This window comes from Mesocricetus auratus, unplaced genomic scaffold, assembly GCF_017639785.1.
Source record: "Mesocricetus auratus isolate SY011 unplaced genomic scaffold, BCM_Maur_2.0 Super-Scaffold_100022, whole genome shotgun sequence".
NCBI classification, from domain to species: Eukaryota; Metazoa; Chordata; class Mammalia; order Rodentia; family Cricetidae; genus Mesocricetus; species Mesocricetus auratus.
In genome coordinates this window covers 17,409,115-17,481,203 of record NW_024429203.1, presented here as the reverse complement: position 1 = coordinate 17,481,203, position 72,089 = coordinate 17,409,115, and the positions used below count along the sequence as shown (strand labels likewise).

Here is a 72,089-nt window from a genome sequence, read left to right as displayed (position 1 = left end):
ATGCACTAGGGATAAATACTGGTTCCATTGTCAGAGGCCCCATAGATTACCCAAGCCCCCAACTGACACCTAAGTTCAGGGGACCTAGTTCAGTCTTATGCAGGTTCCCCAGGTCTCAGTCTAGAGTCTCTGAGCTCCCACTTGTTCATGTCAACTGTTTCTGTGGGTTTCTCCAACATGATCTTGACCCATTTGCTCATCATTCCACCCACTCTACAACTGGATTCCAGAAGTTCAACTCAGTGCTTAGCTATGAATCGTTGCTTCTGCTTCCATTAGTACTGAAGGCTCTATGATGGCATTTAAGGTAGTCAACAGTCTCATTATAGGGGAAGGGCATTTAAGGTATCAACTCCAATATTGCTTATGTTATTATTTGGGGTCATCCTTGTGGATTCCTGGGAATTTCTGTGACAGACTTTGAAGAATCTCCCAAGGGAGGCTTCACTCTCTCTGACAAGTGGAAGGGGAGATAGTGGGGGGAGGGGGAAAACTGGAGTGAGGGGGAACTGGGATTGGTATACAAAATAAGATTTTTTAATATAAAATAAAAAATAATTTAAAAAATAATCATCAATCACAAAAATATCTCACAAAACAATCTTATGTAGCTATATTCTCAACTGATGTACTCCTTTCCCAGACAACCACAGCCTAGGTCAAAGTCACATAAAAATTAACCAGCATAAAGGTTTGCCTCATTGAAGCTCTCTTTAAATTATATGTCTTCCTGTTTAGCACACAAAGAAACAGTGAAACTGTATTTATTTGAGAGGAATAACAATTGTGTAGCCATCAAAGTGCCCTCAGCAACATTATCCTATTTGTATTAATTATCAAGAATGTATAGATTTTCTTACTATTAGTCCAGACATTAATCAGAGTTGTAATATTCATTCAAGCACACTGCATACACTGAACAAATCTAAGAACAAGGTATCCATTCACTCCCACATATCCCATGTGAAATGAGTTGGTAAAGCCATGATCAACAACAGCAAAATGGAGGTTCTTCAGAAACTGAAAATCTGTCTACCAAGATAGATATCTCTCTTCTTAGGCACACAGCCAAAAAACATAATTTTTAAATTGTGGTATGTAAAATAAAATTAGTTTGTCCTCAAGAAAATATTGTTCTAACAACCAAAATGTTTTCCCCACTATTGTTAAAAATGCTATTGAACATATATCAGGGATGCAGACATGGGTTCATGAGGCCATCTTTACTCTTTAAAATGACTAGTCTGCAGGAGTTCTATGACCTCCTCTTTCTAGTAGCTAAAAAAGAAAAAAGAAGAATATACACTTTGAAAATTTCCTTAGTCATAACAGACCAGCAAGTGTAAGTTAAATTACATTAAAACCTTAGTGAGTTCATGACCAGCCAGAGCTACAAAGTAAGAATTACGGAATAAGCTCAAAAGAAAAAAGAAAAAAGAAACTTCAGATTGCCCAAGGAATCTTCAGAACTATATGTGCTTTTATTTATTTCTTTATTTGTGTATTTTAAATCTCAGCCACAACTCTCCCTCCCTCATTTCTTCCCTGTACCCTCCCCAGAACCCCTTCTTTGTTACTGCCCTTCAATCCATTCCTATTATTCAAGAAAGGGCAGGTCTCCCATATATATCAAAACAACATGGCATGTCACGTATTAAGGTTGGCTAGGTTTCTATGTGTACTTATTAGAGAATTATTCATAAGTCACTAAATAGTTGGTTTTCAAACTTTTACTGAAGTATTTTACATATAATTTATTTTCATCAGTTTCTCCCCCAACTCTTCTTTGATCCTCCTCACTTCCAAAATTCAAAATTTATGATTTTTTAGAAAAAAGAATAAAATAAAGTAAAACCAATAAAATAAAGGATCGCAAAATAAAATATGAAACAAAATCTCACCAAAAAAACCCACATGAGGTTCATTTTATGTAAACTTAATGAGTCTATATATTAACTACTGAATGGGTAAACAAAATGTGCTTAATCCCCTCTACAGAATATTATTTATCCATGAATAAACAGTGGATAAATCTTACAAATCTATACACTAAGAGAAGAAAGGCAAAAGGAAGGACAAAAGAGTATAAAATTTTACTTCATTAGTTGTCTAGAACAGAGAAATCCATAGAAATAAATAGATTAGGATTGCTGTGTAAGATGGAGAAATAAAAGCTATGAGAAGATGAAGGAGAAGGACTCTTCCAAGCTGCTGCCCAGATTCCTCTATAGACTGACCAGAATCACTGTACACACCAATGAACGTCTCCCATGAGTGAACTTGAGCTGTCTCACAGGTCCCTTACTGTCACCAGTGATGCGGCTACAGGGGCACAACCTGCTGAAGCCACCTCACTGACAACAGTTAATTATCACCAGGAGAAAACTGCTCAAAGGATCAGCATGGGGAGATTAATAAACAGAATATCCTGATGGCTTCAAACAAGCATGGATGTCAAACTGGACAAGAGTAGGCAGCAGGCTCAGAGCTGTATTTAATTTAGGAATAAATGTATAGTGCCACTGATGGGGAGAACTTTCTGAATTTTATATCAAATACTCTATGAATTAGGAGGTTTTCCAGATTTTCATGATTTAAACAGGCCTCATTTCTTTCTATGTGTGAGTGCTACACACTGCTTTCTGTACCTTTCTCTCTCTTTCTTTGTATTTTATAATTTAAATAACAAACTATCTTATTTTACATATCAATCCCAGTTCCCTCTCCTTACATCCTCATAATCCCCCCACTGACCCACTACTCCATCTCCTTTCTGCTCCCCAGGGAGAGTGAGGCATTCCATGGTGGATCATCAAAGCCTGTCACATCATTTGGGGCAGGGCCTAGCCTCCCCCCCCCCCCATGTGTTCAGGGCCCCAAGTCCATTTTCATACTAGGGATAAATACTGATCCACTACTAGAGGCAACATACGTTGTCCAGGCCTCCTAACTGAAACCCACATTCAGCGGGTCTAATTTGGTCCTATGCTGGCTTGCCAGCTGTCAGTCTAGTCTCCACGAGGTCCCCCTTTGCTCTTCACTCCTCCCTCTCTGCAACTGGATTCCAGGAGTTAGGCTCAGTGCTTAGCTGTGGGTGTCTGCTAACAGATTTCGAGCCCAAGACAGATTGAAAAACTAAGCAGAAATGTGGAACATACAGAAAGGCTTCAGTAAAACATCTTGAGAATAAAGCTACAATATTTATACCAAAACAGACTGCTGAGAAACAATGACAATAAATATTGTAGAATAAAGAATGGTAAATGTGAAGACATAATGATAGAACTTATATAAAATAAACCCCTGAATGTGGGTGTCAGTGAGGAGGCCTAGGCAATCTATGGGACCTTGGGTAGTAGATAAGTATTTATCCCTGGTATACAAATGGACTTTGGGTGTCCATCCCAAAATGAGAGATGCTCTCTCAGCCTGGACTGTTGGGGGGGGCATATACCCTTCCATGGATGAAATGGCAGACTATGGATACCCCCCATGGAGGGCCTCACCCTCCCTGGGGAATGGAGTGGGGTTTGGGGGAGCAGGGATGAGGGTAGCTGGGAAGGATTGGGAGGAGGGGATGAAGAGGGAGAGGGAGCTGGGACTGACATGTGAAGCAGCCAGAGGCAGACTCCCAGGCTAAACACTGAGCTGAACTCAAGAAATCCAGTAATAGAGAGGGTAGACTGATGAGCAAAGGGGTCAGAAACAGCTCCTGACAAGGGTTAGTTCTTGAATCCCAGACTGATGCCTGGGAATCCAGCATGGGACTGACCAAGACCTCCTGAATGTGGTGTTAAGTGAGGAGGCCTAGGTAATCCATTGAGTCTTGGGCAGTAGATCAGTATTTATTCTGGGTATACACATGGACTTTGGGCTCCCATGCAACAATGAGAGATGCACTCTCACCCTGGACTCTTGGGGAAGGGTCTAGGCCCTGCCCTGGATGAAATGACAGACTTTGGACACCCTCATATCCCTCCTACTTCATAGAGTATTGGATACAAAATTCGGAAAAGTCTCACCTCAGTAATATAGTTATTCCTAAATTAAATACAGCTCTGGTCCTGTTGCATACTCTTGTCAAGTTTGACATCATTGCTTGCTTTTAAGCCATCATGATACAGATATAACATCTTCTATCTCCTATTATCATTAATTTTGTCACTTTGAAACTTATACTTAGATTTCTTTCTGTATTTTCCAATAAATCTACTTGTAATTTTATACTGTAATAAGTAAGCTAGTCTGTTTTATTTTTTATCTCAACAGAAATGAATTTGTGACTATCTTTCTACACTAAAATATTCTTGTCTCCATTTCTATACCTACAATAGTCTCTCTACTACCTCTGTACTACACTCAACCTGTGAACTTTCTCTCTCATTCATAATTCATGGCCTGCTCTCCCTTTCATCATTATTCCTCATTTCACAGTCTCATACCATCATTCATATCTTAGCTAGAAACCATCCCTGACTACATTTTCCTTCAATCAAATCTAAAGCCTTGATACCTGAGTTGTACCAAAGACACAAGTGATGTGTGCAGGCATCTCCTATGTAGAGTTCACCCTAGATCTGTAGGAGACACATTACAGGATATGCAGCCATTTATCCTTCTTGACTATATAGTAGAAGAAAACAATTACTAGTGAAGATTACTTTGTTAAAATAATCCCATAAAATATAACAAAATAAAAGTGAAAATTAAGTGGAACACACATCTGTCCCATTATACATACAAAAAACAACAATAACAAATCATGTTGTTGGGTAGAAGTAAGCCCATTCAAAGAAGAAAAACAAAACAAAATGAAACAAAACCTCTCTGGTCAAGAGAATAGAGTATTTGTCTTAGTTAGAGACTTCAAAGTTTGGCCAGGTCAGTTACCTGTCAACAGACCACTGCTAGGAAGAAGGTCCAACTTAACCATGCTAAAGAGTGGGTAGAATAATTAGACCTTTAATGAGAAACTAGGCTAGTTCTTCCCAGATGCTCACTCCTACTGCAGTAGCTTACTGTATCATAGCCATGTAGATTCACAAGTCTATCAACTTGTCTAAATTATTCGGAAAATATAACTCCTCATTTTAATCTTTCTGTCTTTTTTCTAAACATGCTGTCCCTCAGGCATTAGATTTCCCAGACATTTAAAGCTTTTTTCTTTACTATTTCTCTAGAGCTCTCTCCCTGCTATGTGGCTGCTGAACTTCAATATGACTTAAACAACATGGCTTGCTTCCCCTTCTCTTCTCCATTCTTCTCTACCGTGCAGCTGATGAGACTTGTAGTTTGTTATCCCTGGCTTTGGTTTTTAGGTTTTTTTAACTCTAATAATTTTCTTCAAATTACTTTATGAGACTAAGAACCCAAAGAGGTTCTTTGTGAGACTAAGAACCTCTCTTGAAACAGCAAGAACCTCTCTCAAAACACCACCAATGAGAGAAAACAAAAAACACTAAGGCAGCTACAATATCAGAAAGAACTCAAGAGTCTTATTTTATAAAGGGATGACTGACCATATAGAGGACACAACTAAGCAGATATGAGAAGAAAATAAATCAGTTTAGGATCCAGACAGAGAAGAAACTAAAGGACATGGAAGAAGAGCTCAGCAAACAAATCAAGACACTGAGAAGGACCTAAAAGGAACTCAGAAAATGAAATAATCAGTCATTCAAATAGAAATCACAGCAAAAAGCACAGTCAACAGATCAATAAAATTCAGAAAGCATTACAAAATTCTCTGGTAAGAATTTCAGGCATTCTTTCTCAGCTGCACTAGCAATAAAATGCATCTTCCTCCTCCTCAAGAGGTATGGGGGTATCTTTTTGTTTTCTAAACAAACAAAAAAGGGTACTAAAAGGGTACTAGAAAAAAAAGGAAACAAATGGTGCAAATTAGCATTATATTCAGGATGAAACAACAGCCAAATTCTAAACAGAAATGATATTCTATATTCTGATTACTGAAATTATGTTTATAAAGTGTAGTACATTGAGTCCATATTAAAGTGTTGGACTTGCAATCAAGACTGATAGATTGCTATGGACTTATTATTTAATGAACTGTATTACACTAAGGGTTAATAATCTCACTAAAAATCTATATTACTCATCATATATATATATATAATTTATCCTTAATGTGATGGTACATCCTTAGAATATAAATATGGCTAATGTGACAATGGAACATTTTGAGTTTTTATTTCATAAATAGAGAACTGCATAGGAAACAGTCATTTCAAAGAGATATAGCTGAGCAGAATTGCTCAGTAACATCCTCTATAAGGGCTAAGAGTCCTGCTCCAGCCCCTACCCAGGGTTGAAAAGTGAAATTTGATTCAGATGGATGACTGGCTGGTTTATTCAAGAAGTAATTCAAGTAATTAATAATGACAAGAGACTGACATAACAGAGGAGTGGATTACTTGTGCTGAATTTCAAAATGTCAAAATATATGTAAGGGCTATGAGACCTTCTCCAGTCCCTACCCATGATTGAAGAGGTGAAATGCTTCTCAGGAGTTAAGTAGGGGGTAAAACATTTCTGTATTAAATTCACACACAATCTGGGGTCATACTCTGTATGTGCTCTTTACTGTTAAGTTTCTATTTTAATAATCCTTTCCTACCTCGGACTTCTCTATGCTTCTGCTTCTAGGTTCAACTTCTATTCTAAAAAACTGTTCTTCAGGGGTCTTGAAGTAATAAAGGAATTTCTTTCATTGGTTAAATGCGCATTCCTACAGCAAGAGATAAGGAGCTGAGCATTTACCATGGCAACACAAGGGTGCAAAGTCATAGGAGCAAAACCACGACCACACAGGGAGGAGACAGTGTCCAAATATAACTTTAAGACACTGACCTACTGTTAGTATACTGGCAAGTGAAGAAAAAATTAGCATGGTTTCTTTGTAACCTTGGCAGACATCCATGACCCTGACCTTGTACAAGCTGTAAAATTTTCCTTTTAGAAAAAGACTTTAGTTTAAACTTGCTCTTAGGTGAAAGTGAGCTAACTGTGTGCAGTAGTCTGAACGAGAGGACAAGGCAGGGTATTAAGAGTCCACAGTCCTTGTGGGACAAGTAGATCCAGGTATGAAGCATGTCCCAGTATATGACTTTTCATTTAGATTAATATATTACTGAAAAGTCATCTTCCACACCATTGAGAGACATATGTGCCCAGTAAACAATTAACACACTGTAGTGCTATGGGAAGAATCTTCAAGCTGTAATGTGAGGGAAGGATCTCTTCTCACAAGAATCAGCAAGGGGGGACAGCTGGCACATTCAGAAGGCAGTATTCCCTATCATCTTGCAGATAAGGTTAAGATATGAATCTCTAGTGATAGTATTCTTCATCACTTTACTAAATGAGGTTTGTCCTTCAAGAGATAAGCAATCTCTGATGGTTGATCACTGAAGTGTGGGCTGAACTCTCACTACATAATTGTGTCCTCTGTAACAATGCTTAGTAACCCTTTTTATTTTATTTAATCACTGGCAGGCCATTTTTTTTGTTCAGAGCAACCATGAATAACATGAAGAAGTCTTTAATTAATATTGTTCTTAAAATTTTTAAATACCAAAATCGCACATGATAATTGTGTGGAAACAAGAAAACATACTAAAATAAGGAAGCAGGTACTACACCTTGACTGCTTTGGAATTGTGACATTGTCACAAAGACAGTATGGTTCTCATCAAAACTTTCTCTTGTTCAGAGTTTTTCTCAGGGCAATTTTAACATCTTTGTTCCTCAAGCTGTAGATTAAAGGGTTCATCATGGGGACCACAATGGTATAGAAGACAGAAGACACTTTTCCTTCATTCAGAGATCCAACCGAGGAAGGTTTTAGGTACATGAATGCACATGATCCATAAAATAGGGAAACAGCAATTATGTGGGAACTACAAGTGTTGAAGGCTTTGGACCTTCCCGCGGTAGACCTTATTTGGAAGATACTAGGAAGAATGAAGCCATAAGATATAAAGACAACAATACCAGGCACAGTGATATCTTTCCCCCCTACAATGAAAATCTCTATCTCATTGACGTAGGTGCTGGTGCAGGAGAGCTTCATCAAAGGCAGGAGATCACAGAAGTAGTGGTTGATGATGTTCCCATCACAGAAAGTCAGCCTCAGGATGCATCCAGTGTGGATCATGGCATCAAAAATCCCCATCAAATATGAGCCAAGCATAAGATAGGAACAGACCTTAGGGGACATGGCAACATTGTACATGAGTGGATTGCAGATAGCCACATAGCGATCATAGGCCATTGCTGTCAGGACATAACATTCAGAGATGACAAAGAAACAGAAGAAGTAGAGTTGAGTCATGCATCCTGAAAAACCAATAATATTCTTCTTTAGTACAAAGTTCATCAGCATTTTGGGTGTAACAACAGAAGAATAGCAGAGGTCTATGAAGGATAAGTTAAAGAGAAAAAAGTACATGGGGGTGTGAAGGTGAGAGTTCAGCACAGTTAGAAGAATCAAAGTCAAATTGCCCAAGACAGTGACCATATATATTGCCAGAAAAACTAAGAACAGGGGTATTTGTAGGTCAGGATTGTCTGTTAAACCCAAGAGAATGAATTCTGTTACCAAAGAGCTGTTCGTCATAACCATTCTTCTCCAAGAGAATCTGTGGAGATAGAAAAGAAACAGTGGAAATAAAGTGACACAGAGAAATTACCAGTGTTTGTTCTTACATACATGTGGCACACACACTGCGATTGCCTAAAATTCACTCACCTGTTTGTTGGAATCAATGGAAGACAAAGACAAGAGATGCTGAAACATTGTAAAATGATTCAATTATAAAATGTTATTAATTTCTGAAGACCCAGTGTTCAGTATGTTAATAATACCTAATAATGCTTTGCTATATACTTGAGTCTGAATTGGTTACATTTTATAACTGTTGTCTTGCTTTATGTGCTTTATATTTACCCCAAACACATAAAAGCAAGTTTGTATGTAGGAGAGGCCTATGTCACTTAGCTTCACTTTGGACATCTCATAATGAATAAATTGTTCAAAACAAGTTATAAATCATACATGATTTACTTCAGTTTCAGAGATGTCTCAAGAAAGCAATTACATAAAAGACAAACATTAGCATAGATTTCAAAACATATTTACAAATAACATATAGACTGAGCAGGTTGTGCTTATTTATTTATAATAAAATACTTGCATGGATATATATGCAAGTAACGAAAAATAAGCAATGAGGTGTTTATACAGGAGAGTTTGATGGTAGGAGAAAATGATGTTATTTTTCGTATCATGATCTCAAAACCATTTTTAAACTTACTTTCCCATACTTCAGAGCAAAACTAGTGCTGTCTCTTTTTATTACCTACCCTTGCTATCAAAAAAGATGATATTGATCCAGAAGACTTGTTGTTGCTTCGATTCTGAGAATCTGAGGCCCAAACCCAGTTTCTCATATTTCTTGGAATACTATCTGAAATGCTACTCATAAAGTATAATATGACTACTTAATTCTCTGAAGCAGCACATAAAAAATAAACAGCTTTTCTTGTGTTCACTCTTGCCACTGGATGACACAAGAGACAATTTTATGTACTTTATATCTATACTGTACTTGCCTGTTAACCCACAGTAGAATCTTCAATCTCTTACCAGAGCACAGATGACCATTATGAAAAAGGAAATGAGGTGGTTTCTTTTGAATGCTAGACCATGATATATCTTTATCTCCTAAGGGAATAAGGTATGATCTTCTCTTAGGGATTGGTACATGTATGCCATTATTGAACTCCTGTCTCCCATTGACCTTCATCTCATAAGGGAAATCTTTTATTTTGTTTGTAAATCTTTAACAGTAATATCCCATAGGGTTCCATTCAAGTTTCCATTATACTTTACTCAAATATTTAAAAAATGTGGAAATATATACAATGTATCATCTCTCCTGAGATTTACCCTTGCCTTTTTTTCTGACCTTGCATTTCTTACTGCATTTGTTTTCAATGAACTGGATCAAACTTACCAAGTCACCCCTGCTCCTGAGTAAGCACTCTATTTTGATCAGCACTCCCACCCTCTAAAATGACTTTTACTTTGTTTCACTAACTAATTAGTGTTACTACTGTTGTGATGAAAAAACGTGACCTAGGTAATTTATAAAGAAGGTATTTTATTGGGGGTTCATTACACTTTCAGAGTATCCATTAGTCAATAAACGAAATGGCAAGGAGCATTCAGCAGGTGGAGCCTGGATTGGGTTTTTGAAAACTCAAAGCCATAACACATCTCCTCCATTAAGATCACAACTACTCCTTTAAGACCACACTTCCTAATTTTCCCAAACAATTCCAGTAAATGGAAACCAAGCAATGAAACATATGATGCTATGGGGGAATTTTTTCATTTAAACCACTACACACCCCAGCTAAATATTTATAATCAATATTGAAATATTCAAAGCAAGTATACTGCTCAGAACTTAAATATAACAGTATACTGAGGAGGCCAATGATTTTTACACTCATCATCGTATGAATGGAGGCTGTGTAGTTAAACAACTTGGTGTTTCTGTTAATCTATCATGAATTTTACCTGTTCACATTGTAATTAAGTCAAAAAGATAAATCATGATTAAAACCAGAATGTCATTTCACTTGTGGAAATAGTAAAATGTCATCCACAATCACCAGGGCTTGTGAGTTTAGGAAGTAATTATGTCCAGATTAAATATATCAATAGTTGAAAATATAAATCGAGTATGTATGTAAATTAAAAGCAAAGAATGGAAGTTTATGTCATGTATTTTACTGATTCAGGAAATTTTGTGTGATATTGGGGAGAATATAGCTATACATTGTCCATTTCCACAAATACCAAGCGTCAGAGATGGGGATTGCTCTGGAACTTGTTTTCCAGGTGAAGTTAATTTATAGATCTATTTGAAAATTTCCCTGGTTTGTATAAGAAAAATGCCTGGTATGTGATAATCTACTTTCTCTTATTCATATTTGCTCCCAAAGCATCAATGATTTTTAAATAATTGGGTTCTCAATTTACCTGGTCATTGCCAATGGGCTGCTTTTGAAGATATCAATGTCCCATCAATAGTTCAATTTACTATTTTCAACTTATCTATATTGTGTCTAGTATAGCTTTGTTGTCACATGTAGCTCTTGTCATAGCAGTAAGAAGGCTAAGGTACACTCCCCATCCTCCGTCCGACCCCGATCCCTTCGATCTTCTGGGCTACCCCCCCCACACACACACACAGGAAAGACATCAGCCCTTCCAGGCCCCAATCTCCGGTGATCCCAGCTAGGTGAGCTTGGGTCTCCGGGGGGACACTCCCCATCCTCCGCCCGACCCCCATCCTATCGATCTTCTGGGCCTCTCCTGGCATCTAGAAGACCCGCTCACACAGGAAAGACATCAGCCCTTCCAAGTCCCAAACTTAGGCGATCCCAGCTAGGAAAGACGTCAGCGCTTCCAGGCCCCAATCTCCGGCGACCCTAGCTAGGAAAGACATCATTTTATTAAAATTAAAAAAAAAAAAAGGCTAAGGTAGGATTGAAAAGTGATGGTTTTCTAAATAATACAATGAGTTTCAAAGAAAACCTGATGGATTCTGTCTTCAAAACTTTATAAGCAGAAACACGAAATAAAACTTGAGTCTAAGTGTGCATTAAGTCAGTAAAAGGTCAGATTTAGTTTTATTTCCAAAAAAGAAAGCAAATATTTAAGGTTTTGTGAAATGTGAACACCCTGGTGTTACAAACTAAAATAAATTTTAGACAATAGGTGAGTGGTTTTGAATCAATTCCTATAAAATTTATTGTTCATTCTCAAGGGCTAAGGATATAGTTCAGTGGTATAGGTCATGAGTATCTCATATGATGCTCAGGGTTTATTGCATATCTCTGAATAAAAAATGTCAATGGTCAGTGTAAGGCTGCCATAATTAATATGCTAGTGCTGAACTGAAAGCAATGTGCTATCTTTTTTCTAAAGGTGACATGTAAGCATGACAGTATCCTTTGTAAAATTAACATTTTAATGCATCACACTATTTAAAACCACAGTCACTTCATGTATAATATGCCAAAAATATTTGTAAAGTAAATTTCTGTTTTTTAATATCTCCTTTTATTATGCAATATTTTAAAATATAATTATTTTATATGTTTGAAAAATATACATTTGCCAAGAGCAATTGCTATATAAGCATTAAAGGCTGACAGGAGCCCATGCAAACAGCCCATTCAGCCTTCCCCCACAGGAAGATAGCTTAGAGAGAATATCCTGTGGTAGCTGAGTGACCTCCTGATAGAAGAGCCTGGCTCACAGGAATAGCTGATAGCAATCTGCAGTTAAATTACTTAATAGCCCTTCTCCCTACAATTAGGTTATTTAGCAACTCACCCAGTGACCTCTACCCTACTAACACCTAGATTATCTTCATCTAGGTTCCTGCTCCTCTGCCTTGGTGGTGGTCTGCAACTATCAAGACCCCTCAGTATGTGATCAAATACACTCCTTTGTACCTGACCAAGAAAACTCCTTGGTAAGATTACCAGGCAATGACCACCCCACACACTGAATTCCTGCCCTAAACCGCTATATAACATGTCTAAGGAAAATAAAATATGGCAACTTGATCAGAAAGTCTGTCTTGCTATCCTTTTCTTGTATCTCTTGTCCCACCATTCCAGGTTCCCATGGGCTGGACCCCCCATTGTGCCCTGCTGGCCATGGCATACATTATATGGTATTAAATGTTTTCCTTAAGGAATCCTATAGTCTTTCTGTACACTTCAGGATTGTGAGCAAAATGTTAATATAATTACAAGTTATATGTAAAAATGTATCAAAAACATCCATGTTTAAATTATTAAAAATTTATCTTGAAAACTGTTTAGTTTAATGTGGTTTTTAAACATTTATAGTGGCACAAATACATTACACGCTCACTAGGTCAATATTGATACATAAAACTAAATTTCAAGAAAATAAAATCATCACCTAACTATATAACCTGGCTATGATGTCCTGGAAAGAAATTTCTGTAGTTCTTGACTCAAATTCCTTTCCTAATGTAATGCTAGAGAATGATCTGGTGACCCAGAGAATGCTAGGGAAGCACACTCGAGTCCAAACTCTATGAATGCCAGAACAGCCACAGGATTTACTTAACAGGTTTGACCCACCAAAGGTGGAGACAGGGCCCACCCAAATTTCTGTGTGTTCTATGTATTTATGTTACCCTATAGTTGAACAGCCATATCATATCACTTCACTAGCCAGAAAAATATCAAAAGCAAAATATGTAATTGGTAAACCACAATTAAGATTTGAACTGAGTTCATAAAATGATGAATAAAAGAAAAAGTGTCACTGAAACAATGAGTGTTTTAAAATACTGGCAACATTGTCAGACTTTTGAAAAACCCCCAGAGTAGGGAGACCCTCACTCAAGTCTCAGGACAAGCCAACACCCCAGTAATTCAAGAGAGACCACATATCTCCCTTTTTGCCTAAAAATAAAAAAGGTTATAACTAATATAAGAAAAACTAGGTACAGTAAGTATATACAATATATAAGGCAATAAGTACATTAACAATGTCAAGATCATTAACATTTGACAAATTAAAAGAAAATACACCATTATCTATTCTTTCTTGATGCGTCCAAAGTCTTATAACTAATTTACTTTCAATTCTAAATTGCATTAACAAAATATCTTTCAATGTCTTTCAAACATATTACACTTAGCACATCTTTAGTGAGTTTCTTTACTATGTATTGTAAGCAAGGAAAATTATAACCATACTATCCAGTCTGCAACTCCTTCAGAGACCTGAGAAGGAATTAACATTAACTGAGTAAGCAGGAAGGGTGAGCAAACAACTTCCAAAATAATGTGAGAGATGACAGAAACAGCTGGCTAACAGTTAAGTGGTGCTTAAGAGCAGCCAGCAGCATGCTTCTTGGTGGTGACATGAACCTAAAAACTTTGCAGAGTAGTGGCAATAAGCGTAGCTCCTTCCAGTGCCTCTGAGATGAATCTAGAGTCTCAGAAAGCTAAAGATAAGGTTGTGCCAGTCACTGCTTTAATCTTAGCCATGCTGTGTAGCAGATTAAATACTCATGTGGTCAAAAACAAAGAGATATACAGGAAAAAAAGATTCAGAGAATCAAAATCTCTAAACAGCATACAGTGTGTTTAAAAATATAAGTAGGCTTGGGGGAGAAAAGAAAAAAGATAGAGAAAGTCCTTAAGAAAATAGATCAATATTTATCCCTCGCACACAAATGGACTTTGGGGACCCATCCCACAATGAGGGATGCTCTCTCAATCTGGACACTTTGGGGAGGGCCTGGGCCCTCCCTGGAACGAAATGACTGACTCTAGAGATCCCCATGGAGGGTCTTACCCTCCCTGGGGAATGGAGTGGGGTTGGGTAGGGGTTAGGGGGACTGTGGGGAGGAAATGGGCATGGAGGGGAGGGAGAGGGAGCTGGGACTGACATGGGAAGCAAGCTTGTTTCTAACTTAAATATATAATAAAAAGTATAAAAAAATCTTGAATCTCAGTTTAGATTAAAAATCCTGTTAATGTTAATTTTAGCTGCCAATAAACTGAGTTATCAACATCAAGACCTAGAAAGAAAAGAAAATAGAGTAGCTGGGCATGGTGGCACACATCTTTAATCCCAGCATTCTGGATGCACAGGCAGTTGGATCTCTGTGATTTCAAAGCCAGCCTGGTCTATAGAGTAAGTTCCAGGACAGCCAAAGATACACAGAGAAACCCTGTTTCAAAAAAACCAAAAAATAAAAGTAAAAGAACTAGAGGGATACTATCAAAGCCCAGATATAAAAAGGAGGGCCTGGACCCTCCCCAAATGATGTGATAGACTTTCGTGATCCCCTGTGGAGGGAAATACACAGTCTGGATATTATAAGTTATTGTGTTGTCTTTGAATTGTTTGATTGCTGAGGAAGGAGCAACAGTTGCCAAAAAACATTTTATTACAAATGCTGTTGGATTAATCCATTGTATATATTTTGAAAATGCCTTAACTTAAAATTTTAAGTCTAAGGACGTATTACTTTGGAAAAGAGGTTCTACTTTTTGTTTTCACAGAAGATGAAAAGCTGTGGATTCCTTCCAGACTATTATGGTTTGATCAAACACGACCCCCTGAAGCTGTGACCCAGGTGATCCAACATCCAAAACAACAGAGACCATGCAGCCTCACAGACCACTACAGCCAGGATTTGGCCAGGGTTCTGAGTTATCTCAGGTTCTCCTTTGGACTGATAGCACCTCCAAACAGTAGGAAGCAGTTTGGAGAGAACTATACTCACATTCCCACATATGATTCATAAATGTTTGTTTTCATTTAAACGAGGTTAGCTATAAATGGCTAATGATCACAGTCAATCTCTTTCTAAAGATAAAAGAGAATATGACATAGAAATGAATACTTTGCATTAATATGGATTTTGGTTTATTGATACAAATTTAAGGACAGTTTTGTTATACATATATTTCTACTCTTTTAAAAATGTAATGTACAATTAAATACAGATTATATATAGTCACCTATAATAGCCAAAAGTTAGTTATGTTAGTTAGGTTTTCCAGATATACAAAAAGATGTATTTCAAATGGATAGGTATTTTTCAAATCCTTTTAAAGACCTACAGAATATGGCATTTTAAATGGTTTATTACAATTTTCCGTGACAATGATACACAACTTCCCCTGGAAATGCCAATTATGTCAGAGAGGAGGATGGGCATTGAAGAAACTCATTATGTAGTTTGTCATCAACATGACAGAAATAGCCATCTGAACAAGGCTATTCTTGCCTGGACTGTTTTGACATCATGCTGTCTAAACTAAACAAACAGGTTACAAAGAAAAGTGACTGCTGAATTTTCCAAGGGATATGACAGTCCTCCAAGATTCCTTCTTCATCAAAAGTCTTCCAGACATTCTGGGCCTATAGGCTGAAGAATGATGCCTCAACAATGGATGAATCTCCAGGTATCGAGATGTCTCTGTGAAATTTAGAGTTTATGTATTTTTCCTTCTGGTATATTTGATGGAGTTGAGGACATGTAATTATGGTTATGGTTTTCCTTAATTACCATAAAAAATAAATTTTATTGAAAGAGAAATCATTTACTTAAGAATCCAAAAGCCAAAGGTCCACACACTGTTCTCCAGTTCTAAACCAAAACCCAAAGAGAGAGCATCTCCTCCCCCTAGCTCTATTTATCTCTCAGACATTCTATGTACCTGTGAACACACACACACGGGAGTGGTTAGCACTATGGATATGTAAAATCTCTCCCCACAGATAAGTTACATATAAAACCTTAGTCTCACAAGGATAGAATAGATGATGATAGAATAATTTCTTTAAATTTTGCCAAATGTTAGTGGATTAAATACTGTTAACTATAGTTCTTATTTGATAACTGTTTTGTTGTATATAATTTTACTATGTCAAAGTTAAAACCTTCCTTTTTTATTTAAATAGAAAAGAAGAGATAATGGGTGATGTCCTTTTGAGTGCTGTGAATATATGTTTCTCTTACTGGTTGATGAATAAAAGTGTTTCAGTCAATAGACAGGCAAGACATAGCCAGGTAGGAAGTATAGGTGGGGCTAACAGACTAGGAGAATTCTGGGAAGAGGAACACAGAAGGTGAGATGCAAGGGAGTTGCCATGTAGCTGTGAAGGAAGTAAGAGGCCCAGGTATTACCATGCGGAAATGCAAACGTGAATAGAAATGGGTTAATAATTAAAAGAGAGCTAGCCAATAAGAAGCCTGAGTCATCAGTCAACCAATTTATAATTTATATATGCCAGTGTGTTTATTTGAGGCTAAAGAAATGCTGGACCAGATAGGAAAGAAACATCTGTCTATACATAGAGGAGAGCAGGATGACAGATACCATAATAGAGAGAGTTATTATAGGTTTGAGGAGAGATCTGCCACTAATGAGATTTTCAGAGATCTACAAGGATGACACAAACTGGCAATCTAAGCAATAGGGGAGAGGCTACTTTAAATGTCCTTCCCTGATAATGGGATTGAAGACTACCTTGTATTTCATCCTAGAACCTTCATCCAGTGACTGACAGAAGCAGAGGCAGACACCCACAGATAAAGACTGAACTAATTCCTGGAAACCAGTTGCAGAGAGGGAGAAGTAATGAGCAAAGGGGTCAAGACCAAACTGGTGAAACCACAGAAACAGCTTACCTGAACAAGGGGGAGCTCATGGACCCCAGACTGATGGCTGAGAAGCCAGAATGGGACTGATCCAGACCTCCTGAATGTGGGTGTGAGTGAGGAGACCTCAGTAATCTTTGGGGCCTTGAGTACTAGGTCAGTATTTATCCCTGGCACCTGAATGGTCTTTGGGAGCCCATTCAACATGGAGGGATGCTCTCTCAGTCTGGACACATGGGGGAGGGCCTAGGCCCTGCCTCAGATGATTTGACAGACTTTGGGGTTCTCCCCTGAAGTGCCTCACACTCCCTAGAGAGTGGGGTGGGGATTGGGGGGGTTGGGGAGGTTAGTGGGGACTGGGGGAAGAGGTGAGGAAGAGGGAACTGGAATTTACATGTGAAGCAAACGTTTTAATTTAAATTTAAAAATGCATCATTTTCTTATTTAATATGGTATATGAAATTAAGCAAGAACATATTAACAAATCTCGGAAACAATTAATGACAAATGATGTATAGCGATTGATGCAGTAATAAAATTCTCCCAAAAGAAAACTGCAGGGCATTTTGAACTCATGCCTGAACTATGCCAGAATGCTGACAAAAAAATTGATAGTAACTCTTTTAAAAACAATTCAACAGACAGAGGGTCAGAAAATATCCAGTTTAATCCTATGAATGTACCTTTAACGAAATTCAATACACTATAAAACACAACCTATAATAAAAAAATTGTCTAATATATTAATATTTTAAAGACAATTATTCACCAGCATATTGAAAACACACATAATAATCAGGTTAATTCACAGGCTGGTTCAACAAACATAGTCTATATTAGAATATAGCACATTTTTTGGTTGTGAGACTAGACTTTAATGGCTGAGTCATCTTACCTGACTTCTCTATGAAAACTTTGAAAGTCAGAAGGTCCTAGATAGTGTTCTACAAACACTAAGAGACCACGGATGTCAGCCCAGCCTACTATACCCAGAAAAACTCTCAATCACTATAGATGGAGAAAACAAGATATATTACACAATATATATCCACAAATCCAATCCTACAGAAAGTTCTGAAAAGAAAACTCCAACCCAAGGAAGTTAACTACACTCAAAAACATGGGCAATAGATAATGTCACTTTACCAAAAGTCAGAAGTAGGTTTAAAAATCTCACAAACAATACCACCACCTAAAACAAATCCAAAACAAACAAGAGTCAACAGTCAATGGTCATTAATATTCTTCAATATCAATGGTCTTAGCTCACCTATAAAAAGGATACAAAGACAGAATTCCTTTTTCTGCTATATGCAAGAAACAGATCTCACACTCAAAGACAGATGATACCTCAGATTTAAGGGTTAGGAAAAGATTTTCCAATCAAATGGACATAAGAAACAAGCAGTGAAGCTATCCTAATATCTAATAAATTAGATTTCAAACTAAAATTCATCAAAAGAGATGAAAAAGGACATTTCATATTCATCACAGGAAAAATCCATCAAGATGAAGTCTGAATTCTGAACATCTATGTACCCAATACAAAGGCACCCATACTCATAAAAGAAACATTACTAAAACTCAAATCACACATTAAAGTGAGCTGGAGGGATAGCTCAGCCATTAAAGGCTAGGCTCACAATCAAAAACACATTAAACCCCACGCACTTACAGTGGGAGACTTAAATACCTCACTGTCACCACTGAACAGGACTACCAGACAGAAATTTAACAGAGAAATAAAGAAAGCATCAGTAGTTATGATTCAATTGGGTTTATCAGACATCTATAGAACATTCCATCCAAACACAAAAGAATATAATGTATTCTCAAGGCCACATGGAACCTTCTCTAAAATGGACCACATACTAGGCAAAAAAGCAAGCATCAACAAATAAAAAAAATGGAATAATCCCTTGTATCTTATCGGACCACCAAGGCTTAAAATTAGAATTTAACAAGCACAAAAATTGCAGAAACCATGGAAATTGAACAATAATCAATTGCATCACTCTTGGGTTGTAACATGATTCTTCCTACCAGCTTGGTCCCAGTGCTATATCAACCCCAAATAACACACCAGACTCTATTAGTTACAATACTATCCGCCAATGTCCAGGGCTTCTCATTGGCTAGTTCTGTCTTAAGTATTAACCCATAATTACTAATATATATTTTTATAAGGTCTTGTCTTACCAAGAATGCCAGACTTGTGCTCTCTCCTCCTGGGATCACATGGCAACTCCCTCCCTTGACTACATTTCTCAGAATCCTTCTCGACTCCTAGTCCCACCTGATGAAGAGACAAACAAGTAACCCAGATGAGCCGAGTAGTTTTCCACCACCGAACTGGAAGCCGGAAAGCTGGAAAAAGAGAGCTAGACTTCCGCTGTTCAGTCTTTTATACCTTCCTCCATATCACCCCTAGCCATGTCCAAAAGTGGGCCTGGCTAGTGATGTAGTTCACCGCCTACGTCTGTGTACGTCTTTAGTCATGCCTAAAGTGGGTGTGGTTAGCAGTGTGGTAAACCACCCTTTTATTACCTCATCTGTATGCACCTCTAATAAGTCACATGGTTAATGGCGGAACACTGTTTCCTCCTACAATTCCCCTTTTAGTCTAAAAAGGATATTTAAACTTAAAACAACTAACTTGTGTCAATGAACAAAATGTATCAAACATCTATCCCATCTAAATCTAAATTTATCTGAAAGAAACACCCAAGTCTGAACACCTCTTTCCAATCACAACTCTAAAATAATTGAAAACTAACACTAACAGGTGTAAACTATCCTATAATATCAATAATAGGGAGAGAGGGCATGGAATTCTCAAAACTACTTCCTGCTGAGATGGGACTATGACAATTTCATGGGGACCTGTGGGAAGAAAAATGTTAGTGTAACAAAATCTTCAGTAGATCAGACAGTCTCTGTTTGGCAGGAGATGCTTGATTGAAGTTCCTGATTGGAGTTCTAGTGTTGATTGAAGCTCTCATCTGAAGCACTGGCCAGATTCAGTTCCTTGGTCCGGAGTTATGTCAAGTGATGTAGTTTCAAGCCAGTTTCAGGATGGTGCTTGTCAGGTGGAGTCAATGATATGGGGCAGTTCAGATGCATCCAGTCGAATCAAGTGGAGTCAAGGAAGTGGATCCTCATTCTCTTTGTGAAGCAGTTGAAGATTGCTGTCAGAAAATCCCTTGTTCTCTGGAAAACTCGAACATTAATGTTAACAAAGAAATATTTTAACTTTTATATGTATGCATACTGGAAGAGGTGACAATAGGGAAGATGGTAAACATGAAGGAAATTAGACTTTTCAGAAAAAGAAATCCACAGATAACAGTCCCTAATTTTATTTTCTTCTGTTTATATCAATGACTCTTTGATATAATACAGAAATTCTGAATTTTATGTAAATAATATTCTTGAATTTAGAGTAGGATAGCGAATCCAACTCCAAAGCCAGCTTCAGTTAAATGAATGGGGCCTAAAGTATATGAAGAAACAAAGATAAAAGGGTATTATAAGAAATAATATAGAGAATTAGACTTTGATACCACACAGTGAGTTACTGTTTGATGGTCCTCAGGGTAGCTATTCATTCTTCTTCAGGAATCCATACATCCAGTATTCTTTGCTGAGTTTACCTGTGAAGACATAAAACAAAACACTTCTCTTTCCTTTTATGAGGTCACTTTACTCATGGTAGGATATGATTTTGTAGATGAGCTGTTTGTTACCTTTCCTCCTGAGATGTCTTCTGTTCTGATCGAATCTTAATTAATTTCGATGGAACCCAAAGTTTTTCTTCTCCTGTAGAAATAAAAGCAAAACCTCTTTCCCAACGTAACACATATCCTGGTTTCCAGACTGAGGTCATAACATCCTTAAAATACACTGGGTGGTTCAGTTCAGAAGTATTCCAGTGTTTTTCTGCTGCAGTTTGTCCTTTTTCATCAGCATTAAGAAAATTCAACGTTAGTAAAGCATTATGTAACCTATGATTGGGGTCTTTGTTGCCCCTGGCTGTTTATGAAGCATCTCTTTTAAGGTTCGGTTAGATCTTTCTTTTTTGTATTTTATTTTCCAGTTTAAATTTAGATAAGAAACAAGGTTGCTTCACAAGTCAGTTCCAGGTCCCTTTCCCATTCCCTCCCTTCTTCCCGTGCCCTCCCCCAGCCCCCCCCCCGTGATCTCCTCATTCCCCCAGGGAGGGTGGGGCCCTCCATGGGGGTGTCCATAGTCTGTCATTTCATATAGGGCAGGGCCTAGACCCTTCCCCAAGAGTTCAGGGTGATAGTGCACCTCACATTGTTCTATGGGAGTCCAAAGTCCGTGTGTATACTTGGGATGGGTACTGATCTGCTGCCCAAGGCTCAATAGATTCCCTAGGCCTCCTCATTGACACCCAGATTCAGGGGGTCTTGATCAGTCCCATGCTGGATTCCCAGGCTGATGCCTGGGATTCAAGAGTTAACCTTTGTCTGGTCAGCTGTTTCAGGGGGTTAAACCAGCCCAGTCTTAATCCCTTTGATCATCAGTCCTCCCTCTCGGTTACTGGCTTTCTTGAGTTCAGCTCAGTACTTAACCAAGGGAGTCTGCCTCTTCTTCGATCAGCCACTAAATGAAGTTTCTGTTTCCCAGACTCTCTGGCCATAGGATTGTAGGCTGGCACTCCCCAGATCTATGTCTAAAATCCATATATGAGAGAGTACATGCCATGTTTCTCTTTTTGTGACTGGGTTACCTCACTCAGGATGGTTTCTTCTAGTGTCATCCATTTGCCTGCAAATCTCATGATTCCATTATTTTTTTCTGCTGAATAGTACTCCATTGTGTAGATGTACCACATTTTCTCTATCCACTCTTCGGGTGAGGGACATCTAGGTTGCTTGCAAGTTCTGGCTATTACAAATAAAGCCGCTATGAACATAGTGGAACAGACATCTTTGTTGTATGAATGGGCGTCTTTTGGATATATGCCTAAGAGTGGAGTTGCTGGGTCTTGTGGTAGGTTTATTCCCATTTTTCTGAGGAATCTCCATACTGATTTCCAAAGTGGCTGAACCAGTTGGCACTCCCACCAGCAATGGAGGAGTGTCCCCCTTTCACCACATCCTCTCCAGCATAAATTGTTGTTGGTGTTTTTTATTTTAGCCATTCTGACAGGAGTGAGATGGTATCTCAGAGTTGTTTTGATTTGCATTTCCCGGATGGCTAAGGATGTTGAGCACTTTCTCAAGTGCCTCTCAGCCATTTTAGACTCCTCTATTGAAAACTCTCTATTTAGTTCTGCAGCCCACTTTTTAATAGGGTCCTTTGGTGTTTTGGAGACTTGCTTCTTGAGTTCTTTGTAAATTTTGGAGATCAACCCTCTGTCAGATGTGGAATTAGTGAATATTTTTCCCATTCTGTGGGCTGCCTTTTTGTCTTGCTGACTGTGTCCTTTGCCTTACAGAAGCTTCTCAGTTTCAGTAGGTCCCATTTATTAATTGTTGATCTCACTGTCAGTGCTACTGGTGTTATGTTCAGGAAGCTGTCTCCTGTACCAATTCGTTCAAGGGTACCACCCACTTTCTCTTCTAAGAGGTTCAGTGTGGCTGGATTTATGTTGAGGTCTTTGATCCATTTGGACTTAAGTTTTGTGCATGGCGATAAACATGGATCGATCCGCATTCTTCTACATGCCAGTCTCCGGTTATGGCAGCACCATTTGTTGAAGATGCTTTCTTTATTCCATTGTATATTTTTAGCTTCTTTGTCAAAGATCAGATGTTCGTACGTGTGTGGGTTAATACCCGGATTTTCAATTCGATTCCATTGGTCTACCTGTCTATTTTTGTGCCAATACCAAGCTGTTTTCAGGACTATAGCTCTGTAATAGAGCTTGAGGTCAGGGATGGTGATGCCTCCGGACTTTGCCTTGTTGAACAGGGTTGTTTTGGCTATCCTGGATCTTTTGTTTTTCCATACAAAATTGATTATTGTTCTTTCAAGATCTGTGAAGAATTGTGCTGGGATTTTAATGGGGATTGCATTGAATCTGTAGATTGCTTTTGGCAGGATTGCCATTTTTACTACATTGATCCTACCTATCCAAGGGCATGGGAGATCTTTCCATTTTCTGAGGGCTTCTTTAATTTCTTTCTTTAAAGATTCGAAGTTCTTACGATACAGGTCTTTCAGTTGTTTGGTTAGCGTTACCCCAAGGTATTTTATGTTGTTTGCGGCAATTGTAAAGGGTGTTGTTTCTCTGATTTCTCTTTCAGCCCTTTTATCATCTGTATATAGTAGGGCTACTGATTTTCTTGAGTTGATCTTGTAGCCTGCCACTTTGCTGAAGGTGTTAATCAGCTGTAAGAGTTCCCTGGTAGAGTTCTTTGGGTCATTGATGTAAACTATCATATCGTCTGCAAACAGTGAAAGTTTGACCTCTTCCTTCCCAATTTGTATCCCCTTGATCCCCCTTTGTTGTCGTATGGCAATAGCTAGAACTTCAAGTACCATGTTGAAAAGGTATGGAGAGAGTGGACAGCCTTGTTTTGTTCCTGATTTTAGAGGAATTGCGTTGAGTTTCTGTCCATTTAGTTTGATGTTGGCTGTTGGTTTACTGTATATAGCTTTTATTATGTTTAAGTATGTCCCTGTTATCCCAGATCTCTCCAAGACCTTTATCATGAAGGGGTGTTGGATTTTGTCAAAGGCTTTTTCATCATCTAGTGAGATGATCATGTGATTTTTGTTTTTCAGCTTGTTTATATGGTGGATTACGTTGATGGATTTTCGTATGTGGAACCATCCCTGCATCCCTGGGATGAAACCTACTTGATCGTGGTGAATGATTGTTTTGGTGTGTTCTTCGATCCGATTTGCCAGTATTTTATTGAGTATTTTTGCATCAATGTTCATAAGGGATATTGGTCTGAAGTTCTCTTTCTTAGTTGTATCTTTGTGTGGCTTTGGGATCAAGGTTATTGAAGCCTCATAGAAAGAGTTTGGCAAAGACCCTTCTGCTTCTATTGTGTGGAACAATTTGAGAAGAATTGGTATAAGCTGTTCTTTGAATTTCTGGTAAAATTCTGCACTGAGGCCATCTGGACCTGGACTTTTTTTGGTTGGGAGACTTTTGATGACAGCTTCTATTTCCATAGGGGTTATAGGTCTATTTAAATTGCTAATCTGTTATTGATTTAGTTTTGGCAAATGATAGCTGTCCAGGAAGTCATCCATTTACTTTAAATTTTCGAATTTTGTGGAGTACAAGTTTTCAAAGTATGACCTAATGATTCTCTGGATTTCCTCAGAGTCTGTTGTTATGTCCCCCTTTTCATTTCTGATTTTGGTAATTTGCGTGTTCACTCTCTGCTGTTTGGTAAGTTTGGACAAAGGTTTGTCTATCTTGTTGATTTTCTCAAAGAACCAACTCTTCGTTGCATTGATTCTTTGTATTGTTTTCCTGGTTTCTACTTTATTGATTTCAGCCCTCAATTTGATTATTTCCTGGCGTCTACTCCTCCTGGGGGAGTTTGCTTCTTTGTGTTCTAGAGCTTTCAGCTGTGATGTTAATTCTCTGGTGTAACTGTTCTCCTGTTTCTTCGTGTGAGCGCTTAGTGCTATGAACTTCCCCCGTAGCACTGCTTTCAAAGTGTCCCATAGGTTTGGGTATGTTGTGTCTTCATTCTCATTGTATTCGAGGAAGTCTTTAATTTCTTTTTTTATTTCCTCTTTGACCCAGGGATGGTGCAGTTGAGCATTATTCAATTTCCATGAGTTTGTAGGTATTCTGCAATTTGTGTTGTTGTTGAATTCTAATTTTAAAGCATGGTGGTCTGATAAGATGCATGGAGTTATTCCAATTTTTTTGTAGCTGCTGAGGTTTGATATGTTGCCAAGTATGTGGTCGATTTTTGAGAAGGTTCCATGTGGTGGTGAGAAGAAGGTATATTCTTTTTTATGTGGATGAAATGTTCTATAGATATCTGTTAATCCCAGTTGGGTCATTACTTCTATTAGACCCTTTGCTTCTTTGTTGAGTTTCTGTCTGGTATTCCTGTCTAGTGGTGAGAGTGGTGTGTTGAAATCTCCCACTATAACTGTGTGGGGCTTTAGATGAGATTTAAGTTCTAATAATGTTTCTTTAACGAATGTGGATGCCTTTGTATTGGGGGCATAAATGTTCAGGATAGACACTTCATCTTGGTGGGTTTCACCTGTGATGAGTATGTAATGACCTCCTTCATCTCTTTTGATTGATTTTATTTTAAAGTCTAGTTGTATGCAGCAGAAGGAAGGGTTCTGTCTTCGAATCCATTCTGCTAGTCTATGTCTTTTTATGGGTGAGTTAAGGCCATTAATATTGAGGGATATTAATGACCATTGATTGCTCATCCTTCTTCAATTTGCGATGGTTGTTGGTGGTGGAATTATATGTGGAATTTCACCCCTTTGTTTCTTTCAATCACTGCTTGTCCTGTGGGATTGTAAGGTATACCAGTTACATGTTTTATATTATAATATTTGAAAAATTGTTCCAATTTACTGGAGACATATGCTGGAACACTGCCAGTTTTAGGTATACCCATAACAGTCATCTCCTCTAAGAGGTGTGTAATAACAGAATCAGCTTTTTCAGAGCTGAGGGCGGTAGCCCATTGGAAGCCTGAGAACGTGTCTATAGTATGGTGTACATATTTCAAACTGTCAAATTCTAGGAAGTGAAATACATCCATTTGTAAAAGTTCATTTCTGTGAATACCTTTAGGATTACAACCTGCTAGTAATGGAGTTTGAGTGTAGAATGAGCAAGTGGGGCAATTTCTTACTATTTCTTTGGCTTGTTGCCAGGTGATAGAAAAATCCTTCTTTAAACCTTTGCTGTTAACATGGTGTTTCTTATGAAATTCTGAATCTCTCTACACCCACCTGTCTGCCTTCCCTATAGGCCAACAGTACTTTATTTACACCAATCAGACAAACATATACACAGTAGGACTCCCCCAATCATCTCCTCTTTTCTGTCTAAATAAAAAGAAAGGTTTAAACTTTAACATAGTAAAATATATAACAAGGCAGTTATTAAGCAAGAACTATAAATACAATATTTAGTCCATTAACATTTAGCAAGATTTAAAGAAGATGACATCTATCCTACTTTTGTGAGTCTAAAGTCTTATATGTAACTTATCTTTTATCATAACTAAGGAAAACTATAATTATAACTATCTGTCCATCAAAGACCACAGAAGGATAATATATAAATACTAGAATTGATAAAGACATCTCACTACCTGAATAGTCACCTGAAGTTACTCTGTAATGTTGGGGCATCCATCTTCAGCCCATAGGCCACAGTGTGTTCGGTAGACTTCTCAGCAAAGCAGGAAATTTTAAGCTGTCCATCTGTATTGGCAGTTTGTCAGTCATATTTCTCAGTGTCCTGTACGATGTCTGGCAGACTCTTCCGTGAAGTAGGAACCCTGTAGCAATGTCCATCTTGATTCAGCAATCACTTTCCTGTGGGTCCTGCATGTCCAGTTTATACCATAACAGTCAAACAATCCAGGAAAGAGCAGTTTCTTGGCCAAATGACTAATCTTGCCATGTTGAAAGCAAATTCCATAGCAAGTTTCTTTAATACCCATCTTCCTCTTAGATGTAGATTGCTGCTGTCAGGAGCAGACATTTCTCATTGTCAAGAAAAACCCTAAACCACTTAAATGCCATATATTCTGCAAGTCTTTGAAATGTTTGAAGAATATCCATCTCAAATATATCTCTGCATATCTAAAAAAAACCTAACTAACCTAACTATAAGTTTTGACTATTATAGGTAACTATCTATAATCTGTACTTAATCATACATTACATTTTAAAACAGCTGTATGAACACAATATCTAAACAAGGGGAGAAATACATACATATATATATATACATATCTGTGTAACAAAATTGACCTTAAATTTGTATCAATAAATGAAAATCCATTCCAAGACAAAGTATTCATTTCAATACCATAATCCCCTTTAACTTTTAAAAAGAGATTGGTTGTGATCATTAACCATTTATAAGCAACCCCATTTAAATGAAAACAAGAATTTGTAAAGAAGATGGGGGAGTCCTTCTGTCTATATATTTGTCTTATTAGTATAAATAAAGCACTGTTGGTCAGTAGGGAAGCAAGAGAGGTGGGACTAGGAGTCGAGAAGGAATCTGGGAAATGTAGTCAAGGGAGGGAGTTGCCATGTGATCCTGAGAGGAGAGAGCACAAGTCTGGCATTCTTGGTAAGACAAGACCTTATAAAAAGTATATATTAGTAATTATAGGTTAACACTTAAGAAAGAACTAGCCAATTTGAAGCCCTGGACATTGACTGACAGCATTGTAACTAATAAAGTCTGGTGTGTTATTTGGGGTTGGCACAGCACTGGGACCATTCTGGTTGAAATAATCATGTTATACTGGGTAAAGGAAGGAATAAAGAAAAAAGAAACAAAGACTTCCCAGAATTCAATGAAAATGACAGCACAACATGCCCAAACCTATGGGACACTCTAAAAAGAGCTCTAACAGGAAAGTTCATAGCACTAAGTGACCACATATAGAAACTGGAGAATAGCCTCACTAGAGAATTAACAGAACACCTGAAAGCTCTAGAACAAAAAGAAACAAACTCACCCAGAAGAGTAGATGCCAGGAAATAATCAAATTGAGAATTGAAGTCAATAAAGTAGAAACAAAGAAAACAATAAAAAGAATCAATGAAGCAAAGAGTTGGTTCTTTGAGAAAATCAACAAGATAGACAAATCTTTATCCAACCTAATCAAAAGACAGAGAGAGAAAATGAAAATTAACAAAATCAGAAATGAAAAGGGGGACATAACAACAGACACCAGGAAAATCCAGAGAATTATCAGGCAATGCTTTGTAAACCTGTACACCACAAAATTGGAAAATGTAAAGGAAATGGATGATTTTCGGGATAGATATCACTTACCAAAATTAAATCAAGAACAGATAAGCAATTTAAATAGACCTATAACCAATAACAAAATAGAAGCAGCCATCAAAAGTCTTCCAACCAAAAAAGACAAGGGTTGTTGGGTTTCAGCACAAAATTCTATGAGAAATTCAAAAAAGTGTCAATACCAATACTCTTCAAATTGTTCCACACAATAGAAGCAGAAGGATTACTTCCAAACTCTTTTTATAAGGCTATAATTACCTTGATACACAAACCACAGAAAGACAAAACAAAGATAGAGAACTACAGGCCAATTTTCCTCATGAACATTGAAGCAAAAAAATCTCAATTAAGTACTGGCAAATCGAATCCAAGAACACATCAGAAAAATCATACACCATGGTCAATTAGGGCTCATCCCAGCAGTGCAGAGATGGTTCAACACACAAAAATCTATCAATGTAATCCACCATATAAACAATCTGAAAAAGAAAAATTACATGATCATCTCACTAGCTGCAGAAAAAATCCTTTGACAGTATTCAACACCCCTTCATGATAAAGGTCTTAGAGAGATCAGGCATAACAAGAACATACATAAAAATAATAGAGGCAATATACAGCAAACTGACAGTCACCATCAAATGAAATGGAGAAAAATTCAAGATGATTCATATGAAATCAGGAACAAGACAAGGTTGTCTACTCTCTGCATATCTCTTCAATATTTTACTTGTAGTTCTAGCTGGAATAACAATACAACAAAAGGAGATCAGGGGGTTACAAATTGGAATGGAAGACATAACACTTCCAATATTTGCAGATGATATGCTAGTCTACATAAGTGAGCTAAAGAAATTCTACCAGGGAACTCCAACATCTAATAAACACCTTCAGCAAAGTGGCAGGATACAAGAGTAACTAAAAAAAATCAGTAGTCCTACTGTACATAGACAATAAAGGGGTTGAGAAAGAAATCAGAGAAACAGCACCCTTATCAATAGCTGCAAACAGCATAAAATATCTTGGGCTAACTCTAACCAAACAGGTGAAAGACCTGTTTGACAAGAACTTTGAGTCATTAAAGAAAGAAATTAAAGACGATACTAGAAAATGGAAAGATCTCCCATGTTCTTAAATTGGTAGGATCAACAAAGTAAAAATGGTAACCTTTCCAAAAGCAATCTACAGTTCAATGTAATCCCTGTCAAAATCCCAGCACAATTATTCAAAGACCTGAAAGGACAACTCTCAACTTTATATGAAAAAACAAAAGACCCAGGATACCCAAAATAACACTGTACAATAAAAGAACTTCAGGAGGCATCACCATCCCTGACTTCAAGCTTTATTATAGAGCTACAGTAATGAAAAGAGCTTGGCCCAAAAAATAGACAGGTAGTCCAATGGAAGAAGCTGAAACTATATAATGGAAACAGGAAATCATCTTCAACAAATGATGCTGACATAACTAGATTCAGACATGTAGATGACTGCAGATAGATCCCTACCTATCACCATGCACAAAACCTAAGTCTAAATGGATCAAAGGCCACACTGAATCTCTGACAAAAGAAATTGGGAGGGACCCTTGAGTGAATTGGCGCAGGAGACCTCTTCCTGAATATAACTCCAGTAGCACAGACACTGGGATTGACAATTAATAAATGGGGCTTCCTGAAAATGAGAAGCTTCTGTAAGGCAAAAGACACAGTCAACAAGACTAATCAGCAGCCTACAGAATGGTAAAAGACTTTCACCAACCCCACATCAGAGGGCTGATTTCCAAAATATACAAAGAACTTAATCAACTAGTCACCAAAACACCAAATAATTCAACTAAAAAATGGGGTACATAACTGAATGGAGAATTCTCAATAGAGGAATCTAAAATAGCTGAGAGAGACTTAAGAAAGTGTTCAACATACTTAGCCATCAGGGAAATGCATATCAGTACAACTCTGAAATATCATCTTACACCTATAATAATGGCTAAAATACAAAACACCAGTGAAAGTTTATACTGGAGAAGTTGTAGAGAAAGGGGAATACTCCTCTATTGCTGGTGGAAGTGCAAACTTGTACAACAACTTTGGAAGTCATTACAGTGGTTTCCACGGAAAATGGGAGCCAGTCTACCTCAAGATCCAGCAGTTCCACCCTTAGGCATATACCCAAATGATGCACATTCATACAACAAGGACATCTGTTCAACTATGTTCATAGCAGCATTATTTGTAATAGCCAGAACCTGGAAGCAAGCTACATGCCCCTAAACCAAAGAATGGATGTAGAAAACATGTTACACTTGCACAATGGAGTACTTCTCAGTGGTAAAAAAACAAGGGAATCTTGAAATTTGCAGGAAGATGGATAGAATTAGAAGTAACAATCCTAAATGAGGTAACTCAGTTACAGGAACACAAAACATGGTATGTACTCACGCATGTATGGATTCTGGACATAGTGAAAAGATTACCAGCCTACAATCCACACCTCCAGAGAAGCTAGGACACAAGAAGGATCATAAGAAAACATGCACGTTCTCCCAGTGAAGCAGAAAGGGACAAGAGGCCCTGAACAAATGGGGATTATGGGGGGAGAGGGGAGGGAGGGAGGAGAAAGAGGAGAGGTGAAGAGGAGGGAGGAGGAGAACATGAGGGACAGGAAGATTGAGCAGGGAGAGGAATAGAGGAGAGCAAGAAAAGAGACACATCAATAGAGGGAGCCACTATAGGTTTAAAGAGAAATCTGGCACTAGGAAATTATACAGATATCCAAAGGGATGACCCTAACTAGGACCCTAAGCAATAGTGGAGAGGCTACCTTAAATGTCCATCCCCTATAATAAGACTGATGAGTACCTTAAATTCTGTCCTAGAGCCTTCATGCAGTAACTCATATAAGCAGAAGCCGAGATTCATAGTCAAGCACTGACTCAAACTCCTGGAATCCAGTTTCAGAGTGGGAGGAGTGATGAACAAAGGGGTAAAGGCTATGCTGGGGAAACCCACAGAAACACCGAACCTGAGCAAGTGGGAACTCATGGACCCCAGTCTGAGATCTGGGGAACTAACATAGGACCAAACCAGGCCTGCTGAATGCGGGTGTTAGTTAGAAGCCCCGTGCAGCCTATGGGGCCTCTGGTAGTGGCACCAGGATGTATCCCTAGTACACGAATGGACTTCAGGAGCCCATTTCCCAAGGAGGGATACTCTGTAAGCCTAGTTACACAGAGGAGTGCCTAGGTCCTGCCCCAAATGGCTTGGCAGATTTTAATGATCCCTCATGGAAGGCCTCACCCTCCCTGGAGAATGGATGGGGGATGGGATTGGGGATGGGGCAGTCTTTGGGGGTTACGGGAGGGTGGGAGGGAACTGGGATTGATTAGTAAAACAAGATTGTTTCTAATATATATATATATATATATATCAATGAATATAACACATATTGCCACCCAGGGCCCAAGCTATCATCCTGGCCCAAGTTATTGCCGAGGGACATGTCTGGATCTTTGCCCCTGTAGCAGCCATGGTTGGAGTTGATGTCTGTGGCTCCTGTTGCAACCAAGGGCCATGTAGTTGCCCAGGGTCCGTTGCACTACATGGGGCCACGTTGGTGCCCAGTGGCTATGCTTCTTCTGAAACCATACAGATCTAAGAGTCTAGTCCTGCTATTTGGTGTCACCAAGAGCCTGGAGTCCAGGCCCGATAGCTTCCTCTTCAAGGGAAACACAACCAGTCCACTCATCTCGAAGAGCCAGAGGAGCTGGTGTGTCTCCTTTCTTTACCTCCCCAAATCTCCTGGGTGGATGGGACAAGACAGCTGCTTTTTTGTTGCAGTCATCCTCAGGTGTGTAGGATAAGAAGGGCCACCCACTTCCTGGCCCCAAACCTTCAGATAGCTCTGAGGAAGGTCATTTTACTAAATACCTCCAGCGGTTCTCAGCCAAGTAACCACTGGGCCTTGTACAGGAAGACGTTCCCATACCATGTCGGGAACACCTGATGACCATGTACATATTTTGTACATAGTATCGCAGTAATATATTTTACCTGTGGTGTGTGGGCGTGTTTATTGCTACTAGCCTGGAGGAGACACATACCTAGACACTCAGAGAATTCAAGTGGCCCCTTGGGGTGTCGTGTGACTGTGGTGAATGCCAGGATGGACTCTCCATTGGGCCATGGCTGAGGACTTGTTTCCCTATTCCCAGAGGGAGCCCTTTTTCCTCAAATGTGGCTGACTCCCTTGAGGCCATCTCATTTTATCTCATGGTGATGTCCGGGAAAAGGTCGTAGTGTCAGTGTCTTGTTTCGCTTTGGCGTGGGGCATCTTAAGCATGTCGCAAAGTTTCTGCAGGGGATGACACCGCGGTCCTGTGCCTGGGACCTGCTGCTTGGCCATTGTGGGGACCCTGGACATGGTAGTGCCTCACAGTTTACATGTGTGTCCTTCATCTCAAGTGGCCCCTTTGGAAAGCCAGCGTTGCGAAGCAAGCCAGAAGCTCGGCTGGGCTGTGATGCTGCAGCAGATGTTGCTTCTGGAGACTGGAAGCATTTGGGGCTATTCACACAGGCTGTGGGAAGCCGGAGGAGCCCCCAGCACTTCTAAAACCAGCTTTGGGAGGCACACGGAAGAGCTGAGGCTGCTCCTTTCCTTACCCTTTGGAGAAAACTCTGAACAGTCAGAAAGCACGCCCGGTCATGTGCCCCTGCTTACGGACTTGTATGTGCCCCCGTGGGAAGAACACTAGTTTGGGTGGCCAGGCGCACCCCACTCCAAGGCCTGGATGATGGGACACCTTCCATGGAAAGGTCCAGGTTTGTCAGTAAAGCACTTTGATATCTTACCTGGAGGCTCTGTCCTAGGCTCCTGCCTTCTTGCCCCATCTGCCCCTTAGGCCCAGAGCAAATGAGGTTGGCACGAGACCAGCTACTCCTCTCCAAAGCTGGAGACAAATTGAACAGGGTGGAGAATAGGTGAAGAGAATCCCAAGGGATAGCAGGGACGCCTTTCTGAGAGCCCCGGCAGGCACTCCTTATCCTTTGTGTTGCCAAAGGTTTGCGTCCTGCACTCAGCTCGGTTCCAGTCCCCTCCTCCACTCCAAACGCCATTCCTTGACACAGCAGCTTGGGGACCTAGGGTATGAGCAGGAATCTGATCTGAGATGGACTAACTCTGTTGGACATATATATGCTCTCCAGTGCCTGGGGTTAGCTCAAACCGTGATTGGCTAATCTTACAGGTGCGCGCCAGGGTCCCTTGTGATAGACATCTGCAGAACAAGGGATAGAAGCCAGTGCCACAGAGTGACAGCGTCAGGTCCTGGAGTGTTCCTTGGGGGACTTCCCTGTGTCTGCCCCTTGCCGAGTCATGTCTTGAATAAAAACACTCCAGCAAGATAGAAAAACTTGCCTCGACTTTGTGCCCTGAAAAATGTCACCCAAATAAAGTTTTTGTTGTTGTTGTTGTTTAAAAAAAAACTCCAAGAAATCAAGGAGTTAGATGCAAGAGGATCTTTGTGGCTCAGCAAATATTAAATATAATGAAATGTACTTTTAATCAAGAGAAGTCAATGCACCAGACATCAAAACTAAGGTGTTATTCTTCACAGAAGTGAAAAATGAACAAATTCGTATTGAAACACAGAACCAGAGAAAGAAAGCAACTCTGGACAAAAAGAGCAATATCAATGATATTGTGAACCTAATTCATATTATATTATAAAAGCATAGCTTTTGAAACAACATAATGCTAACAAAAAGATACACAAGTGAATTAGTAGAATAGAATATGGGACATTAATATAAAATCTCACATACATCTTATTCAAGACAAAGATGTCATAAGAACATGTCAGAGCAAAGACAAAGTCATTGAACTGTTGCTGAATTTAGGCATGGTGGCATAGGCCTGCAACATCCTTACTCAAAAGATTAAAATGGGAGGATCAGTAGTTCAAGGTATTCTTAACTATCTAGTTTGAGACAATGTTCAGCACATAAACTCTTGTGTCCACATTTAGAACAGATTAAAAACACAGTATTAGCAACTAAAAGAGGCTCACAAAAGTGAATATTCACATGCAACAAAACAGAAGTATATCCTTCTCATCATGTACAGAAATTAACATAAAATTTATGAAAAATTTAATGAAACACTTAAAGTTTGAAGGTAATATGGAAACATGAGGGGAGATACTCCAAGACAGACAGAGAGTCAATGAGTTTCTGAGTAGGTACATTTAACAACCATTTCTTAATCTGAGATTATAAGAACTCCTCTCACTCACTTGTGTGTGTGTGTGTATGTGTGTGTGTGTGTGTGTGTGTGTATCTGCCTAAACTTTTTCCAGCCAAATTATTTGCATTGTAGTCACCATCTGTTTACTGGTGTAAAATTATTCTACAGTATGTATTACATCATTGCTTCTAAACACTTCCAAATATTGCTCCTTTATTCCTTTTCAATTCATGGGATTCTTTTTACATTATTAGATATTTAAAGATTGGGTAATAGCTTTCTTTAGTCCATTTTCATCATACCTGAAGGCAGGAAGCATTGTGGTGATATTTTGTTTATGATCTAACAAATAAAAATTGCCTGAAGATCAGAACTCAAGAAAGGGTAATAATTAATCTGATTCACATTTTATTACATAGATGAATGAGAGCCATGTCCAAGATACATGGACAATGCAGGATTAATTTGTATGTCCATTGACAGATCACTGGTTGTTTTGGGGATACATCCCATAATGACAATAACAAAAAAGAGGTTTAATTATTATTATTCTTAAATAAAATGCTGAAAGAAGATTTTGCCAATAGTATAAAATCAAAGGAAATTTGAACCAAAATAATCTGGAAGGACCAAAAAAATCAATATTTTACCAACGATCAGATTTTTTAAAAAAATTAGATACAAAGGTGGTTTTGATTAAAGCTATAGAAATACACATTGACAAAACTATAGTGATAAACATTTAATTTGTTCAAAGCCTCCTGATAAATGTTATTCTCAGGGCAACTTTAGCATCCTCATTTCTCAAGCTATAAATTAAGGGATCATCATGGGAAACACAATGGTATAAAAAACAGAAGATATTTTTCCCTGATCCATAGACCCAGCTGAGGAGGGTTGAAGATGCATAAATACTTGTGATTGAAAGAACGGAGAAACAGCAAGAATGTGGGAGCTACAGGTACTGAAGGTTTTGTTTATGCTTTCAGTGGATCTCACTTGAAGGATATTAAAGAAGATGAAGCCATAAAGATAAAGATGATGATACTGGGCAAAATAATATCTTTCCTACCTACAATAAGAATTTCTATTTCAGTGGCATAAGTGTCAGTACAAGAGAGCTGATGCACAGAGAAAAGATCGCAGAAATAGTGGCTGCTGGTGTTCCAGTCACAGAAAGTCAGTCTTAGGATGCAACTGGTATGGAGCATGGCACCAGAAAATCCCATGATGTATGAACTGAGCATAAGACAGGAACATACCTTGGGAAACATAGAAACATTATACAAGAGTAGCAATCATAGGTCATTTATGTCAGCATTCAGAAATCCCCCAAAGGAAAACAAGTAGAGTTGGATCATGCATCCTGTGTAAGAGATAACTTTCTCCTTCAGTAAAAAAAAAATTCATCAACGTTTTGGGTGTAATTACTGAAGAGTAACAAAGATTGATGAGGACAACTTTAAGAGTAAAATGTACATGGGGTGTGAGGGTGAGAATTAAGCACAATTAAAATGATCAGAGACAAATTCCCCAATGTGGTAGTTGTATATATTAGCAGAAAGAGTAACAACAGAGGCAATTGGAGGTCAGGGTCATTTGTTAATTCAAGAAAAATGAATCTAATCACCAAAGAACCATTCTCCAAACCTATTCTTCTTTAAGATAATCTGTAAACACAGAAGAATATTGTGACATTGTAAGACCACAAAAAGTTACTGAGATAGCATTTGTGAACTACATGACGGGAATGCCTATATGTATATATATATATATATATATATGAATTCACAGAAATTACTATTCATGCTATCATGATATAGTGTTATTTCCCCATATTAGAACATTGAAAGTTAAATAGAATAAATTAATTTCCAACAATCTAAAAAGGAATGATCATTGTTCTAGCCCTAGGTAGTTATGTGGAGACCCTTGTTGCAACGTGGAGCTAATCTCATCCAGATATAACTGTGGTGGCATCAGGAGTACCTACATTGTTTTAAATCTAAACTTTAGTTTAGAATTAGTCGGAGTAGGGGAATGATTAGGATCCCATGCTTTCTACAAGAAAATATATTAATCTAGAAAGATTTGAGAGAGGACTACCAAGATGAAAGTTCCTGACTGTGATACTGTAATACTTATGTTGCCTGAAACTTTTAACACCCCATTTTCTTTTCCAGGATTTACATGGGAATTTCATTGATTCCTAGAATTGTATAATATTAAATGAAAGGGCACTCATCAGATCCTTGACTTAAGTGTCAAGCTACTTCTCAAGCCTAATGTTTAAGACACTAAATGAAAACACTGTATCATCTCTCTATTATGTGCAATATAGCCAGTTACAGTCAAGAAGAGAGATCATAGTATTCATAGCTGGGGCCCATGGGATGGGAAATCAAGCACTGCCTGATAAACTGGAAAGATACTCAAATGAGAAACACAATAAAGTCTGGAGAGATATTTTTCAACAAGTTAAAATAATTAAGAATGATATATCTTTAATTCTCCAAATAAAAGAACACTTTGGAACACATTACCATTATCTGTATATGCATTCAAAACACAAAAGCAAGCCTTTACAAGAGAAAATGGAGAATCTTATAGTCAATTAATATTTCAAAGCAATTATAACATGTACCTTTTATTGAAAAGGACCCTGCAAGTATCAATGGAGGCAGTTATCTGCAAAGACTTGAGAATGAAAATTTGGCTTAGATTCACTTTGTCAACCTGGATAAAACTTGGGCAGTTCATTGTCAGCATGTTCAAAACATAGTACAATTTAAGAAAAAGCTTTCAGCAACAATAATTCCCATTCCTGGATTCCAGACAACAGTCATTCTGATACCAGGTACACAATAAAGCTTAAAGTGTGATTACTTAGAAGCTCCTTTGAAAAGAAGATGTGACAATGAGGGTGGGTTTTTTAGCTAAAGAGCCTACATTCTAGTGTGGTCTGTGATAAAGATGTCATAGAGTTGAGCCCACTATTAACTACATGTGACATCCTCCCTAATGATGGGATCTGTGAATGAAATATAGGAAGGGAAGAGTCTGGGATAAACATTCTGGGGTACTTTATGAAGTTTGCCTCTATAGCAAAGGGTGGATGAATTCTGCCTCCACAGATAATCAAAAGATCCCTAGGTCATTAACAGTATCCAATCCCAGTCTACTGAACAGAAACTAGATATTTTACCTCCTCCACTGAGAAGAGGCCCCTGCATGTTTAAAATTCCTGGTCTTCTTAGTAATCTGTGGTGCAAGGAGCTTTGGTCCTCAACAATATATGATTTATAACTGTTGGAGCTATATCAATAAAGATGTTTCAGGAAAAATGAAGACAGCAACATAAAGAAATTTCAATGTACCTCATTATGAGAGAAAGGGTTTTATTTCATTACTTTACCCTTGTGTTATTGGATTCTATAAGTCTCTGAGGATTTCAAACCTTTGATTATAAAAGGATACAGCACAAACTTAATTTTTAATATGTTCTACAATCACCATTAACTTTTTGTAATTAAAAAAAATACCCTTAATCATCTGAAGGGGTATCTTTTTTATTGAACTTACCAGCTAATGAAACAACAGGACTTTTGCATAGTTCACTATAATGATATACTTGGCTATAATAAACAAGGCTTTCTCAATCTCCTCTCAGTGCACAGACACAATATATAAAAATGACATAAGTTGATACTGTTCATATCCTAGACCAGGATGTTTCTTTTGTTCCTTAGATACTTGGCATTAAGAAACACATGTGCTTCTCTTTAGGGACTGTACTTCTGTGTTTGAGCCAACATTGAACCCCATTTACCAATACTATTCATATCTTAAGGGAATCCTATTGTGCAGCTATGTTTGCTCATTGTTCCTCCATCCTTCATTCCCAGTGTTCTATTCCCAGTATCCCTTATTACCTTATCACTATTTTTCCCAGGGAATGCAGCAACTATCTAAGGTATTATCTATCATAAGAGTTCCCCCAAATCACTTTACAAAATAATTTACTGTTGCTTTGTTTTCTCTTCAGTTTTCATAACCAAAATCAGAAAGCCCCTAATACCAAGCAAGAGCTCTCCCACTCAGCAGCATCCATAGACTACCAAGTAATATGTAAAATACTGCATCTTTGCCAAGTCATTTCAGTACTCACATGGCATTTCTATGTTAGTTTCCGGTTTAGTTCTTACATGAAGCATTTTATGCATGATTTCAACATCTATAAACATTTCAGAAAAAAGTATGATACCCAGGGACTTACTGATAGAAGTGACTTAACTAATTTACACATTTTATACAATAGGAATTATAAAAAAAATCATGCCTGCAGTTGTATTGTTGTGATGACAAAACAGAAAAGAATCATAAAATTGGTTATAATAAATCCCTACATAATGGGATATAGTGAAATTCAGCAATGATTATAAATCCTTGTTGGGGAAGTCCTATGTATATGTCAATAAAGCACTGCTGGCCAATAGGAATCTAGATAGGTGGGACTAGGAGTCCAGGAGGACTCTGGGAAGGAGAAACACAGAGAGTCAAGATGTAACGGTAGGGCCAGGCGGTGGTGACGCACGCCTTTAATCCCAGCACTCGGGAGGCAGAGGCAGGTGGATTTCTGTGAGTTCGAGACCAGCCTGGACCACCAAGCGAGTTCCAGGACAGCCTCCAAAGCCACAGAGAAACCCTGTCTCAAAAAATCCAAAAAAAAAAAAAAAAAAAAAAAAAAAAAAGATGTAACGGTAGGAAGCCCGGAAACCTCACCGGTAAGAGAAATATTTAGATTAACAATTATGGGATAAATACTTAAGTCAGAGCTATCCAGTAAGAAACCACCAAGGCCAACAGCTTCATAATTAATACAGTGTCTTGTGTGTTATTTGGGGACTACAACGCGGCAGAGCCCAGATGACTGGCGGGTGATAAACCAAAGTGGCTAGCAAGGAAAAAGCTTCTCTTTACAAATCTTAACTGACTTTATTAAGGAGTCATTTCTTGATTTATCATTAGTTTAAAATATCCTATGTCAAATGCATTTTTTCATCTCAGAGCAAAAATTAGCTAAATCCTTTCCCAGAGATTACTAGACCTGGAAGGGTATATTTGAAATTCATTGGAACATGCTTGGATGCCAATTGGTGGATGAGTAAATGAAGAAGACGTGGTATTTATAAACTCATTCAAGATTTTTATACTTCAGTAATAAAGACCAGTGTGTAATTAATATATGTCACAGAATAGACAGAGTTTGAACCATTGCTATAGAGAAACACAGTGGTGTGGGCCATGGTTCAAACATTTGATCTTCTCATCTCAGGAGATGTTCAAGTTCTTCTTTGCTACCTAGTTTGAGGCCAAAATAGACTACATAATATGTTTTTTCTTCAACAAAAATATAAAAAAGATAATAAGAAAAAAAGACATAGTATTGCCAGCAAGACTATCTATTCACATATTAATAAAGAGAATTACATTCTTATTTCTCATCCTGTAATAATCAAGATGAATTGTTTCAAAGGCCTAAATGAAACACTTGAAAGCTTGAGAGTAATAGACAAACACCAGCATAAAACTCCAAAACAGACACAGAAGCAATAAATTTATAAATAGGTATTTTATTTTTTGAGATCATAATTACATCATAAACCTTTTCCCTTTCCTCTTTCTCAACCCACTCATATACTTTTCCTTGTTTTATTTCAAATTCATTTGTCAGAAATCCTATTTATATGTAGGTATTTAATTATATGGGTAATGAAAATAAAGCAGACCAATAGGTTTGATTCAGTTAAATGCTTCTCCACAACAAAAGAAATGCTTATAAAGAATGGGGTGACTGTATTTGCCAGGTTTCCTTCAACATGAGATGAATATTTAGAGTGTATAAAAAAATCAACTATGTTAATCAGCAAAGGTAGTGAAAATGGCTGACATAAACACACACACACACACACACACACACACACACACCTTTATTCTTGATGAAATCCAAATCCAATCTGTATGATATTCTCTCTCATCTAACACATAATTGATATCATCAAGAAAAGTAAATAACGTATTACAGGAAGCCTGTTATTGAAATAAAACATCTGAACTACTGCAGGACATGTAATAATGGAAATTAAGAGAGAATACTCTATGTGGAATGCATTCAAATAGAAGGATACTCTCTCAGCCTAGACACATGGGGGACTGCATAGGCCCTGCTCCAAATGATATGACAGTCTTTGAAGATCCTCCATGGAAGACCTCACCTTCCCTGGGGATCAGAAAGAGGATGGAATAAGGGCTCCTTTGGTGGGGGAAGTGGAGGAGGAGAGGGAGAGAGAACTGGGATTGACATGTAAAACAAACTTGTTTTAATTTAAATTAAAAAAGAAGAAAGAATACTAAAAAATTTGTAATGGATAACAACATTTCTGGATGTTAGATACATAAAGAAATCAGTCCTAGCATATAACATAGAGAGACATACCCATGAGTGTTTCAGCACTATTCACAATAATAAATTATGGAATTAGCATAGGATCTCATCAAAGAATGAAGGGCTAAAATGCAATATATATGAACGATAGAGAATTATTTAGTTAAAAGAAGAAAGAAATCATTTCCTTACAGGAAAATTCTTTTCACTCAATATTGTCATGGTAGTATATATAAACAAGAAACAGAAGAAAAGACACTGCATGTTTTGTACCATATGTGGGATAAAACAACTCAAAGTACCAGGGGTGTACTGAAAAATAATAAGGAGGACAGATTTGAGGCAATTTTAAGGGGGGTGCTTTTAAGAATCATACTAAACATGAGTTCATTCAAATGTTACAATGAAACATATTTCTGTATAATTACTACATATTAATCATAACACTAAAAGATAGTAAGTTCACTTAAACACCCAAAATTAAAGGTTGGAGATAGGAAACTAGATTTTAAAAGAGGGTGATTGTTTCTGATAAGTAACTGCAGGTTATATGTATACATGCTTATGTTGACTTTCACTTCTGACCACTGAAGGCAATGCATGAAAGTGATAGCATGTACCTGTGTGCATGTAAAACTCTCATACACACAAAAAATAAATAAATACATATTTTAAGAGACTTCTCAACAGAGGATTATATCCTTAGCCATCAGGGAAATGCATATCAAATCAACTCTGAGATACCATCTTACTCCTATCAGAATGGCTAAAATCAAAAACACCAATGGCAATTTATGTTGGAGAGGATGTGGAGAAAGGGGAACACTCCTCCACTGCTGGTGGGAGTGCCAACTCATACAGCCACTTTGGAAATCAGTATGGTGGTTCTTCAGGAAAATGAGAAACAGTCTACTTCAAGACCCAGCAATTCCACTCTTAGGCATATACCAAAAAGATGCACATTCATACAACAAGGACATCTGTTCAGCTGTTTTCATAGCAGAATTATTTTTAATTGCTGCGCCTGCTGCGCAGCCTGTATCCCAGAATGTGGCAAGGGTGTCGGGATTGATGACACAGAGACTGGTCGGTTGCGTTAAGAAATCTTTATGCTCCCCAAGTCGGTTTAAGAGAACTTCCCAAGAAAACACTTCCCTTCAGAAAAACTTCTGCCATACATACACGCACACATTTCCCACACATCCTCTTTCTCCTCCTGGCTGGTGGTTAAATCTCTGACACCAAAATCGGTGACAGCAGGGAGCAGGAAGTGGCTAGCCATTGGGAAGATGAAAGTCAGGGTGTTTCAGTGAGCGAGCCCTTATCTGGAACTTATGGCTCCTGGAAATATTTCTTAGGGCACTGGATAGTTTTCAGTAAATATGTTTTCAGTAAGCATTGTTTCGCAGCTGCCTGCTCCCAGGCTGATGGAGGAGTGGGTTTCTGGCCAGGGTCTGTGGTCCCCACATGTAATGGCCAGAACCTGGAAGCAACCTAGATATCCCTCAACTGAATAATGGATGGAGAAAATGTGGTACATTTACATAATGGAGTACTACTCAGCAGAAAAAAAAACAATGGAATCTTGAAATTCACAGGCAAATGGATAGCACTAGAAGAAGCCATCCTGAGCAAGGTAACCCAGTCACAAAAAGACAAACATGGTATGTACTCTCTCATATATGGATTTTAGACATAGAGAAAAGGAGTACCAGCCCACAATCCACATTACCAGAGAAACTAGGAAAGAAGGAGAGTCCCAAGAGAAGAACACATGCTTCCCTACCCCAAAGAAGGGGGACAAGAACCCCTGAGAAAATTGAGAGCATGTGAGAAGAGAGGAGGGAGGTGGGAAGGGCAGATGGGGAGAATTGGGCTGGGGAGGAAAACGGGAGGACTGAGACAGGGGTGGAATAGGGGAGGGCAAGATAGGAGATGCCTTAATAGAGGGTGCCAGTATAGGTTTGGAGAGAGGTCTGGCACAGGGGAAATGTTAGAGGATCCATAGGAATGACCCCAACTAAAATCTAAACAGTGGTAGAGAGGCTGCCTTTGATTCCCTTCCCCTATAATGGTTGCCATTCCTAGAGATTTCATTCAGTAGCTGATCAAAGCAGAGACTGGCACCCATAGCTAAACACTGAGCCATAATCCTGGAATCCAGTTATAGAGAGGGAAGTCTGATGAGCAAAGGAGCCACGACATTGCTGGAGAAACCCACAGGAACAGTTGACCTTACCTAGTGAGAGCACCAGAGATCCTAGTCATCCAGTGTTGAACTGAACGAAGTCCTCTGGATGTGGGTGGCAGCTAGGAGGCCAGATCAGTCTATGGGACCTCTAATAGTGGAGTCAGTGTTTATCCCTATGTCACAAATTGACTTTGGGACCCCATTCCCTATGGAGGGATACTATTGCAGCCCAGATATGGAAAGGAGGTCCCCTCCCCCAAATGACATGATAGACTTTGGTGGTCCCAAGTGGAGGGCCTCACTGTCCCTGGGGAGTCGGGGGTGGGTTTGGAAAGTCAGTGGAGAGCATGTGAGAATGGGAGGGAGAGGGAATGTGGGGATTGATATGTGAATAAGAGTGCTTCTTATATATATATATATATATACATATATATTTATTTATAATACATATTATATATATACATAGTGCCAGTATTTGATATTTGAGTCACTAGAAGGTCAAATGATCACTTTAAAGTAAGAATAAATGGGTTTACTCAAAACATCTAAAATCAAAGAGCAAAAAATTACTTTAAACAAACACCCAAGCACTTAAAATTGAATGGGATAGAGAAAAATAAAATAAATATTGTTTATATCACTAAAGTTGTCATATAACATATGGAAATTGTCACTTGGTATCAGATTATAAATTTTCCTCTAAAATATTTGTCCATTTCTCTCAGAAGAAAATATTGTCATTGCATTGTTATTCGACATATTTTGTCACAGTTAATTTTATACATAAAACAGTACTTTCAAATTGTTCTTGACTCTCATCTTAGGAGTTTTCAAATTCTTAAACTGAACATTCTGTTAATATAAGAGATATAGCAAAGAAAGTGTGATTTAGTTGTATACAAGCAGTGTTGCCCCATAGATTTCTTCTTTTTATTTTGAAACTTTCTTAATATTAAATAGCATTAGTCAGTATGATAACCATACAATCCCTTTATTCTTCTTTTTTGCTTTTTGTTTTTTGGTTTTTTTTGAGACTGGGTTTCTCTGTATTGCTTTGGAGCCTGTCCTGAAACTTGCTAGGCCAGGCTGGCCTCAAATTCACAGAGATCTGCCTCCCTCTGCCTCCCGAGTGCCACCAATGCCTGGCAAATTCCTTTATTCTTAAATATTTCTAGGACCTTATATAAAAGACAAAAGCTGAAAGCATGCCGTTTGCCCATACTTTTACTTTGAAAAATTTTCCTATATTGAGTTTCAATATAAATCTGCTCTAACTCCTACTCCTACAGGTATACTCACTCGATGCACAATATAAAAATGAGTCTGCATTTTCAATAATTCTCCAATAAGAGATTAGACTATAGTATTCAGGAATGAGGAATTCTGCAAAAGTTTTATGAAGAGTAGAGGGAAAGCACAGTCACTAAGGCTCTGTACTGTATGTATAAAATACTTATATCCCTCATAAATTCTTCAATTTTATCTTATAAAATAAAGTTAACACACCTAACATAAGAAAGTCAAGCGCATATTACATACACTACAATGTGTATTATATTCAGTAGCCAGTTAATAAAAACACCTTGATCATGAATCACTAGGATTTTCAAGGGACACAGTAAGGCCCAAGAAAGACAATCTGATTCATAGTTTATTACAAAGACAAATGAGAGATATTTTGCCACAAAATACATGGAAAATTCAGTATTATTATATATGACCACTGATAGATCATTTGTTATTTTTAGGATACATTCTGTAATAATAAAGGATATCAATTACTTAGCTAAAACTGCTGAAAGAAGACTTTGCCAATTATATAAAATCAAAGGAAATTTATTTTAAATAAAACACTCCAATATCCTACCAATGATTAGATTTTAAAAAAAATAGAAAGAGGTGGTTATGATTAATGCCACAGAAATTCTAAGTAGCATAACTATAGGGATGGACATATTAATTTTTTATCAGCACATCCTCCTGCTAAAGGTTTTTCTCAGGGCAACTTTAACATCCTTGTTCCTCAAGCTATAGATTAAGGGGTTCATCATAGGAAGCAATATGACATAAAAAATGGAAGACCTTTTTCCCTGATCCATAGGCCCAACTGAGGATTGTTGAAGATACATAAATGCACCTGAACCAAAGAATAGAGAAACAGCTAGTATGTGGGAGATGCAGGTACTAAAGGCTTTAGATCTTCCCTCGGTAAACCTCATTTGAAGGATGTTAGAGAGGATGAAGCCATAAGAGGTAACAATGATGACACTGGGCACATTGATATCTATCCCACCTACAATAATAATCTCAATCTCATTGGCATAAGTGTTGGTGCAGGAGAGCTGCAACAAAGGGAGCAGAGCACAGAAATAGTGGTTGACAGTGTTTCTGTCACAGAAGGTCAGTCTAAGCATCCATCCTGTATGAATCATGGTACCAGAAATTCCCATTATGTATGAACCAAGTATTAGATAAGAACACACCTGGTGGACATAGCAACATTATACAAGAGTGGGTTGCAGATAGCCACATAGCGATCATAGGCCATTGATGACAGGACACAGCATTCACTGACAGCAAAAAAGCAGAAGAAATACAGCTGGGTCATACATTCCACGTAGGAGATAATATTCTTCCTTACAAAGAAGTACATCAGCATTTTGGGTGTAATCACACAGGAATAACAGAGGTCAATGAAGGTCACGTTTAAGAGGAAAAAGTACATGGGAGTATGGAGGTGACAATTCAGTGCAATAATGGTTATCAAATTCATGTTCTCTAGTATTGTGGTTGTATATATTAACAGAAAGAGTAAGAACAAAGGTAATTGTAGATCAGGGTCATTTGTCAATCCCTGTAGAATGAATTCAGTCACCAAAGAAGTGTTTTCCAGACCCATTCTTCTTTAATATAACCTGCAACACAAAAAAAATCATAACATTATAAGAACCCTCAAAATCATTTACAGCTTCTATCACACTTGTAGATAGTGAAAATGTGTTTACCTATTTTAATTCACAGAATTTGCTGTTCATGCTATCATGATGTAGAATGATATTTTTCCCAGATTAGTATGTTACAGACAAAATAGAGTAAATTCAACTACCCACTGTCTAAAATATCATGACCATTTTTGTCATTTGCTTGCAAGACTTCTTGTATATCAATATAAGAGGGGGAAGGACCAGAAAACATTTCCCATCCTTGATTTCATTTTGTCATTGCTTAAGACATGGGACAATACATGAAAAACCTGTGACAACTTTGATTTACTGCATCCAAGTTGTCACAGGTGGCCTCAGGTCCACCAACATTGTTTCAAATATAAGCTTTATATTTTGCCAGAGTTTAATAATGGAAAACCTGTGCTTGCTATAGGAAAACATATTAATCTAGATGTATTTGAAAGATGGCCCTCAATAAGTAATTTACTGGATGTAACATTGTATCACTTTCATCTTCTGAACCTCTCAACACTCCATGTTTTTTCTAAAATATTCTTTGAATTTTATTTTATTCTTAGAATTGCATGAAATGTAATCAAATGACATTCATGAGACTCCTGTACTTCAATGTGAAAGTACTTCACAAACCAATGACATGACACTAAATGGAAACAGTGCATCATTTCTCCTTTGTGTGCAATATAACAGAGTTACATTATTCAAAAGAGCACTGAGTATTCATAACTGGGGCCGGTGGGATTGGAATTCAAGGGCTGCTTGCTAAATTGCAAAATGACTCAAGTGAGGAACATAGTTAAGTCAGGAGAACTAATTTCAACAAATTAAATAAGTTAAGAATTGTGTGTGCTTTGATTTTCTAACAAAAAAATTAATTATCACTACCTGTGTGTACACACCAATGTAGGATGAAGATAAGTGAAGAAACTCCATTTTGGAAAACTTTACAACTAATAACTGGTCAAATTAACTCACAGTTATCATTTTAAATATTGTATCTAATGATGTTAAAGAAAAAAACAAAATAGAAGCATGAAGAAATTTCAAACTACCTCATCACCAAAGGAATAGTATTATTTTATTCCTGCACCTTTGTTGTTTTATATGGTTCAATGCATCTCTGAGCATTTAAATATTTGATTCTAAGAGGACACAACACCAAGTTAATTTTTAATATGTTCTGGAATCACCATTGTCTTGTCATAATTTATCAAATACCCTTTAATCATTTTCAGTGTTATCTTCTTTTTATGCACTTATCACCAGATGAGACAGCAGGAATTTCGTGTAATTTACTAGAAAGATATACTTGGCTACAAACAAAGTAAAAGATTTCTCTATCTTCTCTCAGGGCACAGACATAAGTTATAAAAAATATATGAGGTGATAATGTTTATACCCTGGACCAGAATGTTTCTTTTGTTCACTCGAGACTTAGAATTTAAGAAGTGCATGTAGTTCCCTTTAGGTAGTGTACTTCTGAGCTGGAGCCAAGGTTGAACCCCATCTGACAATAATCTTCATATCTTAAGGGAAATCTATTGTGTAGCTTCCTTTTCTCATTTTTTCCTCCATCCTTAATGGTACTTTCCATAGATTCTGTTCCCAGTATTACCTTATCATTTTTTAACCATAGAGTATAACAAGATATCTAAGGTATTACAAATCATGAGAGTTCCCCAAATCATTTTACAAAAGTAATTTGCTGTTGCTGTGTTTTGTCTTCATGGCTCAAGATGCAGGAAGACCTTGATACCAAGAGTGAGTTCTCCAATTGAGCAACATCCCAAAAACTTCCTAGTCACATTTATAATGTTACATCATTCCTAAATCACTTCAATACTTACATGACATTTGTATTTTAGTCTCCAGTATAGTTCTTATATGTACCACTTTATAGATGAGTCCAACATCGGTACACATTTTAGGAAAAGTATGATACCAAGGAACATACTGATACAGGCTATTTAACTAATTTATTCTTTTTTATAAAAAAAGATCATGTCTTCAGTTGTATTGTTGTGATAAAACAGAAAAGAATCATAAAACTACTTATGACAAATCCATGTAGAATGAAAAACAGTGAAATGTAAGCTATGATTATAAATCTTATTGGCTTTATGAAATAGTCATTTCTGATGTATCTATTATTAGTTTAAAAATCCTATGCCAAATGTATTTTTCATCTCAAAGCAAAGGCTAGCGTATTCATTTGCCAGAGATAACTAGACACAGGAGGGTTTATTTGGAGTAGGTTAGACTGCAATTACTCTCTGAATTCTGATATTAGTTATTTAGGAATGAATGCTTTATGAATATTTTAACATCTGAGAGTTGCCAATGAATTTCCAGTTATTCTGTAACTCTCCATTCTTATTTTCCTTTATTATTTTATTCCCAAAGCATGCGTGATCAAATGTTAGTACTTCTGAACCAATTGATGGGTATTCATTTCTTCACAATTGCTTAATATATTGAGTCGAACTTATTAAACACTGTGTCTACTCCTCTGTTGTAGACTGCAAATCAAATGGTAGGATTACAACTAAAAATTTCTTTGGACTCTGCAGCAAGCTTCAGGAAAGATTTTAGATGCAATCAAGTTCTTGTCTCAAAAGTCATAAAACAGAAGCAAATAATAAAAATAGGAATTGAACAAAAAGTTTCAATTAATTCAGGAATTGTAAACTTACTCTTGTTTTTTAAATAAAACCAAGACATAAGGCGTCATGGACAATTATACCTGATTTATTATTTTAAAATCTATTTTATACAATAAATAATAATTTCCAGCAAATTCTAATAAAATTTATTTGCAGAACCTAAGAGTGCAGGTCAGTGATTTAAGTCTTGGCTAATATACATGGGCCTCTTTCTATTTGTCTATCACTGACAACAACAAAAAGATAACTGTCTATATGAAACTCACAGGTGCTGATGTGGTAACCCTGTGCAAATTCAGGATCAATTTAGCAAGGCAAATCACCTTATTCTAAGGTAGAACACACATATAACATTCAACTTTAAAAAATAACATCTAAATTTGTGAGAAACCACAAAGATATTGTTACATCTCTGATACAGAGGACAAAATTCTTCTGCCAATGATTGATAAGGATTAATTTTCAAAATGTAAATAAAATGTAATAAAATGTAAAATAAATTAATTAACCAATTTTAAAAACCAGAGACTTAGAATGTCTTTGATTCTATTCATTAGAACAGCGGATGTGAAATAGTTCAACATCACTGACCCCAAGTTTTCCTGGAAGTGTGGTGAAGAGGAGGGGTTATTAGAGGGGAAATATGTGAGGAATGTTGCTAGGGAAAATAAACAAAAAATGAACAAAATGAATTTGATAGACAAATAGAAGCAAGCAAATGAAATAACAACATCAGCAACATTAAGATAAACCAAGATACTAGATTAGAAGCACAGAGCCCTTTTTAGAATCTGAGCTGCCTGGAATCAAGGAACTGAGAAATTACCTTTCTGGTGAGGCAGGTGTCTCAGTAGTTTGTTAAGAATAGAGTCTTAGAAACTTTAGTTTAAGTTTATTAAAAACAGAGACTTGGTCTAGACATTAGCCTAAGTCTCTGGTTTATTTATTATTATTATTTCCCATTTTAAATTTAAATTAGAAACAAACTTGCTTCACATGTCAATCCCAGATCCCTCTCCCTCCCCTTCTCCCCCGCCCCTCCCTACCAGGCCTCCCAACACCCCCTCCCCCCTGCCCAATCCCCACTCTGATCCCTAGGGAGGGTGAGGCACTCCATACAGGATCTCCAGAGTTTGTCATTTCATCCAGGGTAGGGTCTAGGCCCTCCTCCAAGAGTCCAGGCTGAGAAAGCATCCCTCATTGTGGGATGGGCAGCCAAAGTCCATTTGCATGCCAGAGATAAATACTACCCAAAGCCCCATAGTTTGCCTAGGCCTTCTGATTGACACCCGCATTCAGGGGGTCTGGATCAGTCCCATGCTGTCCACCCAGCTATCAGTCTGCGGTCTAAGAAGCTCCTCCTTGTTCAGGTCAACTGTTTTTTAAGATACAGCTAGGCTAGCCTGCAACATGGGAACTCACAGTGTCTGGACCAATAACCAAGAGCCTGCATAGGACTGACCTAGGTCCTATGCATATATGACTACTGTATAGCTTGGTCTATTTCTGGGACTCCTGGCAATGGAATTAGAACTGTTCCTGATCCTTGTGCTGGCTCTATAAAACCTCTTCCTTATGCTGTACTTCCTTGCCCAGCCTGAATAGAGAGGGAAGTCCTTAGGTGTATGGCATTTTGATATGCCATGCTTTGCTGATGCTCATAGGAAGCCTGCCCCTTTCTGAGAGAATACAGAAGAGCAGCAGACTGAGGGGGGGGATGGAAGGAAGGTAGGGGGGAGGGAGTGGAGGTGTGGAGGGAGGGGAGGCATTAGGGATGTAAAATAAATTAATTAGTCAATTTTAAAAACCAGAGACTTAGAATGTCTTTGATTCTATTCATTGGAACAGTGGATGTGAAATAGTTCAACATCTCTGACCCCAAGTTTCCTGGAAGTGTGGTGAAGAGGAGGGGTTATTAGAGGGGAAATATGTGAGGAATGTTGCTAGGGAAAATAGACAGGAAATCATGCAAAATAAAAATGTTGGCTGAATTTACCTAATCTGGGAGCTGTAGTTTAGACTCCTAGGCCCTGCCCTGGATGATGACAGATTTTGGAGATCCCCTATGGAAACCCTCATCCTCCCTGGGGAGCGGAGTGGGGATTGGGTAAGGAATTTGGGGGTTGGGTGTCAGGGAGGAGGAGAGGGATAGGGAGCTGGGATTGACATGTGAAGCAAGCTTGTTTCTAATTTAAATAAAAAAGAAAGAGTAAGTCCTGAATGGTAAATTCTTATGGCAAAATAGCATTCTGTAAAATGTTTTATTTAAGCCTCATTGTAATCATAAATGAAATACAAATATAAAAATACTCAAAAAAGCCCACAGTTATTTGTAGCTCCAGATCTAGGGGTTTGCTGTCCTTAGTGGATATACACAACCATATACAAATAGGCAAACATATAATCAACTTTTTAAAATCTTTATTTTAGAAAAAAACATCCTGATCGAGGTAACCCAGACCCCCCCCCAAAAAAAACAAACATAGTATACAGAGGAACTAGGTAACAAGGGGGACCTTAAGAAAGACATACATGGATCCCGGGGGGGGGGTGTAGAGACAGGATCTCTTGTGTAAATTGGGAGCATAGAAGGAAGAGGAGGATAGAAGGTTAAAACTAGGAAACAGAGGAGGGGAAGAGGGAAGAGAACATGAGGGAATGTGATGGTTGAGTTGGGGGAAGGACAGAGGGATAGCAAGGCAAGAGATATCTTGATAGAGGGGGATATTATGGGATTAAAGAGAAACTTGGCAGTAGGAAAATTCCTAGGAATCTACAAGGATGACCCCAGCTAAGACTCTAAGCAATAGTTAAGAGGCCCGAACTGGCCTTCACCTGTAATCAGATTTGTGACTTCCTTAATTGTCATCATAGAACCTTTTCCAAGTAGTTGAAGGAAACATGTGAAAAGATCCAAAGCTAAGCCCTGGACTGAACTCTAGAAGTACAAAGAGAGGGAGGAGCAAAATATGAGTAAAGGGGTCAAGACCCTGATGGAGAAACCACAGAAACAGCTGACCTTAGCCAGTTGGAGCTCACTGACTCTGTACTGACAGCTGGGTAACCTGAATAGGACCAAACTAAGTCTTCTGAAAGTGAGTGACAGTTGTGTGGCTTGGGCAATTTATGGGAACACAGGCAGTGGACTAGACTTTATCTCTGGTGCATGAACTGGCTTTTTGGATCCCATTCCCTATGGAGAGATGTCTTGTTAGCCTAGATACAGAGGATAATGCCTTGGTCCTGCCTCAAAGTGATATGACACACTTTGTTGACTCCCCATGAGAGGCCTCACTGTCTCTGAGGAGCAGATGACAGTGGGGTGGACTAAAGGAGGGAAGGGTTGGGAGAAGGTGATGGGAGCAGGGAGCAGGAATGGGGAGGGAGGGGAAACTGGGATGGGTATGTAAAATAAAAAAGATTATTTTAAATTAAAAATATTTATTTTTAAAAGTCAGATTATATAATTTTACAAGCATCTCTGTTAAACTTGTAGATCTGCTAACTACTTTCATTGAAGTAGCTACATAAAAACTTATCACCCTCAAATAACTTTCTTCTTTATATACAAATAAGGAACTTACTTACCAGTAAAGAAATTAGGAAAAATTCTCCATTCATATCATCTTCAGAAATGCCTAGGAACAAACATAAGTGAAGACATAAGGATCCCACAATTGAGACTTTAGAACTGTGGATGAGATATTAGAGGATGTGATGACTAATGTTCATGGATTAGAAGAATTATTATCATCAAAGTGGTTATGCTACAAATGAGGATATGCAGATTCAATGAACCTATCATAAATTCTCAATAGTATTAATCACAGAAATAGAAAAGTCCTAAAATTAGTAATGAAACATAGGAGACTCTAAATATCCAATGAAAATCCTAAAAAGATGATGCTGATGGAATGAGAATACCTGTTGTCAGTGCACACTATAGATCCACAGGAACAAAATCATCATGGTACTGCACAAAGGCAGATGCTTAGAACAATGAGATAACATGGGTAACTTATCTCTAGGCATGTGATTATTGACAATAATGTCAAACACATTGCAGAAAACATGGTCTTTTCAACACAATGGGCCAGAAAAATCGCATATTTATATGAGAAAGAGTACATCTTGATGTCTTTCTGATACTTCTTAGGAAAAGCAAATTACTATGAATCTAGACTTTAATGCAAGTTCTAAAACTTTGATGTTGATTGAGGAACAAATAGGGAAACTATAAGTGTGGTGTTAAGGACTCTGAAAAGATCTCTGAGAATGTTAAAACGAATAACAAAGATAAAGTGATATGACTGCATGAAATTAAGTCTCCTGCCACAGCAAATGATCAACATAGTGAAGAAATAGGCTACAGAATGGGAAAAATCTCTTGTTCTAACAGGACCTTGATATTTATACTGTGTAAAACTGCAAAACAGTTAATGTCAATGCACAATTATTCATTCAATAAATGGATAAATGTATTAAACATTCAATTTTTTCACTCCAGTCATACAGATTTTATTGCCTTAATTCCCTGGTACTAACTCAGAAAAGAGAGCACACAGCATAATGTGAATGACAGAGTTTAAAACACAGCCAGATTGGGTATTCTCAAGGGATAAGAGTGGGCATTGATCAACATGACCACTGTAGAACAGAGCACTTATAGATGGGAATGTAAAATAGTGAGAGACTGCTGTACTGGTTTGTATTTTAGGCATGCTGTATTTCTTCAAAAACTTCTAAGGCAGACAAGGCATTTTCCTATCCAGATAATTGGCAAAGTACTTGGATTAATTTTTATGTGATGGGACAGTGATATACCCCTGTTTTCCATCAGAAGGTTTCTCACTGGACAGAAATAGTATGATCTTATGGACAATTATAATGTCAGGTACCGTCCCAGGCCATAAATATAACTCGAGTTTCAGTCAGATGACAAGTTATCAGAGTCCTGTAGTTTAAATTTCTAATTATAGAAAATGTTTATTAAAAAAACATCCAAGCCTGCTAATACCTAACTAGGGATATAACATTCCTTTTTATATATTCAGAAAAATCAAAGATAGTACCCCACCTAGCACTTTGTACATCCAAGTTTACTACAGTACTAGTTACAAAAGTCAACAAATAAAACATGCCCAGATGCCCATAAGTGGATGAATGAATGCAGAATGTGTAGTATTTATAAATTCAATGGAGCTAATTAACTTTTAACAAAGAACACTATGTTATCTGCAGGAAAATAAGTAGAACTGGAAATCCTCTGCTTAAGTTAAATAAAGGAGACTCGACACTTCCTGTGCTCTCTGCTCTGCTACTGTTCACTGCCCACAGTGGGCCTGCTGCAATCCAGCCGCATCCTCTCCGGGGTGGCTGCCACCTTTCAGGCAGGCATTGTGGCCACAGTCTCTGCCAGAGCCAGCTCCTGGTGGACCCATGTATAAATGGGATCCCCAGATCCCATCCTGGGAGTTACTGAAGCCTTCAAGAAAGACACCAACAGCCAGAAAAAGATGGACCTGGGAGTTAGTGCCTACCGAGATGATAATGGGAAGCCGTATGTGCTCTTCAGTGTCAGAGGCCCAGATTGCTGCAAAGAATTTGGACAAAGAATACCTGCCCATCGGGGGGCTGGTGGAATTCTGCAAGGCTTATGCAGAACTGGCCCTGGGAGAGAACAACAAAGTGTTGAAAAGTGACCGGTTTGTCACTGTGCAGACCATTTCCGGGACTGGAGCCTTAAGGATCAGAGCCATTTTCCGCAAACATTTTTTATGTTCAGCTGAGATGTCTTTCTGCCCAAACCATTCTGGGGAAATCACACGCCCATCTTCAGGGATGCTGGCATGCAGCTACAAGGTTATCGATACTATGACCCCAAGACTTGCGGGTTTGACTTCTTAGGAGCCATAGAAGACATTTCAAAATTCCCAGGGCAGAGTGTTCTCCTCCTGCATGCCTGCGCTCACAACCCTGCGAGGGTGGACCCGCGTCCGGAGCAGTGAAAGGAAATCGCAGCAGTGGTGAAGAAAATGAATCTCTTCGAATTCTTTGATATGGCCTACCAAGGCTTTGCCAGTGTTAATGGTGACAAGGATGCCTGGGTTGTGCACTACTTCATCGAGCAGGGCATTAATGTTTGTGTCGGCCAATCATATGCCAAGAACATGGGCCTATATGGTGAGCGTGTGGGAGCCTTCATCGTGGTCTGCAAAGATGCGGATGAAGCCAAAAGATTAGAGTCGTCGCTGAAGATCCTGATCTGCCCCATGTGTTCCAATCTACCTCTCAACGGTGCCCTGATTGCAGCAACCATTCTGACCTCCCGGGACTTGAGAAAGCAATGGGTGCAAGAAGTGAAATGCATGGCCGACCGCATCATTAGCATGAGGACACAATTGGCCTCCAACCTGAAGAAAGAGGGGTCCTCCCACAACTGGCAGCACATCACCGACCAAATTGGCATGTTTTGTTTCACTGGCCTAAAGCCTGAGCAGGTGGAGCTGCTGACCAAGGAGTTCTCAGTCAACATGACAAAGGATGGCAGCATCTTCGTGGCAGGGGTCACCTCTGGCAATGTGGGCTACCTTGCCCATGCCATTCACCAGGTCACCAAGTAATTACCAGGGTGCAAAAGAACACTCGGGAGGCAGAGGCAGGCAGATCTTTGTGAGTTCGAGACCAGCTTGGTCTACAGAGCTAGTTCCAGGATAGCCTCCAAAAAAACAATACAGAGAAACCCTGTCTCGAAAAAACAAAAAACAACAACAACAAAACAACAACAACAAAAGAACAGAGACCATCCTTCCTCCAGCCTCTGCTCTCATGAGAGTCGCATGCGGGAGAAGGCGTGGCGGGTGGTGGTGAGCAGGTAGTGTTTCCAACCACAGTGCTTAACGCCCAGTGACTTGAATGTGTTCCTCGGGAAAGAGGTAGGGCAGAGGCTTCCACGGCTGGTATCTGGAACTTTGGTGGCTCTAAACCAAACTCTCCCTCATCCTATCGTCTCCCACTTTTCTGAAATAGTTTACACGTGCTAGAAAATCACCACCAAAAAAACCACCATCCATGGCGTTGGAATAGAGGCTTTACTGAAGCATCCGTTGGTATCAGGGGTTCCCCTGTGGACCCAGCTGAGACCACTCATAGTAGAGGTTGTGAGAGGAAAAAACCTAGTTCTGTCATCAACAGTTGTCCTTGTGTTTGTTCTTCCAGTATGGAGCAACTGTGTCAGCAGATCACATTACAGAAATTACGCTTTACAGAAACCAGCGAGTCTGTTGCTGTTGCCATTTCAGCGAGGACAGTAAATGATGTTGTGTCTGGTCAGCCTGTCTCCTCTTGTCATTACTGTTCTGTAGAGTTTCATCCCGTTCTGCTTGATTGACCATTAACCTCATCCTGTCAGGACTTCCATAAGAATGGACAACATGGTTTTCTGCTCATGCCAGAGCCTCCTTTCTCAGCAAGGAATCCTGGAGAGTGGGAACCTGCACTTTATCGCAGTGTCCCCTTCAGTGATTAGTTGGCTCCTACTGGGATGGGGCCTCTGCCAAGCTGGGCCTCTTCCTTCCTGGTGGCTGCACAGCCTGTCTCCTCACATGAGTCAGACAGTGCAGCGTAGGATCAGGAGATATTCTGGAGTTTGTGTGCTGCCAGCCCGGCTCAGACTCTGCCCTTTGGAAAGATAACAGCCATCTGCTCTAATCATGTAGACTTACTGGCGCCTGGTTTCTCTGTTACAATAAAATTACTATAGACCCCAAAAAATAAATAAATAAAGGAGACTAAGAACAGGATCTAGGCCCAAATATATAAGACATGAAACTGAAAGAAACGGTATATGAGAGAGAAAGAAAACTAATGGATTGGGGCAGAAGAGGAATGGAACATAATATAAGGGAAAAGAAACACAAATAGCATCCTTTTCCTCATTTGTAGAACCTAATATTAAATATATATGTACCCATATATTGATGCATGAAAATTCCATGACATCAAAGATGATAGATGGCTTTATTAGGGACAATGCTGACTAGCAGGAGGAGAGTACAATATGTTTATGAAAATTAAGTAGTTTAAGCCATTATTTTGTTTGTTACACAAATAATGCAAATAAAATAAAAGTATGGCTATTAATAAATGATACACTTGAAAACTCACTAAACATATTACTTTCATATGAATGATCAACTATAAACACAATCATAATTATCTTGAGTAGGTAGTCAAAATGTCTCTCTGGGAGGAAGTTGTTTTTAGTTAAGTATCTCCCATAAAAGAAACTATAATCATAGATAATATTGTTGGTAATTACATCAAATGTTTATTATTTAAGTAAAAGTCTTCTACAGTTGGTATGCAAAAAAATGGAATCATCACATAGAGCTGATAGCTCCCTGACAGAAAATAATATAGACACAGTACTCACAAGGGTTAGGATTCTACTTTTGCCAATAGATCAGGTAATAAATAACAGCTATACTGCAAATGAAGCAATAAGTAACTCCTTTTAATTACTTACAGTTTATTAATTAATTAATTTTATATCCTGGTTCACGGTTTCCCATCTCGTTCTCTCAGATCCTTCCCATCCCCACCTCTCTGTTCCCACCCCCAAAACCATTCCCTCTCTGTTTCTGTTTAAGAAGAGGCAGGTCTCCCATGAGTATCAACAAAACATGGCAAATCACTTGCAGTAAGACTAAGGCCTTCCCCATGTATTAAGTCTGGGCAAGTGTCCCGAATGATGAGTAGAGTCCCCCAAAAAGGTAAAAGAGTACAGACATCTGCTGATCCTGCTGTGAGGAGTCTCACAAGAGGACCAAGCTACACAACTCTACATATATGTAACTCTTTCATAACAGCAGGTATGACACAGAAGATGTACTCAAAAGCAATCCTCCTTAAAGCTACTATGTAACATATAATTGTGCCATATTTATTATGTATCATTTAACAATTTGCTGCTGTAACAGAATTACATAGACTGAACAATCAGCAATAATCTTGAAGACAGCAGCTGCTAGCTCTTAGTGCTACACCATCCACAGTCAAGCTATTTGAATGTGGTCACAGTCATGCTGCAGCAGCATCTAAAGTCAGAAGAAGGCATAGAGTCTGAGAGGCAGTCATGACACAAGGAGGAGAATGAGCAGTGGAGGAAATCCACTTTTGTAAGGAATCCACTTTCATAAAAATGAATCCAGGGAGGAGGAAGAATCAGGGAGAACAGGAGGACTGAGACAGGGGAGGAATACAGCAGGGCAAGAAAGGAGATGCCTTGATAAAGGGAGCCAGTACAAGTTTGGAGAGAGGTCTACTAGCACAGAGGAAATGGTAGGGGATCCACAGGGATAACTTTAACTAAGAATCTAGGCAGTGGTAGAGAGGCTGCTTTTCATGCCCTTCCCCTATAATGAGATTGATAACTACATTGGTTACAGTTCCTATAGCCTTGGCCCAGTAGCTGATCGAAACAGAAACAGGCACCCACAGCTGAGCACTAAGCCATTCTCCTGGAATCCAGTTGTGGAGAGGGAGGAGAGATGAGCAAATAAACCAAGATGGAACTGGAGATACCCACAGAAACAGTTGACCTGACCTAATGAGAGCAAGCAGACCCCAGTCATAAAGCAAAAGAACCAGCACTGGACTGAGCCAGCAGCGTTATTTGCAATATCCAGAACCTAGAAGCAACTTAGAGGCCTATCAACCAAATAATGGATAAAGAAAATATGATACATTTATACAATGGAGTAATACTTAGTGGAAAGTGGATGAAACTAGAAGAAACCGTTCTGAGTGAGGTAACCCAGACACAGAAAGTCACAGTATGTGCTTACTCATATATGGATATTAGAAATAGAGCAAAAGATAACCAGACTACAGTCCACAACCCAAGAGAAGCTAGGAAACAAGGAGGAGCATAAGAAATACATACATGATGGGCTCCCTGAGAAGGAAACACATAAAGTCTCCTGAGCAAATTGGGAGCACTATGCGGGGAGGAAGAAAAAAAGGAGGGGAGAAAGGGGTGGAGGAGAGGAACATGAGGCATCAGGAAGGTGGAGTTGAGGAAGAATAGAGAAGGAGAGCAAAGAAAGATTATACCTTAATAGAGGGAGACATTATAGGCTTAAGGAACTCTTCAAGGATCCACAAAGCTGTCTAAGAATCTGAGAAATAGTGGAAAGGCTACCTTAAATGTCCTTCTCCTATAATGAGATTGATAACTGCCTTAAATGCTGTCATAGAGCCTTCATCCTGTAGGTGATGGAAACAGAAACAGAGATCCACTGCTAAGCACTGAGCCGAAGAACTCCTGGAATACAGTTGTAGAGAGGGTGGAGTGCTGAGCAAAGGAGTCAAGACCATATAGGGGAAACCCACAGAAACAGCTGACCTGAGCTAGAGGGAACTCACTGACTCCAGACTGATAGCTGGGGAACTGGCATAAGACCAAACCAGGCCTCTGAATGTGGGTGTCAACTGGGGTACCTACGCAATCTATGGGGCCTCTGGCAATGGAACCAGTATTTATCCCTAGTGTACAAATGAGTGTTGGGAGCCCATTCCCTGTAGAGGGATACTCTCAGCCTAGATTCATAGGGCAGGGACTAGGTCCCCAAATGATTTGACAGACTTCCATGATCTCCCATGGGAAGCCTCACCCTCCCTAAGGAGTTGATTGGTCTGGTGGAATAGGACATTGGTGGGGTGAATGGGAAGACAGAGGGAGAGAGAACTTGGATTGCTACGTAAAATAAGCTTGTTTTTTATTTAAATAAAAAAATTAAAGAGTGCATTGTTATTAGAAAGTTGAGATTCCTTCAACTTCAATGCTGAATTCATTCAAAGGGACCTTCCCTATGTCCTTAATAGTCTCATTTGAAGGGGATAATGTACTTGCCTCATATTGATGATGACTAGCAAAGTAATTAAAGATAATTTTATGGTTTTTAAGTTGTGTATTTCTGTATTTATTTATTTTTATTTAAATTAGAAGCAAGCTTGCTTCACATATCAATCCAGCTCCCTCTCCCTCCTCTCCTCCCTCGCTCCCCACCCCCCCCCCAATCCCATACCCCATTCCCCTCCACTCTCCAGGAAGGGTGAGACCTTTTATGGGGGATCTTCAAAGTATGTTGTTGGGGAAGTCCTGTGTCAATAAAGCACTGCTGGCCAATAGGAAGCTAGGTAGGTAGGACTAGGGGTCCAGGAGGACTCTGAGAAGGAGAAACACAGAGAGTCGAGATGTAACGCCATGGGGTAGGAAGCCCGGAAACTTCTCTGGTAAGAGACATACTTAGATTAACAATTATGGGGTAATTACTTAAGTCACAGCTAGCCAGTAAGAAACAAGCAAGGCCAACAGCTTCATAATTAATATAGCCTCCTGTGTGTTTATTTGGGACTGATACGGATCTAGAACCAGACTGGCGGGAAGGCTTCTCTCAAGGAAAAGGTTTCCCTTTACAGTATGTCATATCATTCAGGGCAGAGTCTAGGACCTCCTTCATGTGTCCAGGCTGAGAGAGTTTCCCTTCATGTGGAATAGGCTCCCAAAGTCCATTCAGATGCGAGGGATAAATACTGATTTATTACTCGAGGACCCATAGATTGACAAGGTCTCCTCACTTACACCCATGTTCAAGAGACCTAGATCAGTCCCATGCTGAGCTCTCAGTCATCAATCTGGGGTGCATGAGCTTCACCTTGTTTCTGTGGGTTTCACCAGCCCAGTCATGACCCCTTTGCTCATCACTCCTCCCTCTCTGCAACAGGGTTCCAGGAGTCAAGTTCAGTGTTTAGCTGTGGGTATTCCCCTCTGCTTCCATCAGACACTGGATAAAGGCTCATGTTTTTCTTTTTTTCTTTTTTTTTTTTTTTGACTGGGTTACCTTACTCAGGATGGTTTCTTCCAGTGCCTTCCATTTGCCTGCAAATTTCAAGATTCCATTGTTTTATTCCTTAGAATAGTACTTGATTCTGTAAATGTACCACATTTTGTATATTCATTCTTCAGTTGAGGGGCATCTAGGTTGCTTCCAGGTTCTGGTTATTACAAATAATGTTGCTATGAGCATACTGGAACAGATGTGCTTATTGTACAAATATGCATCTTTTGGGTAGATGCCAAAGAGTGGAATTGCTGGATCTTGTGGTAGACTGATCCCCATTTTCTTGAGGAATCTCCATACTGATTTCTAAAGTGGCTGTGCAAGTTGGCACTCTCACCAGCAGTGGAGAAGTGTTCCCCTTTCTCCACATCCTCAAGCATAAACTGTCATTGGTGTTTTTGATTTTAGCCATCCTGACAGGAATAAGATGGTATCTCAGAGTTATTTTGATTTGCATTTCCCTAATAGCTAGGGATGTTGAGCACTTTCTTAAGTGTCTCTCAGCCATTTTAGACTCCTATATTGAGAATTCTCTATTTAGTTCTGTATCCCACTTTTTAATTGGATTCTTTGGTGTTTTTGAGACTTGCTTCTTGAGTTCTTTGCAAATTTTGGAGATCAGCCCTCTATCAGATGTGGGGTTAGTAAATATCTTTTCCCATTTTGTGGGCTGCCTTTTTGTCTTGTTGACAGAAGGGGAATGGGACAGAATCTCCTGAGTGGACTGGGAGAATGTGTGAATGGGAGAGGGAGCTGGGACAAAGAGAGAGGTTGAAGAGGGCAGGAGAGGAGGACATGGGGGAGCAAGAAGTTTGAGTCATGGAAATAATAGAGAAGAGCAGGGAGAAAGATGCCATAATAGAGGGAGACACTATAGGTTTGAGGAGAGATACAGCACTACTGAGATTTCAAGAAATCTACAAGGATGACACCAACTGACAATCTAAGCAATGGTGGAGAGGCTACCATAAATGTCCTTCCCCAATAATGAGATTGATGACTACCTTGCATGCCATCTTAGAGTCTCCTTCCAGTGGCTGATGGAAACAGAGGCATACATCCATAGCTAAACATTGAACTGAACTGCTGGAAATCAGTTACAGAGAGGGAGGAGCGATGATCAAAGGGGTCATGACTGGAAGGGTGAAGTCCACAGAAACAGCTAACCTGAATAGGGGGCTACTTATGGACCCCAAACTGATGGCTGAGAGGCCAGCACAGGACTTATCCAGACTCCCTGAATGTGGGAGTCAGTAAGGAGGCCTTGGCAAGCTTTAGGGCCTTGAGTACTAGATCAGTATTTATCTCTGGCATCCAAATGGACTTTAGGAGACCATTCCACATGGAGGGATGCTCTCTCAGTCTTGACACACTGGTGAAGGTCTAGGCCCTAATCCAGACAATTTGGCAAACTTTGGATATCCTCCATGAAGGGCCTCATCCTCCCTGTAGAGTCGAGTGAGAATTGGATGTGGAGTTGACAGGATTGGCAGGGGTTGGGGGAGGAGGGGAGGGAGAGGGATCTGAGATTGACATGTGATGCAAGCTTGTTTCTAATTTAAATAAACATATAAAAAATAAAAAACAATATTCAAAAGAAATAAAAGGTAAAATTTTCTCAAATGAATATTGGTTAATTAATAACTAATGAATAAGATGTATCAAATGTACTCATCCATTTAATTTAACAAAGAATAACGCACAACTCACTGACATATTCTATAATGGATGAACCCTTAGGATATATCTGTTACAGTAAAGATAATAATCATAAAACTGAACATGTGATGTCATTTCACTTAATGAATTTTCCATAACAATAAAATCTATAAAAATAGAAAGGATTATTTTTTCTGGGTGCTGGGTGTAGGAATTGGAATCAAAGAAATAGAATTGGCTGTAAATATATCTAATATTTACTTTGAGTGGTGATAATACTTGGGAGGATGTTTAAAGGCTGCTGTATGATTGAATATGGGAAATAATACACAGCAGATAGTGTAAACCTGGTTCAAAGCTAGTATCTGGAGAGATTACAGACCCTATAGGCAGAATTTATTATTTGTATTTTGATAAATGAGCATCTCACCTGTAATCTACATGTGTGTATTTATGCCACTAGAATAGTAATACTCTCAGCCTTATTGTAGAGTGTGGCATAGTGATGACATAGGGAAAAGAAGAGAGTTTAATAACTAGGGAGGGTTGAGAAAGTGAAACACAGGACACTTAAAGTCATTTCCAATCTTGACTTGGCTAATCTTTTACCAGATGGTAACTGGTCATAGTCATATATGACTAATATTATTAACAGCTTACTGATAGAAAAATCTATTAAATTAATTTAGGATATGACCATAACATTTCTATTCTATGTTCACTAGGAAGATAATTTTTCACTGTAATATGAAAGCCTAAACTTTCTGGCTAATGCATAAACATCTGTTTTCTCATAACTGGCAAAAATGAATTCTATGACTTCTCTTTTAACTATCAACTGTGTAGTCTTCAATGTGGTTATGTCTCTCATATAGTAGTGACAGCAGCAGCAGTAGTAGTTTTATGAATAAAGGATAACTCTGCTTTGTATGTAATCATCCATACTTCTTTAGACTCTAATTATAAATGTTAATAATGATCAGGGGGAAATGGTTCAGTTGTTAAAACACTTGCCTTGGAAGTAAAAGAACCACAGCTATATTGCCAGAACCAATGGGTAAATGCTTGTTGTGGTGGCATGTGCACTCATAACTAGCACTAGGAAGGTAGAGACAGGAAGATTCCTACAGTGCCTTTGGATACCTAGTATAGCATTATTTTATACTAAAGAACAATGAGAAACCTTGACTCAAAGGAGGTGGTTGGACTTTGTTAGAGAAGGTAGACACACACACACACAAACACACACACACAACTAAAACAACTAAAGTAAAAGCAACTAAATATTTTAGTTTGTCTTTTCAAAGTAAACACATTATTGTTTCCAAAAAGAAGTTTAAGTGCACTGTATCACAGCTGTGATGTGATTATATTTAATAATCAATGGTGAAAGAATGGGATCATGGAGGACTGTTATATCAGAATGACATATGGTCATCCAAGAAAGGAAAAATGAGCAGAGACAGACTATTTGATTCACAACTGAAAATAAAAATGACAAATAAGAACTGCCCAAAGTTATGCTGACATTTGCTATTTTGTAATCCTTTTTAGGATTTTTTAGAAACATTAATACTTTTGAGGATGCAGTCTAATGACAATTAAAGGGGGAACATATTCATGTACTCTTGTTCTCAAATTGCTAAAATACTGAAGGACAAAGAAAACCTAAGGAAAATAAAACAGGTTACAAATTCCCCTCCATGATAGAAAAAAATGCAATGAATACTACAGGAACATATATTAACTAATTTATACTAACTCTTGATGCTATACCTACAGGTATAATGATGCCAAGCTGTGATTAAAACTTTCTTTTGGTTAGAGTTTTCTTCAGAGCAATTTTGACATCATTGTTCCTAAGACTGTAGATTAATGGGTTCATCATGGGTACCACAATGTTATAAAAGACAGAAGATATTTTTCCCTGATCCATAGACCCAGCTGAGGAAGGTTTTAGATACATAAATGCACATGATCCAAAAAACAGAGAGACAGCAATTATGTGGGAACTGCAAGTGCTGAAGGCTTTGGACCTACTTTCAGTGGATCTTATTTTGAGGATGCTAGAGAGGATGAAGCCATAAGAGGTAAAGATGATGACTGTGGGCACAATGATGTCTTTTCCTGCTACAATGAACAGCTCTATCTCATTGACATAGGTGCTCGTGCAGGAGAGCTGCAGCAAAGGGAGGAGGTCACAGAAATAGTGGTTGATGGTGTTTCTATCACAGAAGGTCAGTCTCAGGACACATCCGGTGTGGATCATGGCACCAGAAAACCCCATCAAATATGAACCAAACATAAGATAAGAGCACACCTTAGGAGACATGGCAACATTGTACAAGAGTGGATTGCAAATGGCCGAATATCTATCATAGGCCATTGCTGTTAGCATGTAACACTCAGAAATGACAAAAAAGCAAAAGAAATAGAATTGAGTCATACATCCCTCATAAGAAATAAAGTTCTTCTTTAGTGTGAAGTTCATCAGCATTTTAGGTGTTATAACTGAACAATAGCAAAGGTCTATGCAGGACAAATTAAAGAGGAAAAAGTACATGGGGGTGTGAAGGTGAGGATTAAGCACAATTAGCACAATCAAAGCCAAATTTCCCATTGTTGTTATCATGTACATCACCAGGAAGAGGAGGAACAAGGGTATTTGAAGGTCAGGCTGGTCTGTTAACCCCATCAAGATGAATTCAGTGACCAGTGAAACATTTTCCAGAGCCATTCTTCTGCAAGAGAATCTGTAGAAATCAGAACAACATCAAAGATGAAATCAGGTGACATAATAGAACCCACCACCAAAGTTTCTTCCACATAAGTGAGGTATCTAGTAAAAACGTCTGAAAGTGATCAGTTTGAAACCAAGGAGCTCCCTTTACGGTACCACATACTTAATGTCATCATCTTCCCAGGTCAGACTTTAAACACTGAGTACATAACAGAGCATCAGCAACAGGGCATACAAATTGCCTGCAGTACTGTCATGCCCAATATGACTACTGGAAAAACTAAGGGAGAAGAGAGAAAAAGGTTGTGTCAAGACAAATTGCCCATTCTCTTTTTACTATTGTTTCCCTGACTCAGCTTCTGCCTTAGGCTAGAAGAAGCTATAGCATGTTACTGAGCTTCATCTAAATTGGACCCTTGTGAAACTAGAAACAAACAAAAGAATCCAATTCTAGGAATCCCTAATGTAGTGGACTCTGTGTCCTCTCTTGTGGTTTAAAGAGGACTGACAGGTGTTAGTGGATTAACTTCTTAGACAAAGTAACCAATGGTTTATTGAGTATAGCAAGCCTAGACAGGCAATGCCTAGAGAACTACCTATTGCATCAACAATGAGTTAAAGGGATCACATTTTAAAGTGCTTTTAAAGTGTGGTTAAGTCTGTCTGTCCTGTCTGTCTGTCTGTCTGTCTGTCTCTCTCTCTCTCTCTCTCTCTCTCTCTCTTTCTTCTTTCTCATTTCTCTGTGTGTGCATGTACATATTTGTGAACAGGAGCATGCACGTATTTTCCATGCACCTGATTCATACCAAAATAAAGAGGATAGGCCAAACTGAAATGTGAACAGTTTCGGGAGGTTAATGTGAACCACACTGCAATTAATAATCTCCAGTTGAATTATTTCTGTCAAGCAAATAATGACCATGCTTATAAGGGTCATCTAAATAAGGACTCTTGTGGCCTTGGGGTCAAGTACTGGGGCTAGGCTGTAGTTCCTTGAAACCAGCAGCAGCATCCCTGATGTTAAGTGTTTGGGACTCATTGTAAAATCTTCCTTAGAGGGAACTACCTTCATTTTCTAATCGTTTATTGATGACTCCCTCTCTAGTTTAAATGCAGCCTTCTCACAAAAACCATTAATTCAGAAGTGAGATGTATTTGTTGAAAGAAAACTTGTTGATTATGACATCACAAGCAATTCCTGTTTTAACTGACTCTACAAAAATCTTCTGCCCAGTTTTCAGGACATTTCCCAGTGAATTTTGGTGAAATTTTATGACTGCACATATTGGGAAAGAAAGGAAGATCTTGGATTCTGGGCTTCAGCTCAACATGAAGCCTTTCATATTAAGATCAAAGCTTAAACTAGAAAACCTTTATGAACTTCATGATATGTGCAATCTAAAATAGTTAAAGCCACACAAATAGAATGATGTTTACTAGAGAAAATGAGAGCAGAAATCAGATTTTTAATTGCTAAAGAAATCTTAAATGTCAATGTATAAATTGCTGAAAACCTATAGAAGAGTTATAGATCCAAGATTTTGGTTTTAAACATACAGGAACTATATTATAAAAAGAAATACATTCAACTGGAGAAAAAGTGCCTAGACCTGGAAATCTACTGTTCAACATGTTAACAGAAATAATGGCCCATTGTGAATCTGAATTTGTTAAGGAGTTATATCTCAGGGTCATCTTCTCATTACATATATACACATTGAAACCAAGTAAAAGTAGATCTGTATGCAAGAAAGCCATATTTGAAGTAGCTTCATTGTTGGGCATTTCTCACATAACACATGGATCAGAAAAAACTTCTTATATTATCATATTACAGTTTAGACATACCTCAGCTACAGGCCCAATGATAAAGTAAAATATCAACATAGAATTCAAAACTTACTCACTTTTGGTGAGAAAACGTTCTTGCTTATTTGCCAGTTTTATTTACCCTGAAGTCCTGAAGAGGACTTAAATCTTCTTCCTGCTTCCAAGGTATTGAAGCACAAAATTAATATCCTATATTCTTTTGAAATTTTTGAATTAGTGATCATAACACCATGAAGAATCACACAGGGAAACAAGCAGCTTTTCTTTTTATCACACTGTCCACTTCATGAGACACCAGAACATTTGACGTAAATTATTACCATTCAAAATGTATCAATGGGAAGGTGCTTTTTTCTCTTTCACAGAGGCCAGCTATAAAGGAGAAATAGGGTTACTTCATTTACGTGCTAGGCATTAATGTATGTCTAGATCTTTAGGGACCATTTCTCTATTCAGGTGCATCTTCTTCTTTGGGGACTGTGCTTCCTCCTTGATTGAACCAATAATGAACTCCCATCTGCCAGTCACCTTACATCTCTCAAGGGAAATCTCCTGCTTTTGTCATTTTTTCTCTTAGTTCCCACATTCTTCCATGGTAATGTACCACAGAGTATACTTCCATTATCGTCTACTGCCTAATTATTTTTTTCAAGGAAGTCACATTTTTTGAAATTATTTTTCTCATGGTCTTGTTCTGTTTTTAAAAATCTGAATCAAACTGATTAAAAGTTTATATTAAGTAAATTCAAGGTAAAGCCACCAAATCTCCCTTGTGTTTTTTAAGATGAATACTACTTTTCTATGCCATTCTATATGCCCAAGCCCTTGTATTGTGTTACAAGCATGTCCCTTATTATCAGGTGGAACAAGTGAGCCCTATGCATTACTTCCCGTTTAATTCTTAGCTGTATTAACTGTGATAATTGCATCTCTCTCTCTCTCTCTCTCTCTCTCTCTCTCTGTGTGTGTGTGTGTGTGTTCATTTGAGTATTGTTCAAATGTATGATGTATGCACATGTGTACCATGAGAGGGTTTCAAGTGTCCTGCTTTACCACTCTGTTTCTAGGTTTTCAGATATAATATCTTACTTACTAAGCCTGGAGTTGATATATAGCCAGCACTATCCAGCATTCCTCCTGTCTCCACACATACTACAGCTTTTGTGTTATAAGTATACATGTGCCAAATTGTGGCATTAATTTATTGTTAGTGCTGAGCTGCACACTTAGACTTATGCTTGCACAGCAAACACTTACACAAAATGCAAGATCTCTCCATTCCCAGTTCTTAGTATTTTAATAACATTATAACTTTTTCAAAGTTCCCCTCTGTAAAGAAAATCAAGTAGGTACATCTTAAAGTTAATAACAAAAAGTTATCAGCTATATCTTCTCTAATAATTTTATTAAGACTTAAATATAAAAATTCATTATTTAAAACTAATTTATTCCCTGAATTTCCTTAAGTAACAAGAACTCATCAAAACATATGTACTTTTCTAATATAAAAACAAATTTTATTTATATTTTGAGATTTGTTGCATGAAAACTTGGCAAGATAATTTAATATGTATATTCCAATTAGTGATAAAATTTATAAAAGTGCAGGTGCATGCCTACTCTGAAGAATAAGGAAAAATAGAAATGTTATTTGAACATATGTAAATATTGTCCATTCTATTAGAAAAGTCTTTTATAAAAAATAGGAAAACTACTGGTGAAAGAAAACCGAAAGAAAGGTCAGCTGTTTTACATAAATATAAATTTTGGAATGAAAAGCAGTGTTGCCAGTGGCCAACATCTAATCATAATGTACAAAGCAACAACTGTTTATACTAAGTTTCACAACATTTAAATACAAAGTTACAATAAAAACACTAAAATAGTGGATAATTTTGTAGCACAAAGTTTTCTATTGTTCTTTGATTACTGAGCCTGTGTGCAAATATCTTTTGGTCAGTTTCAAATGAAAAAAGAATGAGACCTCCTATTCTAGAAAAGAAATAAATTGATTTTGATTTGACTACAAAATTTCTTGCAAATTACTTGATTTATTCATTTGTTCAACACTTGGATGCTTAGATTTTTTTTCCTGCTCACATAACAGATTTTAATGATTATAGATCTAAACAGAATTAGCAAATACAAGTTTAGAGAACAGAAAACTTTATCTGTCCCCAGATATTCTGACCTATAGAAATTAATTCTTCTTTATGATTAATAGTTTAAACCTATCCTGCATAGGGAACTCTAGAAATTTCAATACATTTAATACCTTTTAATTTGGAGATTTGAATAGCAGTGTGCTATAATTTTCAAAATTCCTAAGTTAAGGCTTCAGTTATCATTCCCTTTTTCTTAATTAATTAATTTGTTTGTGTGTGGTGTGTGCAAACAACAGTGCATGTGGGGAACTCAGAGCACAACTTTGATAATCATCTTTTTTTCCTCTATCATGTGGGTAGTAGGAATTGAACACAGGTCCTCAGGCTTGGCAACAAGAGCCTTTACCTGATGAGACATCTCATCTGACCACTGTTTAATTTTTGTCTCTACTCAAATATTGCCATTCCCTCCTCACATGCCAGCATCATTAACATATGCCCATTGTGAACTGTAGCTTTTCCCAGAACTTTGAAAGTGGAAATTAATGCAGTATCTCACTGAGACATGTATTTACATTGAAATATGTCTTCTAAACGCTGTTGGAGAGAGAACTCATGTAATCTGGCTTTGTATCTGTTAGAGCATGGAGGAATAGTGTTAGACTCCTTTCTTTCCTATACTGTTATTCTTAAATATAACGCACATGAAAACATTTAAAATTCATATTTTTATTGTTTTTGTATAAAATCTGACTTTTTTGACTGATCAACTCTAAAATATCTTAAAGCACAACAAAAGGAGCCACTAAGTTATTTTGTGTTGGAAAGTAGGTCAACATTTACCTTGGGAAATGTTTTAATCATATAAAAACAAAGGCAGTCAGTTTTCAAAATAGAATTTTTTTCTTCAAATTACTGACACAAAATTACCAAATATTAAGTGCATTCAAAAGTAACAAGAAAGCACCCTTTAGCTTAAGGCTTCTTATTACAATAGCTGTGATACTTTAATTATAAAACTTGTTGCACGTTAGTATACTACCCAGGTTATAAATATATAAGATAAATCTAGTGTGGTTTTTGGTACAATGATAAGTATAAAGATATATAACAAGAAAGCTCTACATGTTTAAAACAAAAAAAATGGGTTGTCTCCAATGGTCTTTGTGGAACTTTGTCTATATTGGAGATTATTCATTTTGAAGTTGGGTGAAGGAAATTAATGATAGAAGTATTTTCATTTGTGTGTTCAGTGGAACATAATAAAACAATCACGTCATTCCTTAGAAAAAATCATCTTAGCATTTCCTTGATAGAATAATGAATAATTTACCTTTCCTAAAAATACAATAATGACAATAAAATGCATTAGATTAACTTTATTGTCATGATAAAACATATGTACTAAACAATGAGGATAAAGGAATAGCTATTATTAACAAAATCTGAAATCAAATTGAGAATATACATACTAATTAATAATAAAATAGGAAAACATATATCATCTACTATTTTAATAAATAAAAAGATAAACTTTCACATTGTTACAGACAAAGAGATAAGCTGTTTCTATCATAGTTTCCACCTGCTCAGGGTTTTTCTGAGGGCAACTTTAACATCTTTGTTCCTCAAGCTGTAGATTAAGGGGTTCATCATGGGAACCACATTAGTATAAAAGACAGAAGAGATTTTTCCTTCATTCATAGACCCAGCTGAGGAGGGTTTAAGATACATGAATGCACCTGATCCAAAGAACAGAGAAACAGCAATTATGTGGGAACTGCAGGTGCTGAAGGCCTTGGACCTGCCCTCAGCAGAGTTGATGTGGAAGATGCTGGAGAGAATGAAACCATAAGAGATAAATATAGTGATGCTGGGCACAATGATGTTGATGCCCACCACAATGAAAACCTCCAGTTCATTGACATAAGTGCTTGTGCAGGAGAGCTGCATCACAGGGAGGATGTCACAGAAGTAGTGGTTGATGGTGTTGGCATCACAGAATGTCAGTCTCAGCATGCACCCCGTGTGAGCCATGGCACCAGAAAATGCCATCAAGTATGAACCAAGCATTAGATAGGAACAAATTTTAGGAGACATAGCAATATTATATAAAAGTGGATTGCAGATGGCCACATACCGATCATATGCCATCGACATTAACATGTAACACTCAGAAATAACAAAAAATGAATAAAAATAGAGTTGGGTCATGCACCCTATGTAAGAAATAATATTCTTATTTAATAGGAAGTTCAACAGCATTTTGGGTGTAAACACTGAAGAGTAACAGACATCTATCAAAGACAAGTTAAAGAGAAAAAAGTACATGGGAGTATGAAGATGTGAATTCAGTCCAATTAGGATTATCAAACCCAAATTCCCCATCATAGTCACCATATACATTACAAGAAACAGGAAGAACAGAGGTAGTTGGAGATTGGGCTTGTCTGTTAAGCCAATTAGGATAAATTCAGTCACAAAAGACCTATTTCCAATAGCCATTCTTTTTCATTTGGAATTTGAAGGCACTGGACAATGTGTTACACTGCAAAAGAATTTAGCTCTTCCTATATCATATCTTTTGCCATCAGCTTATAATCACACGAAATTTTCAAGTCCACCCCAGTCTCAGCCTGTAGTATCTTCCTTCCTCATGACAGTGAGTGTCCTTATTACATTCTTTCCAAGATATGCATGTCAAAGTACCTCAGCTTCTCAAATACTCAATGAAGCCTGGATTATTTCAGGTAAAGTTGACTATTCACAAACCAAGGAAGGTGTGTGTGAACAGGAACATCTTTATCTCATTACTTCTTCCTTTACTTGATTAACTTGCTTTCTATGAAAAAAATAGTATATTTTACCATTAGCATTGTACTCTGTTCAAAAGAGATAGTCATGGAAAGGCAATCAAAACATTATCCATTCACAGATGAAGGCTCTGACTACTACAGGCAGGGTTACTAACTCATGTATGTCACAGAATCAAACTTCTAAGTCTACTTTTAACAGTTCAGTACTTGATGAAGGAATTTATTCATATCGTGTTTTTAAAATATCTCTACTTTGTATCTGGGACATATTTATATCAACTTATTTTTT

General features: G+C 38.1%; 4 protein-coding genes and 2 pseudogenes across 4 annotated transcripts; 1 reads left to right on the top strand and 5 right to left on the bottom strand.

Annotated features, from left to right (window-relative positions):
* Window positions 1–7,650: 7,650 nt before the first annotated feature.
* On the bottom strand, window positions 7,651–8,650 carry LOC101833581 (olfactory receptor 8B8-like). Its single transcript, XM_040729951.1, has one exon. It carries the CDS (start codon window positions 8,642–8,644, stop codon window positions 7,712–7,714), a length of 933 nt encoding a protein of 310 aa, XP_040585885.1. The 5' UTR covers window positions 8,645–8,650; the 3' UTR covers window positions 7,651–7,711.
* A 26,583-nt stretch (window positions 8,651–35,233) lies between these two features.
* LOC101839549 lies at window positions 35,234–37,242 on the bottom strand (annotated as a pseudogene).
* A 7,843-nt stretch (window positions 37,243–45,085) lies between these two features.
* LOC101839277 (olfactory receptor 145-like) lies at window positions 45,086–46,017 on the bottom strand. Its single transcript, XM_013112821.1, is given in 2 exon segments — window positions 45,086–45,606; window positions 45,609–46,017. Coding segments are annotated over 2 exon segments (930 nt in total).
* Window positions 46,018–52,753: 6,736 nt separating this feature from the next.
* Window positions 52,754–55,378, top strand: LOC101839011 (annotated as a pseudogene).
* Window positions 55,379–64,113: 8,735 nt separating this feature from the next.
* LOC101833321 (olfactory receptor 145-like) lies at window positions 64,114–65,046 on the bottom strand. Its single transcript, XM_005069359.1, has one exon. The coding sequence runs from the start codon at window positions 65,044–65,046 to the stop codon at window positions 64,114–64,116; it is 933 nt and encodes a 310-aa protein (XP_005069416.1).
* A 5,510-nt stretch (window positions 65,047–70,556) lies between these two features.
* Window positions 70,557–71,489, bottom strand: LOC101833054 (olfactory receptor 8B3-like). Its single transcript, XM_005069358.1, has one exon. The coding sequence runs from the start codon at window positions 71,487–71,489 to the stop codon at window positions 70,557–70,559; it is 933 nt and encodes a 310-aa protein (XP_005069415.1).
* Window positions 71,490–72,089: the final 600 nt, after the last annotated feature.

Bases quoted from the DNA above. Each gene is read 5' to 3' on its own strand.
- LOC101833581 (XM_040729951.1), bottom strand. From the start codon at position 8,644: ATGGTTATGACGAACAGCTCTTTGGTAACAGAATTCATTCTCTTGGGT.
- LOC101833321 (XM_005069359.1), bottom strand. From the start codon at position 65,046: ATGGCTCTGGAAAATGTTTCACTGGTCACTGAATTCATCTTGATGGGG.
- LOC101833054 (XM_005069358.1), bottom strand. From the start codon at position 71,489: ATGGCTATTGGAAATAGGTCTTTTGTGACTGAATTTATCCTAATTGGC.